Source organism: Sipha flava, unplaced genomic scaffold, assembly GCF_003268045.1.
Source record: "Sipha flava isolate LNK unplaced genomic scaffold, YSA_version1 207_pilon_pilon, whole genome shotgun sequence".
NCBI classification, from domain to species: domain Eukaryota; kingdom Metazoa; phylum Arthropoda; class Insecta; order Hemiptera; family Aphididae; genus Sipha; species Sipha flava.
In genome coordinates, this window is record NW_020272813.1 from 648,778 (window position 1) to 720,866 (window position 72,089).

At 29.3% G+C, this 72,089-nt stretch overlaps 3 protein-coding genes, 1 non-coding gene and 1 pseudogene across 4 annotated transcripts in view; 4 read left to right on the forward strand and 1 right to left on the reverse strand.

Annotated features, from left to right (window-relative positions):
* The first annotated feature begins 8,649 nt into the window (after positions 1-8,649).
* Positions 8,650-12,940, forward strand: LOC112682574. Its single transcript, XM_025553207.1, has 4 exons — positions 8,650-8,701; positions 8,821-11,237; positions 12,386-12,737; positions 12,816-12,940. Exons 1-4 carry the CDS (start codon positions 8,650-8,652, stop codon positions 12,938-12,940), a joined length of 2,946 nt encoding a protein of 981 aa, XP_025408992.1.
* A 3,641-nt stretch (positions 12,941-16,581) lies between these two features.
* Positions 16,582-48,057, reverse strand: LOC112682575. Its single transcript, XM_025553208.1, has 4 exons — positions 47,911-48,057; positions 42,778-43,272; positions 33,182-33,678; positions 16,582-16,880 (listed from the first exon to the last, which is right to left on the reverse strand). Exons 1-4 carry the CDS (start codon positions 48,055-48,057, stop codon positions 16,649-16,651), a joined length of 1,371 nt encoding a protein of 456 aa, XP_025408993.1. The 3' UTR covers positions 16,582-16,648.
* LOC112682652 lies at positions 38,583-38,703 on the forward strand. The gene has a single exon (XR_003148540.1). It is a non-coding gene; the product is annotated as a U4 spliceosomal RNA (small nuclear RNA).
* Positions 48,058-55,326: 7,269 nt separating the features above from the next.
* Positions 55,327-56,476, forward strand: LOC112682576 (annotated as a pseudogene).
* A 10,732-nt stretch (positions 56,477-67,208) lies between these two features.
* The window catches only part of LOC112682651 (RNA-binding protein Nova-1), a 79,320-nt gene continuing 74,439 nt past the window's right edge, over positions 67,209-72,089 (forward strand). Inside the window, exon 1 of the mRNA XM_025553324.1 lies at positions 67,209-68,516. Coding sequence (XP_025409109.1) covers positions 67,952-68,516 — 565 coding nt within the window. The 5' untranslated portion in view covers positions 67,209-67,951. The remainder of the gene's footprint in view (positions 68,517-72,089) is intronic.

A 72,089-nucleotide genomic window follows, 5' to 3' on the forward strand; every position in this document is an offset into this window, starting at 1 on the left:
TTTATATGAGATTGATGGACAGTGAGTAAAGATTGAGGAGGGATATATATACAACTAAGTAATAAGTTAATTTTATCGATGGAAAAACGAACAAACATTTGTTTAAAATTTTATTCAGAAACTGTAATAAGAAAAGATTGGATATACTTTCGAACATCAATGAGGACAACTCCCCCGAGAGTAAAAGTGCTAGTAAAAGAAGATCAATCGCATCTAAAAACATTATAGATATATAAGTCAAGTTCATTATCAAAAATACCATTAGTTAGCCAAGTTTTCAATAAAATAATAAAAATGTGTTCAAATGCAGCAACATTACACTTAAAATTAACTAATTTGGATCTGAGATTTCGACAATTTTGATAAAATCCCAGAAATAGGTGACCATTAACTGATTTGGTTAGTGATGACCTGTATGATGATGTAATCCTAAGTTTTTTTATTTGGCAATCCCGGATTGCTTCGTACTTGAGGTGTATCATTAACGTATGAACTCTCGAGATTAGTTTTCTTATTCCGCTTCCGATTTTCAAGCTCAGTATGACAGGAGCACAGTAAATTACAATGATGAAACGTTTCATCATTTTCTATACGGAAACCCGTTTGAACACCATTTTTTAGCGAAACTTCAAAATCGGATATTGATTTACTAGCAGAATTCTTGCTACCATACAACAGCTTGAGTGGACGAGTTTTACTAGTATCAACCTTACTAAGACGAACAATCCTTGAGTTTTCCGGAATACAGATACTATAAGATTCGAGTAAAGTACGAATGGCAGAAATATCACAGGAAATCCAATAATTTGATGAAAACAAAGAGGACTCAGGTACACCATAAATAATTTAATTTAAAGAATTAGAACTTAATATTGTTAAATTTTAAAACTATAATTTTTATTTATTAAAAGAATTTGATTTTTTTCATTTCAATTTTTTATAAATAAAATATTATTTTGGTATAGGTGACAGTTAAATTTTTTTTATATATTTATAGGTAAGGTATCTGTCAAAATATGTTATAAAACAGTCCTCTAAAGCGACTTTTGTAATTTAATTTTGCTCAGAAGGCAATGTTAATGAATCTTATGAAAAAATAACCTAAAAATATTCAATAGTTTCGTTAAAATCATATAATATAATGCATATAATTATAGAAAAGATCTGTTCCTTTATATAATCATAGGTGTGACTCCTAGAAATGTTGTAAATAGAGTCCTACAATTTATGTTAATAAGTAAGAGGCCTCTAATCTTACTGATGTTTCTCAAATTAAATGTAATTTATTCTAAAATATTTGGTAAAAAATAAATATTTCGTAATAGAATAAACAAAACGTTATAAATTTCGTACGAAAATTTATTATGATAATTAAATAGCTACAATTGACTACATAAGTAAAATACATATTGATTGGGACTAATATACCACAATATTAAATAAAAATTAAAGTTATGTTTTTTCAATAATTTATACATTATAATTTATTAAATATACTAACACGTTTTGTTAAAATAGGGCCTAAAGGTATTATTGGAATAATTTGTGATCATGATATTATTTGAATAATTTTTAAACATAGTTATCCTATCCTAGTATATATAGTAGTATCTAGTTAGTACTAATTACTAAATATGTATTATGAAATAATGATTATAATTCTTCTAGTTTGTCTACATGTATTTAGTATGTACCTTAATAGTAATTAATTATCAATAATGAAGATGTTATTATTATAAATAGTTTAGTCCAGTTTCTATACTATATTATATAGTCTTAGATATTTTGGTACTATGTACTAACTACGTATGTTTAATGTTGTATTTCATATTTATAAGTTCAAATATATAGAGCTCTACACAAAAATATATAGATACCAGATAGATATGGGCATGTAGCTATAAAAATTATCTGTTTGAATTTATGATATCTAATAATAATTATGTTTGAAAATTAGTCGAATAATAATTTATTCAAATAATTGTGAAAAAAAATAATTCGAATAATAATTTATTCGAATAAAATGTTATCTAAATAATTATCTAAATAAAATTTTATTCGAATAAGGCCCAACTTTGCTATTATACTATTATAGTATTATTTAAAATAATGAAATTAATTTTTATATCAGTTAAAACTATTTAAAAATAATGTAACAAATTTTGAATTTACTTACAGACTACAGAGTAGTGTACAGTTACGTATACAATTGTCAAATATTATTCACTCAATTACTTCGTAAAAAGTAAAACTATAAAAATATAAAATCAATATACCTACCTAAGTAATTAAATAAATAAAGACATAACGATAATTTATCATTATTCTTTACCTTAAATACATTAAATTATTAAATCCATAACAAAATAACTATTCATAGTTATAATAATATAATATATATAGTTTATTTTGTCATACTTTTATGACCATTGACCATGTTCAAATGTTGAGTTACTACGTTAGTATAATAATTTTAGTATACTATACTTGGTATTAGAGTCTATAGACTATAGTATATATTTTATAGAATCAGTAGAATCATAATCTACTAACTACCTATTATATAAATAGGCTATAGTGTTTATTAGAAGTTAGGTACTAGTATTGCTATCTACTAATAATTTCAATTCTTTATAAGTAAAATTCTGGCCCACAACCGGGCCCTAGTAACTTTTGGTGGGCCCCCAGCTATAAAATCTACTATGACATATGTTATAGATAAATTAGGTGACCGGCGCCACTGCACCCGCTACCCAGAACCACCGATTGAGCATTGCTACAGGTTGCTTTCTTGAATAGCCTGGCCCACAGATTTCTAACTCTAGATTTACCTCTGCTGCTATTTCTCCCTTAACATGGCTTTGGAGAGATGATAAGTGAAAAGTTCTTGTCACTGTTAACTTTTCTTTTTGAGAAGCTTATTACAATATTATCTGCTTAACCATGCATTCATGTATGAATATATTATATCGATTAAAAATCCTTGAAAGTCAATACTCTTTTACAAAAATAAATCTTTTCTAATACGGCAGAACTTAATAAAACTTTATAATAATAAACTTCAAGAGAATTAAATAATTAAAGAACTTTTTAATAATTTGTCATGTATAATGGATCTGATATAAATATTTACAAATATTATCAAACTAAAAATTGAATATTAGATATTGAGTTACTTCTTTTCCTTCTAATACAACGGTCGTCAACCTTTTAGACTTCATGGACCACTAAATACATACTCTAAATTCTATAGACCACTTTTAGCTTAAAATAGCTTTTTACATAAATATCGTTAAATAAATCGATGAGGTATTTTTTTTCGGTCATATTTCACTTGTTATTTTCATTGTTTGCTGCAATAGATCTATTATCCATATAATACCATGTCTAAGATCTTATTTTTTTTGGAAATAACGACAAAAAGATTCTGTAGGTACTTAACGTTCAACTTTTTCTGCGGACCACTTAAATTTTCTCGCGGACCACCGGTTGGCGACCGCTGTTCTAATATGATTGCATTTATTATCACAGGAACTTTATATAAATTCCAAAATATTCTAAAATAGTTCCAGGATAATTATATCATTCAGAAAACACCATTTTTTATATTAATAAATGTAATTAATAGGATACAGGAACCGTCACATTAGAATTATTCCTTTAGCATGGCGCCTGTCATACGCATTATACGACAAATACAACTTCGAGGCAGTGGCGTAGGCTAAGGGGGGCTAAGGGGGCTATAGCCCCCCAATGGGTCGTGTTTATATATATAATGTATCTACTCGTATGTACTAAACTAGTATACTAATATTTTTATTTAAGTATTTTAAACCTTTGGTATTAACTAAATTTTGACGATTAACGAATATCAGGTGTTTGTCTTTAACGTAGATATTACAAATTACTAATACTTCTAGTTTCTACTATGATTATAACTATCATATCCTTCTCATATCCTCTCTTACCTTACTTCCAAAAAAGTGATTAGCCTTTCCCATTTAAACATCCTGGCTACGCCACTGCTTCGAGGTAAGTATAATATTTAATATACTGTTATTCTAAATACTGTAATTTCATGGCCTTCAATTTGAATGTATAAACCAATAATTATATAATATTTTTTTAAAAAAAAAATTTTTAAATATTTTAATCATAAATTATGATTTTGATGTTTATTTTAAACAGATTAATCGGAAAAAAAAATGATTTGCAATTGATTGATAATATTTAAAATACCAAGTTAATCTTAAATCATTGATTTTATAATAGTCTGTTATAAAATCAATGACTTAAATGAAATATTGCAGGGCAGCAGGTGCACTATTTTTCATTATTCGACTCAGTCCTCTAATTGGGTGGTCCGCAGGGGACGGAGCTCCTCTACTTTTTTTTTTTTTTATGTACCCCAACTATATTTTTTCACCGGAACGCCACATTCATCCTAATTGATGTCCAAAATAATTTTTATGTGAATTCCAATTTACGTCAATTTGAAAACGAATTTTACGCTTTAAAGTACGGTTTCCCTTGCGCGATCACGAATTCGAACCGTAATCAAAGATTGCGCGTCTCGATCGCGCGACTGCTGATACAATATAAAATAAATAGCGTTGGTTTCCCCTGTTCGATCGCGGTCAGCGATCTAAATTCGATCGCGGCGCGAACGCGAACTGACTGCTTCAAGAGCAGTCAAATCACGTTCGCGCCGTAATTAATTTGTTATTTTGAAAACAGTTATGAAATGACTGACACTCATTTATGATTGACTGCTGGTTTTCTAAATTCGACCGTTGATTAGTATTTCATAATAACCTTCCGTACTTCTCTTTGTCAATAATTTATCTTGGTATTTTCTTTTTTCTTCTGACAAATACAAGAGCAAAACGTCATCATCATCTTCTTCAAAAAGAATTTTCAATATATTTGTGCGGCGTCGTATGTAGACAACCTAATGGACAGCCTAATGGACTCCGCGGTAATGGCGGGCGGCTGTGTTGCTACAGCGACTGTGACGGCTGCAACGACGTCGAAGGAATGGATCACGTTATTTTCTAGACAAGGGAAATAGGAATAAGAGGCTAGTTATAGGGGGGATGCTCTACTGGTCGATTCGGTATGGTGCAATGACCAGTAGAGTTCACACAATTTGGACAAATACCTTAAACCTAAACACTCAATTCACAATGTAAATATATGGTCGACGATGATAAAGATGGTAACTACAATTTACGGTGATTGATAACTGAACGACCTGGACGGCCTCTCACACGCCATACTGGACGCTGGCGGTCTTACGTTTTGACGGTGGACGATATGGTGACCCGAACGTCTAGTGATCAGTGGTACAGCAGTTACACTAAAGTTTATTTTAAAAAAATTCACGATAATTTGTAGAGGGTGGACACGCAGACAATAATAAATCACAACAACGAAGATGAAGATGAGATCTTTTTTTTTTATTGATAATTTTTTAGTGGTGAAAATAATATATTATTATTACTCACAATTAAACATAAATTTTAAGCCACATCGGCGATAATAATAATAATAATAATAAAAAAAATGTTGACTTAATGGCGAAGAGTTACAAAGTATATGTTCTACCGCAATGGCGAAGATTAACAAAATTAACAAAAAAACTGTATAAAATATAACTAAATCGCTGTTGTAATAACAGATAATGTTAAAAGGTAAGTTGCTTTAATAGCGAACGGAGAACGACAGACAAAAATCAAAATAAAATTAATGTACGTAAAAATTAATAAGGGCGTTGGCCGCTAAAAGTAAACAAAAAGTAAAATAGAAAAAGATAATAATCACAATAATTTAAACAATAAGAACAACGTGTGGATAAGTTGACGAGAATATTACGACAACATAATAATAATAAACAGGGCTCGGAAGTTCTAGCAAATGCATATTTTTATTGGTTCGTCCTAGAACATCCAAAGTAAGATACAAGTATGTTTCACACTTCTCTGATGTCATACACGAAATTTTATTTTCCTATTTTTTGCATATTTACGGTTTTTAGTGCTATTTTTGGGTATATTTTCACATAAATACATATAATAGGAGGTATTTTGCTAATTTGGAGTTATAAATGCTGTTAATGCAGTACGTATTTGACCTCCGTCCAAGACGCATGTGTGTTACGTATTTATTAGCTTCCGATAGCAGTATACAATTTATATCATCATAACAGCAACCATCGGGCAGGTATGTAACTTCTTATCTTGACCCGTAATTACCTAATTAAGCCACCAGCGCACACCGGTGCAAACATCGGATATTATTGCTACGGCAATTTTATCAATCATGAATTCTCAAGAACAAAATACACAATCTACATCTCAATTAAAAACCTTCGCTGAAACCACTGCCAACACTCAATTTCCAAAAAAAGAACAAGCCATTGTTTTAAACACTATCAATGACATACCTCAATTAGAATACATTAAAGCCCTCGGCAGAATTACATCAACAAAAAAAATGTCGTTTGCATCTCGTATTTCTAATAATCGTTTCTGCGTGTATTTTACGGACAAATGTACCGTCGACGAACTAATACAAAATTTTTCCTGTATAACAATAAACGAACATTTAATCCCTTTCGTCGTTTGGTTAACCCAGCAAAAAGATTCATTATTTCTAATGCTCATCCGATAATACCGCACGACGTAATCAACGAATACTTAATCTTATGCGGCATTCGAACACTATCGCAAATTACCTTTCTGAAAGCCGGTTTTCAAGACGAACTGGCACATATAAGCAGCTTTCGTCGCCAGGTATACATTCACCCCGATGATATCGCAAATGTTCCCGGATCAATTGTTATTAGATTCGATAATACCGATTTCAGAATCTTTATAAATGACGACACTCTTACTTATTATACATGTAAACAAACCGGGCATACCTCTAACTCCTGCAAAAATAATCCTAAAAATACCTACGTCAACAATAATAGTAGACAAACAACAGAATTTGCGGAACATTTAACATCCAATGGCCCACATGATACAAGTATAACGGAAATAGATATATACGATACCCCAAACAACGGAGATGTTTTAAACCTTATAAAACCAATACAACCGAATAAACATATAGTCAGTCATACCAAACGAACCAATCAAAAGACCTCTTCCATCGCCTAGTAACTCGTCATCTTCAGCAGCCACCACCCACCATATCGATCAACAGGTTAATGATAATTTCGCACAGCCCAAAACATTAAGGAAAAAATTTTAGAATCAAACAAAAAACCCGGCAATCCACTCGAAACAATCAAAAAACAAAAAAAAAGCAGTTCACTTGAAAACACCCACTCTAAACTCAATGAAGAACTCAAACCAGTCGAAGGTCTTTTCTCAAATAATATTGAAATTCCTATATCATTTTCACAATACATATACATAATGGAGAACTTCACAAATAAATCCATAAATATCCATACTCTGTATGATGAAGTCAGCGTAGACGTCCTAACACTTCAAAAAATAACTGATCAAGTCAGACCACTGATAAGCGATAAAGCTACAAAAACCAAAATCACCAAACTATTAAATCTTCTATTTCAATCTCTTCCACTACAGTAACCATTCACAAACCACCCCCTTCAAATTCCTGCCATAACAAACCAAAATAACTTAAATATGAGCACATTTATTCAATGGAACATCAATGGCTTCTACAAACGTTCAGTTGATATTAACCGTATTGTCTACAACTTTCAACCCCCAATTCTTTGCTTCCAAGAAACCAACCTCAAAGACACACATACTGCTCACATCAAAAATTACTCTGCTTTTTTTAAAAACAGATCTGTTGCCAACAGGGCAAACGGAGGTGTCGCTACCTTCGTTAGTAACTCTCTTGAAAGCGAAAACATCCCCACTATCTCCGATCTTGAAGTAGTTGCTACACTTGTTAAATTCCAAAAACACTTATGTATATGCAATATTTACATTCCTAACAGTAAAAAATTCACAAAACAAAATCTCATAGATATCATACGGCAACTTCCCAAACCCTTCTTACTTTTAGGCGATTTTAACAGCCGAAACGTTTCCTGGGGATGCTCCCACACCGACGACCGTGGAAAAATGGTCGAAGAGTTGCTCGACGACGAGAACCTCTTTCTCCTTAACAATAATGAGCCTACCAGACACAACATTGCCAATGGAACCTTCTCTGCAATTGACCTTTCTATCACAAACTTAAATTCTGCATCACTATAAGAGTGGCAAGTACTAACATCGTATAACAGCAGCGACCACTGGCCAATCGGAATCCAATTCTTTGAACATTCTCCCCCCTCCCAATTAAGTACCCATTGGAACCTCCAGAATCCCAACTGGGAACTCTACTCTGAATTAATTGAGCATGACCTAAGCAACAAACCAATAGATTTCAATTGTTGTGATAATCAGGTTGAAATTGACTCAATTGTTAAACTCTTCACGGACATCATCATAGAAGCAGCCAATAAATCAATCGGATTAAAAACCAACCTTTCTACTAGAAAGAAAAATGTTCCTTGGTGGAATAAAGATTGTCATGAGGCCATACTAAATTACAAAAAGAAACTTAACCGCTATAAAAAAATCAAATCGTGCAAAGACCATATACTCTTGAAAAATGCAAGAGCCAGATCTCGCTTCATTACCAAGAATAGCCAAACTCTTTCATGGCAAGAGTTCACTTCCTCCATAAATCAAAAAACATCACCAAAAATAATATGGAACAAAATCAACTCCTTAAAAGGAAACAAGTTCAAAACAATTCCTGACATATTATAATACAACCAAGATAAAATTGTCTCCACTCCCAATGCCTCTGAATCTTTTGCACATTTCTTTCAAAAGAACAACAGCGACGAAAACTACGACCTCGACTTCATTTCATACAGAAACGCCAACAATAAGGTTCCAACACTTAGTCAAACAAATGTACACTACAACCTTTGCTTTGATATATCAGAACTTATCTCAACATTACAATCTTGCACCAGCAAGAGCCCTGGGCCGGACAATATACCGTACATTTTCCTCAAAAACCTACCTGTAATAGGAACTCAAACACTTCTTCATATATACAACACCTTATGGACAAAAGGCCTCTTTCCTAGTCAATGGCGAAACGCTAATGTAATACCCATCCCTAAACCGGGTAAAACCAAATTCGATATTGAAAATTACAGACCAATATCGCTGATTAGCATTTTAAGCAAACTTCTTGAAAAAATGATAAATAAACGTTTAATTTGGGTCCTAGAATCAGAAAACCACCTCGTTAAAGAACAATGTGGCTTTAGACGTAACCACTCGACATTTGATGCGCTATCCTTAATACACACAGATATCTGCTCCTCCTTTAGGAGCAACCAGCACCTTATCACAATAGCCCTTGACATAAAAAAAGCATATGACACTGTATGGAAAAACAGAGTATTATCAATACTTCACAGTTGGGACCTCAATGGAAACATTCTAGAATTTATAAAAAATTTTCTAGCCAATCGTAAGTTTTGTGTAAAAATCAATAACCACCTATCTACCTCTCATGACATTGTTAATGGACTGCCTCAAGGATCTGCGCTTAGCGTGACTCTTTTCTTAGTCGCCATAAATGATATTTGTAAAAGCCTCCCTAAGCCTGTGAAATACATTCTTTTCGCCGACGATTGCAATATTTACTGCAGTGGGTCTCAAATCGAAACAACCTCTCATTTCCTTCAACTGTCACTGAACGCCCTCACCAAATGGTCAACAGAATCAGGTTTTTCGTTCTCTCCCTCTAAAACGCAATGTATCATCTTCAATAAAAGTAGAAAAGACCCTCTACCTCTTATCACTTTCATGAATACCGCTCTGACATTAACCAGCAATATTCGAATTCTGGGTCTCACGTTTGATGACAAACTAAGCTGGCGCCCTCACTTGACAAAACTCAAAACAGACTGTTTATCAAAAATGAAAATTATAAAAATACTCGGAAACAATACATGGGGATCTGAGACAAAAAGTCTTCTCAGAATCTACAAGTTTCTTATCCTCTCGGTAATCGACTATGGTGCTATAATATACAGTTCTGCAAAAAGTAATGCTCTCAACACCATTAACCCTATACACAACCAAGGTATACGTCTGGCAACTGGTGCTTTTAGGACTAGCCCGGTAGATAGTATCTTGTGTAATGCTGGTGAACTGCCTCTTGTACTTAGACGTCATACTCAGATACTTAAATTCATATCAAGAATCAAAAGTATGCCCAATCACATAGCCACTAAGATACTCCATAATCCTCTCCCTTACAACTCATCCAACAACAGGAACACAATTTTTGAATATTTCAAAATCATCAGTGAAAATCTCGGCCTTCAAACTCAAACATTGAGCAAAGTACAACTTCCGTCGCCCCCTTGGCTGTGGTCTCCGAATATCAATACTCAACTCACCTACTTCTGCAAACACTCCACTGACAGCAATATCATCCGCAATCTCTTCTCGGAAATAATGTCCCAACAATACTCCAGCAGTACACACATATACACTGATGTATCCAAAAATTCTAATGGAGTGGGCTTTGCAGCAATCATAGGTCATGTAAATCATAAATTCTCACTTCCTCCTAGCACCAATATTTTCACAGCTGAAACATATGCCATCTTTGAAGCACTGAAAATCGCCTCCTCCTTAAATTCAGATTCTTTCACCATCATAGGTGACTCTTTGAGTGCTTTAATATCTATCTCAAATCCATACTCCAAGAATGAACTAGTACAACACATCCAAAAATTGTTATCTATCTTTAACAAAACTTTCTCTTTCATGTGGGTTCCCTCTCACGTCGGAATTTCTGGCAATGAAAGAGCAGATAAATCCGCAAATGAAGCAACACTTCCTCATAATGCCTTAAAAATAAACCTAACTACATCCTCTGAATTGCTCGACATCATTAACACAAAAATCTCCGACACATGGCAAACAAAATGGACCAGCGTCCCTCCTTCAAATAAACTGAGAAATATCAAGCCTTCCATACAAAAATGGAATTTCCCCTGTAACCTCAAAAGAAGGGATGAGGTCATTATAACCCGTGCCAGAATAGGCCACACTCATCTCACCCACTCATTCCACATCACCAAGGAACCCGCTCCACTTTGTGACGCATGCAACGTGGACCTGTCGATCGACCACATTGTCACTAGATGCCCAAAATACGCCGTAGCTCGGAAAATATTCAAAGATTCATCTTCTCTCCGATTTGCCCTCAGCGAAGAAAACACAGAATCTATATACAAATTTTTTTATTTTATACATTTAAATAATAAGTTGTATATATTTATAATTTTATATTGTTATAACTTTCTGTAGGCTAATAACCTTAGCTGTTGAAGCCTTATCATTAATAAAAAAAAAAAAAAAAAAATGCTGTTAATGGACATATTTAAGGAAATAAACACATATTGTTGAAAAATTAAATTACCTACCAAACAGCCGCCTACGAATATGTGAACGAAAACAAATTGTTTTATTTTAAGATTGTACGCATCCGGAATAAACGGCCTTAAGATCGTTGTTATCGTCGATTAAATCGGACAATTCCGTTAATTTCTAATAATTTAGTTATTTTTAAAATTGTATTAAAATATGAACTGCAGTTATCAAATTCGTCGTATTTACGTAAGATACGGCGTTATCACCGTACGTAAAGACCTATGATTTTATTTTAGTTGTCTGCGTTCTGCCGTCATTTGCGTGTTGCGTGTGCGTTTGATCGTGAACTATCGTATTTATCGTGTTTAAAAATACCTAAAGTTAAACAAAATTTGTCAAACGGCTCCAAACCTTTGTTAATTTATATGGTCCTAATATTTTTTCAATTGATAAAAGTGAATTATTTTGTAAAATTTGTGAAGTCAAAGTTAATTCTGACAAAAAGTTTAACGTATCACAATGTATAAAAAGTGACAAACATATCAAAGGCCTTGCCCGATATGAAAATCAAATAAATCGGAAACAGCAGCAGTTATTGATAGCGACAAGTTATATTAGTAAAAAATCGTCATTTAACAAAGATTTGTGTGAGACTTTTATTTCTGCTAACATTCCTTTGAACAAATTAGAAAAATCAAAATTCAAAACATTTTTGGAAGTATATACAAAAAATGATATTCCGAGTGAATCCACGTTGCGAAAAGGATATGTGGATGATATTTACAATGAGACCATGGATAAAATTAGGAAAATAATTTCTGACAAAAAATTTGGGTCAGTATCGACGAGACCACTGATGTACAGGGTCGTTACATTGCAAATGTAATAGTAGACACTCTTGAGGAAAATAATGCAGGCAATATGTTTTTACGGAGGAACTAGAAAAAGCTAACCACTCCACAATCAGCAAACTTTTTGATAGATCAATGAGCATATTATGGCCGGCTGGTATCCAACATAACAATATACTTTTATTTTTATCCGATGCCGCACCCTACATGGTTAAATCAGGAGAAGTACTAAAAAGCCTTTACTCAAAAATGATTCATGTAACATGTGTTGTGCATGGACTGCACAGAGTCGCAGATGAAGTTAGAAATCAATTTCACATAGTAGATAAAGTTATTTCAAGTGTAAAAAAAATCTTTAGAAAAGCCCCAAGTCGTTTACTTGTATTTAAATCGGAAGCGCCAAACTTACCCTTACCTCCGGAGCCAATTATCACACGTTAGGGAAGTTGGATTAATGCAGCAATTTATTATTGTGAGAATTTCGGGATAATTCACCGTTTTATTTTTATGCTAGACAGAAATGATGCAGTTAGTATTAAAGATGCTCAAGATAACATCATAAAACCTGGATTGGAAAACAACTTAACGTATATTAAGTCGAACTTTGCCAAATTAACTTTGGCTATTGAACAATTATAACGGCAACATATGCTTTTATCGGATTTACTAAAAATAGTTCAAGATATTCAAAAATCATTTGAAACATTAAGTGGTCCAAATGGAAAATCTGTTCAAAATAAATTTAATCAGGTACAGGAAAAAAAATCGTGGTCTCTTGGCGTTGGTAAAAATATCACAAGTTCTAACGGGTGAAGAGCCATTCCGAAATTTAGATGGTCTTCCCGAAGACTTAAATTGTAACGACTTAACATTTTTTAAGTACGCACCCGTAACGTCTGTCGATGTAGAGCGGTCATTCTCGGCATACAAAACTCTACTATCAAATAATCGTAGATCATTCAAATTTGAAAATATAAGAAAACAACTTATTATTTAGTACAATTATTAAGGTAAATAAAATTAATACACTATATTATTCATTTATTAATAAATTTTTTTATGTTTATGTTAACAGAAAATGTTCCAGAGCCGGAAAAGTGCCTACTTCTCAAATATTTACTGTTCATATTTTATAAAAAAAACTTGTATAATTTAAAAAAATTTTAAATAAAACATTTTTGTTAATGAAATTTAATTTTGCATATTTTCCAATTTTTAGTGCTATTTATAGCACTTATATTAATGTTTTTATGTGTATATTTAAGCGCTAAAAATTAATTTTTTTAGTGCTATAACTTCCTAGTCCTTTTTATTAATATTGGCGATCGACGATATCGTCTTTTCTTGTACTTAGAGAGACATTTGTCTATTACCCATACTATTGAACTCATCTATTACTGCATTTAAATCTACCTATGATACCATTTCTTGTTCCGTAAAAAGTAGTAATAATGACTCCAAACGTACTTGACCCATTGTACTGCGTAATTTGTTTTTTACAACAGTTAATTTTGAAAAAACGCGTTCACATGTACAGCTGGTTACAGGTATGATTGTAAACATTTTTAAAGTTTTAAAAACACAAGTATATACAGTGGAATTTCCAGAAGTTTTCAACCAATCAATCCATTCATAAACAGATTCAATAGTAGCACCATTTAGTTGCATAGCATTTTGATAATTTTTCATAAGTTTCAGTTCAGTAATTAAATCTTGCGTCAATCCACAGTACGTGTACCCGAGTAAATAAAAATAACATATTAATATGATATACACCACTAAACGGGTAGATTACTCGCTGATTGAGATGCAGAATTGTATGTCATTATAAATGGAAAACCCTACGTAAGCTCTTATATTTATTTTTTAAATTTATTGAAATGTTAACATGTATACCATATTGGCTCATATTTAATAATTCCAATTACAAGATATCTTTATATATCTTATATATCTTTTTATAAATCTTTACTATATTATATTAGTTTATTATATATACATTTATGGTCAAACTATAACCATATGCTTAACAACCGCAACATCTATAAATAACATATAAACCGCGTTATCGCGACCAGACTAAACCGATTCTCCGAACCGTAGGAAATCGGTTTGAAACGATCACAAAGGGTTGCGGTTTCGCCGTTAAAACGCTAGTCTTATCCGGGCCAAAATGTTTAGCCAAAATATGTCTATATACAATAATATATACAAACTTTCATCTACAGAGTGCACATAGTGTATTTTAAAATTTTTTTCAAATTCTCTTTAAAATTGAATTTTGTAATTTAGGTAGATCAGAGGCATAGGGCGCTTCGGCCCATGAAAAATCACAGGGCGTGCCTGGGCACGCCCGGCACGCCCTGTGCGCACGCCTATGTGTATGACAGACAACAATTATTACTGCAATGTAACTATTTTAATTTTAGTAGTTGAATTGTTAAATGCATAAATGTTTTTACTATCTATCTAGTTTCTATATTGGACTTGGGTATGCCTTAGATTTTATTTTTATTTATATTATATTATCATCTTTAATATTTCATTTTAATTTCATTAAATAATTTTCAAGCAATGCAATACATTATTAAACTCGTATAAATATGAGTGTTTTTCATTAGGAAAGGTTATGTTTATAGAAATTTCACACGCGTGACTTGTTTAGTTGTTAAAATAAAAATATCTTTCATACTATTTTGTAAGGCAGGGCAAATGAATGATATTTTTTAACTCGGTTAAATTAATTGAGTTTATGTTCAGTTAAGTTAACAATTAAGTTAATTCATGTGAGAATTATATAAGTTAAGTTAAAAATTTAGTTAAAAAATATCGTTATCTTAATTTCAAATAATACCAAGTTAAGTTAATTAAAAAAAAAAAAAATTATATTAAGCGTTGATATAAGTGATATATATATAATATATATATATTAACAATTTATAACAGATTTTAATTAACATTTATGATAATGAAAAAGCAGAAAAATCTTATTTAAGAATATTTTTTATTGAACTCTAATTAGAGTAGAAAAATATATTTCATTATTGGGATTAATTTGAAGCACTCAAATATCAAATGTATGGTAATTAATGTATAGTTTGTTTTTTTATTAATTCTTCATACAAATCACATATAATAAATATAATTAAAAAAAATATTCTTTTTAATGTTCAATATCAGTATGAAAACTAAAAATAATTAGTGTAGCTAAAAGTGTAACTATAAAATTATACAGACAATAAATGTATACAGTAGATACAAAACATTAAAATAAATATACAATATTATTTAAGTTTATTAAAATGAAAACAAATAAAACAATACAATAGACAGGTTAATCAAAATACCTAATGAATCTCAATAAAAGAGTTATTTCAACATTATGATGAGCTTTTGAATTTCTTTTCATATCCAATAATATTTAATAATATCAATCTTATTTAATAATATTATTTTTTAAGGAATAATTTTAATAGGTAATAATAATTGTATTAATAATAATAATAATAATAATAATTGTAATAATCAATGATAGTATGTACCTATTTATGTAATATGTATATATATAGCCAATTTTCATGACAATGGTAATGTAATTCATGTGTGGCATGGCTATTTTTTCTCATTAATTTTAAGACTGTTGACTACTTTTTCCGAAACCGGCGGAACCCCTATTATTAATTAACACCCTAATAAATATTATGCTCTTATCTAAAAATTCTTCGAAATATTTATTTTTATATTTTTATAAATTCTATAAACTTGTTATCGAATATGGTTGTTTACAAAAATATTTTTATAGTCTTGAATATCAAATAAATAAATAAATAATACGTTAATTTCAAGATATTCTGTAAGGAAATAAGTTAATAAGTTAAATTAATTTAACTTCTAACTTATTAACTCGTTAATGTCCAGGCTTGCTATTTTCTATACAGGACCTACAGGATCTTATAAAACACAATAAATCTTTTAAATTAATTAACGAACAAAATATTAACGAATCTCATGTGGAATGCATTTTATTATTTCGTTCCTCGAGAACTATTAAATGTAAAACAAGTTATCCAACTGAAAATCAAAATTTTGGGGAACTTTGAAGGTGTAAATATTCAATAGACAAGTTAAAATAAAAATTCGACGACAGAAGTGTATTTTATTATACAATCAATAATAAGATATGCAACTTATCTTTGATAAACAATTATAAATGTATTTAATATAATACTTTTACAGTGTTACAAATTATTATGGATTAGATAGACAAATGTATTTAGTATGTTATGCTGCATTGATCATTGTTATTATAAATAGTTATGGCACCTGAAACCTGAAGTTTTGTGACAACTAGCTTGGTCCGCATAGCGTACTGCAATTCGCATTTGAGATTGGATCCATCATTGAGCATGAAACATCTTCAACTATAGTTAATAGTGGTTGGATCCTCGTGCTGACGCCTAGGCACCCGATGTCACCGACGAAGAAGTCCACGAAATTGCTCTCCATAAACCACTGATAACCGCGAAATCCCATGGTCACCATCAACGGTGTCCTCAATTTTCGGCAACGCTGAACTTGTCTGCGTACGAGTAATAAAACGTGCATAACATAATTATTATATAATACATATATTATACATAAGCAGATAGCGGAATCGTATAAATCAATATTTTACTACTTAGAGATATAGACGCAGATATTTTTATTATAATTTTATAATTAAACATTTTATTTCGAGTTATTAGAACAAATTTTGTCCATGGGCTGGAGGGGTTATATTAGGTTTTTCCGTGTCTATTACAAGTTTATATTTATACATAAAATATTATAATTATTAATTTATATTAAATACATAATAATTATTTATTTAATTAGGTAATATTATCTCCATGGGCAAAACTTTACCACGAGAGAATGCATTTTGAGAATCATAGATACTAATTATGAACCTATCGATAACGATGGCTAAAAGGTCAAGAGGCACCGATCACACGTGTCCCCCTTGGATTTTTGATAATTAGGACTGGGATTTCGATGCAAATACATATTTTTTTCTAATGTGCCAACACGTTGGTCCTTAAGCAGAAATTGTATTACAAGCAGGGCTTAAAAACTTTATATATAACGTTATAACGGAAAAAAATGAAAACAAATATACGAAAACGAAAAATGTTGAATAACATTAAAAATAATATATCATTTAATTATATCATATAATTAAATATATATCATATAATTTTAATCATAATTAATGATTAAAAAAACAATAAACGTATTTGTAACGTAAAAAAATTGCAAATAACGTTATTCGGAAAAACGTTTGTGCTTTTTTTATTTTGAACTTAACATTAGTTATGAACAATTCAAAGTTGGCTAACCTGTGTTGACAATAATTTATATTTTCTGAATTATTTTATAAATATTGAATTTATTACTTAATAAGAAAATAGATACCTATTAAAATTGTCCATTTATGTTCGATTTAATTAGTGCAAAATGCGAGTGTGTTATTTGGAGTATTATTCAATGTAAGTAATTTGAAGTTGCTAGTCAGTTGCTAGTCACAATTGACTGGACCGTGCAAACATCTTATTGCAGCAATAACCATTGGCCCAGAATTCTAAGTTTACTCAAATCTTAAGTAATGGATAAAATATTCCACAGATGGCTCATTGAAAATGGCCAATTGGCAAGCTTTCAGCGATAATGACTAACAAAATACTGGCCAAAAATCAATTCAATACTCTCCTTCAAACAAACCCCTCTGCAAATATTGATTCAATAGTAAAATCATTTATCAATACAATAATTGAAGCAGCAGAAATCACAATCGGAAAAAGCCAATGCACTGTTTTCAGGAAAAAGGTCCCATGGTGGAACAACGAATGCAAAACAGTCATACAGAATTACAAAAAAAAAACAAATAATAAATTCAGGAAAATAAGACTTGAATCTGACCATATTAAACTTAAAAATTCAGAGCTATATCACGCTTAACAATTAACAGCAGCAAAACAAACTCTTGGAAATAATTCACTTCTAGTATCATTCATAAAACCTCATCTAATATAATGTAGTCCATAATTATGAATATCAAAGGAATGAATAGAACTCGACCTAAAACAATAAACTATCATAACAATAAACTCTTTGACAAAAAAGAAGTAGCAGACACTTTTGGCTTCTTTTTCCAATCAAACAACAGCAATGAAAACTATGATATCCATTTCTTATCTTATAAAACAATGGTTGAAAATACCTCACCAATCAACTATGAGATAAAGAATCCCGATAATCTTATAAATGATCCTTTAACCATCACTGAATTCAACAACTGTCTTTTTAAAAAAAAGAGTAAAAGCCTCGGCCCTGATGGTATACCCTTCTCGTTCCTACAACACCTCTCCTCTTTATCTCTTAATTATTTACTCAATATCTTCAACAACATATGGACTAAAAATCACTTTCCAAAACAATTGAAAGCCGCCACCATTATTCCTATCCCCAAACCTAATAAAACAATTTTTGATATCAATAATTATAGACCAATATCTCTTTTTAATACTATGAGCAAGATTCTCGAAAACATGGATAATACTCGACCATTATGGTTCCTTGAAACACAGAATTTTCCTTCCCCCCCATCAATTCGGTTTTCGCGCCAACCGCTCCACCATCAAATCATTGACAACAATCCACACCAACATATGTGATTCATTTGACATCAAAAACCACCTCTTAATGGTTTCATTAGACATTGCTAAAGCCTACGATTCAGTATGGAAACATAGAATTCTACTCACTCTACAATAATGGAACCTCCGTAGCAATATATTAAAATGTATTAATAACTTTCTTGAAAACGGAGCCTTCGAGGTTAAATTTAGAAACACTATCATCACCTTTTACAACAGAAAATGGCCTTCCACAAGGTTCCTCCTTAATTGTAACACTTCCTCGTAGCAATCAATAATATTAGCAATCAAATCAAGCCGCCCGTCAAAGTCCTACTATACGTAGATGACTGTAAAATTTTTTGCTCAGGCGCAAACATTCACGACACAAAAGCCCTTGTGCAAACCGTTATCGATAACATTTCTCAATGGTCGAAGAAAACTGGCTTCAAATTTTCTCCATCAAAATGCAAAACAATTCTTTTCCACCGAAAAAACAAAATTCTTTCTCCTGCAATCAAAATGCAAGATTCAATTATTGCACAAACCAACAACATCCGACTCTTAGGTCTAACTTTTGACCACAAACTAAAGTGGACTGCACATCTAAAACAGCTGAGAAAAAATTTACAAAAAAAAAATTAAATATAATTAAAATTATAACTTATAATTTTAAATAAATTATTATTACAAATTTTATATAAGTCACTATAAATAGGGAGCAGAACGCAAAACCCTTCTAGTCCTCTTTAATTCTCTTATACAATCAATACTTGACTACGACTCCACAATTTATGGCTCAGGTAATCCTAACACCCTTAAATTACTTAACCCTATAAACAACGATGGAATCAGACTGACTACTGGAGCTATCAGAACAAGCCCAATTGACAGCCTGCATTGTGAGTCCGGCATCCTTCCACTGGAATTTAGGCACAATTACTTTTCCGTTAAATATGTAGCTAAAAAAATTTCAATACCCCAAATCAAAATGAAAAAAATAGTTATCAAACCTCCTTGAGCTTATTACTAAACCACTATATGTTAAAATAAACGAGATTCTAGAAGAAATTTCCGTTAACATGAACAACATAAGACCCATTGAAAGTCTCTCTTTATTTCCCCCATGGCATACTAACCTCATTGAAGTCAAAAATGAACTTAAAACATTTGACAAAAACTGTACACCACATTGACAAATCATCAACTCGTTCCACAAAATAATAAACAATAACTTCAACAATTTTTACCATAAATATACAGCTGCCTCAAAAACCCCAAAAACAAACAGGTTTTGCTATCAAACATACGCCACAAAATATCTTGTTCAAACTTCCTCAATTTACGAGCATTTACACAGCAGAAATCCTAGCAATATTCGATGCACTATCAACATCTTCTCTATCCATAATTCACAATAATATCCTCATACTAAGCGACTCTATGAGGGCTATATCAGCTATATCGAAAACAAATACAAAATTCAACATTGCCCAAAATATTCAAAACAAAATACACGCTTCCAACAAAACTATAAAAATAATGTAGATTCCATCACACATCGGAATCCCGGGCAATGAACTTGCTGAAGACCTTGCCACAGCAGCTACACTCCTCAACATCCAAATATACCAACATACACTATATGAAGATATCACCCAAGTCCTTAAAAATAAGCTCCACTCCCTGTGGCAATCCCAATGGGAAAAACAAACATCAAACAAACTTTTCCAAATGAAACCTTCCATGAACACATGGCCGGAGCCGCAAACCAATAACTTCAACAGACAAGATGAAGTAATGATTATCAGAGTGCGCATAGGCCACATTAGGCTAACTCAGTCTTACCTATTCAGTAAAGATCCTGCACCACTATATGACACATGCCAATGTACTCTCTCAGTAAATCACATATTCCTCGAGTGTCTAAATTTCAATTCCGCCAAATCATTGTCAAAACTCATCATAACATCACCTAAAGAAGCCTTCGGCCACAGGAAATCAACAACATACATTTCATTAAAACAGTAGAACTACCCACACTAATTTAAGCCTGTAACTGTGATATATTAGTTTTACTCCTTCAAAGAACAACCTTAAATACCATTAATATTTTTACATCATATAATCATTAACACCGCATTTGTAATCCCTATATTATAATTAATCGGTTCTTTTCTACTTTCTATCTTTTTTTTTTTTTTTTAATTTACCATAGGCTGATGAACTTTTTGAATTATTTGAAGCCTTATCAAATAATAAAAAAAAAAAAATATAGGTAATTAATATGTTGAAATATAATACGTAATTTAAAAATATTTTTATAAATTTATCATCAACTATCTTATCCTGTATTATTTGTATAATTTACGACCACCCGAATCACATTTTGTTTCAAACGTCATCAGTGATTATTTAGATCGAAGCTAAAAGAATTATGAATAACCATGTTCACCAATTTGTTTATAGGAAATCCCGAACCTCACATGACTGCAACATGCAACGTAATAAACACATACGCATAATAATATAATATACAGTATATTCCATAAGTCCCGTATCACCTTTAATATCTCCACGGGAAATCAATATATTTAAACGCAGTTTTTTTTTTCAATACTTAGTATGGAAATTCTGATTGAATGGCATAAAATTCAAAAATAAAAATAAAAATATATGCATTTAAGAATTTTAAATTTTTAAGATAGCCATTTTCTTGAGCATATTTTTTAAAAGAGTTAAAAAAAAAAAAATAAAAAAAATATTAAAATTGAATAAAAATTAACCAAGTTAGAGCAAGTTATGTTTTTGAATAATTATAATAATAGTTGTTACCTAACATAACACGAATTGCTCGACTTAATCAATCTCGATTGCAACACAATTTTTTTATGGTAATCTGTAAATATCTAATTATTAGTGGAGCTTTTAGGAAACATTAAAATTAAAATTTATATAATATTTTTAAATTTGATTTTTATTAGAAAAAAAGAAGATTTTATTAAATAAAAACGAAAATAATGCATTACATTTTTTTTTATAAATATTCGAAGTGACCTCCATTAATTGTAACACAGAGCTGAAGTTTTTGGATCCAAGCGTTTTTAACATTTTCTAATGTCTCAGGTAAAATATTTTAAGTATTTTGTTTAATTTTGTCACGGAGATCAGGCAATGAACACGACGGATACACAAGATTTTTCAAATAACCCCATAAAAAAAAAAATCCATTGGTGTTAAAACGACCGACTTAGGTGGCAAAAGCACTGGATTATTGAAATGTGAAACAATTAATTTTTTTGTTATCATTATTCAAAAACATAATTTGCTCTAACTTGGTCAATTTTTATTCAATTTTAATATATTTTTTTTTTTGGTTGTTTTATAAAATATGCTCAAGAAAATGGTAATCTTAAAAATTGAAAATTCTTAAATGCATAAAAATTTTTTTTTGAATTTTTGAATTTTTTTAAAAAAAAAATTGAATTTTATGCCATTCAATTAAAATTTCCATACTAAGCATTGTAAAAAAAAAAAAACGTGTTTAAATAGTTATATTGATTTTCCGTGGAGATATTAAGGGTGATATAGGACTAACGGGACAACTGTATATCAGCGGTTCTTAACTATAGGGTTATACCCAATTTTGGGTCGCCAATCATTTTAAACGGATCGGCTAATATTTAAAACGTTGGTATAATATTTTTATTTTTAAGTCTTATAAATAATAAATGAAACCTCATATACGTTGGTTATCACAGGGAAAAATTTTAACAAGATTTTTTGAACTGAAATAGAAGTATTCCTAAGAGAAAAAAATTCACTGTTATCCAACCATTTTCAAGATATAATTTGGTTGGCAAAATTTGCGTATCTTTCAGATATTTTTTCGTTATTAAATGAGTTAAATTTGAGTATGCCAGGGTCATTAACTAATATTTTTACAAGTAATCATAAAGTTGAAGACTTTCTGAATAAACATGGAACTTTGAAGAAAACGATTTCAGGAAAATACGTACGAGTATGATATATTTCCATCATATTATAAAATGACTGAAGAAAAATTAAAAAAAAAAATAAATAAATAAATTAATGTAATACAATGTGTAATTAAAACACAATTGTTGAAATTAAAAAATAAATTATTAAAGTATTTCCCACCATCTCATGATATTCGATTAAATAATATGTGTACCCGTTTTCACCCTGTGAAAAACATGAATTATCTTTATTAAATGAGAGTTAACTATTAGAATTATCGTCAAATAAATTATTATAATAATCTTTTAATACTTAAAATTTAAACCAATTTTGTATATCTTTAAGCAATGAGTATCCTAATCTTTACAAAAAGCATTAAAGAAATTAGTTCATTTTGCAACAACATATTTATGTGAATCCAGATTTTCGACATTAACTACAATCAAAACCAAATCAAGAAATAAGCTTGATGTCGAACCCACAATGCGTATTTCACTTACTAACTCCATAGAAGCTCAAATTGATTCATTGGTGAAGCAACATCAAGACCAAAGAAATTATTAAATTCTTCATTATTAAAAAAAATATTTAAATTAAAAATTATTTAAAAAATATTTATAGTACAATTATTAAAAGAAATGTTTATTTTTAAATATAATGTAATTAATATTATGACCTATTATGAGTACAAGTAATGAGTAAAAAAAATGATTAAATTAAGAGTACCCAATAGTTATTTTTTATTCTACCATTGAACAATATTTATAAAAAGGTTGCATGAAAAATTTGGTAAATATCTTGGGTCGCCACTACACAAAGGTTGAGAACCGCTGATATATATTATTACATATTATTACTGAATTAGTTTCTCGATTATTTATTTTTTAATTTTTTTTTTTATGTATCGATGATACTCTTATTTCTTATTTACAATGGTTTTAATGGTATGTATGTGTTATATTATATGTTAAATATTTCTTTTTTATTGTAAAATATGAACACATTTTTTTTCTTAGATCACTTATCATTATTTTTTCTAGAAATATTCAATTTATAATTTTGGTTACCTTCACCCATGGTATTGGATGTTGAACACGAAGACTTTTGGTATGATGTGACTAATATGATTAATATCAGTCATCAATTTTCAATTTCAAACTTCAATCAGATTATTTCAAATTATAATCAGTACTAGAGGCTAAAATATATTATTTTTCGTACTGCACACTTAAGGATTCTGTCATACTCCCCTTTAAAACGTTAACAGTAATGAATAACACAGTTCAAATAGTTGTTATTTTAGATTTTACTGATGATACATCTTGGAATTTTAAAAATATGTAAGATAATTTGATAAAAAAGTAAAATTAAAAACAAATAATACCAGTTCTGTGTCGTCTGCCGTCGAGCACGCACGTTCACTACGTCACGCGCTCAATTATTATCAGTTTATTATTTAATTTTGTTCACGTGTTTTGAACGATAATACCCGTCTGTCATGTCCCGCACTACCACACTGAAGTCGACCAAACGGGATTTGTCGTCTTCCTCTTCATCAAATCTCGATTCAAGTCTAAAGAAAAGTAAGTCTTATGTGTCGTAAAATCAGTTCGCTTCCCTCACCATGGCTGATAACCTCCCCGAGGTTTTTAGCCCCCCTCCCGTCACAGTCTCACCTTCGGCTCAACATGAACCTAGTACTCTACCATCGAAACACCTTAGTGATGAAAAAGTCGAGGTTACGAACATGTCTGCACCGCCAATTGTCATAAGTAATGTTACTAACTACTCCTCGTTAAAAGCAGATCTAATATTTCTGGTGGGTACCGATGGCTTTACGGCTACTGCCAAGGGTTCCTCCCTTATTATCAAACCTCATAATTTTGGTGGTTACAATAAACTAGTTGATTACTGCGACGAATCGGATTTAGAATGCCATACGTGGGCACCCCGTTATATCCGCCCTTTCAAAGTGTTTATCCGTAATCTACATTATACTATTCCTGTTGAAGATATAGAGAAGGCCCTTCGGGATTTGGGCTTCTCAACCATAAGTGTGCTAAACGTCCGCCACAGAATTAGTAAACAAGCTCTATTTCTATTCACCATTGTTCTAGAAGCAAGGGATTTTAACCGGAGTATCTTCCAAATATTCTCTCTCCTTAACTCCAAAACAGTTGTCGAAAATCCGCATCAATTCCGTACCCTCCTCAATGCAAACAATGTCAGCGATACGGTCACACTCGCTCCTACTGTAGCGAATCACCATGTTGTATCAAATGTGGCAACAACCATTTCACCAAGGACTGTGTCAAATCTTCGGAACTACCTGCAAAGTGTGCGTTATGTTCTGGCGCACATACCGCGAACTTTAAAAAGTCCTTCATTAAAGAAATTTATGAACACTTATCGTAAGAATCATAAGAATGGTCACCTCAAGACCACACCACCTGTACCACCATTAGTGCCCTCAAAGATGATCTTGCCAGTCACAGTGGAGTCCCTGTCCACGCACATCCGACACAAAGAAAAATCCAGGGCCAAGACATATGCAGAAGCAACTTCAAGCAACTCAAATAATTCTAATAACGAATCTATATCAAATATTTTGTCTCAATTTGTTACACAATTACATTCCTTCATTACTCCATTAATTTCACTTTTATCCACACTCTTAAACTCATTACTATCTAAGAATACCGTCTCTCCTTAATTATATCTTCCCGAATCCAAATTAATAATCATTATTTCTTATCAACACCTTTTGAATACTTAACGTTTAGTTATCACCAATTGCTATTGCCTCAATGTTATTTTAATTTCTTAATTGGTTTATGTAATCACTATCTGTAATTGTTGAACTGTAATAGTTAATAACTAAAGGTTCTAAAAAAAAAAAAAAAACAAATACCATAATATAGAGAATAGAACCACAACACATTTTTTAATTTCGTACTACACACTTGACATTTCGTACTACACAAAGTGTGTCGTACTGCACACAATTTTAGTCCTTGATCAGTACTGCATTGAAAAATAATAAAATTAAATCAAAAATGCAATGAAATAAAAAATACAATTTTTTAGATGCTTTCCAAATCTGTAATTAAAATATGTATTTTATACATTCATTTTTATAAAGAAAATGTTTAGATATTTTTAGGGTATCAACATTAGGGCTCTAATAATAGTATGTTTTTGATGGGGGGTAAAAATGTTAATTATCTTCTCTCTCAGACACATCTATACAACTATACTTTCTTTCATACACGGTTTTCTAACCTTATCATGGCAATGTATTCGATAAGAATGAATATTATGTGTTCAAAAGAATATATTATACATAACGTATGTATATTATGAACATTACAGTATAGGCATCGGCTACGTATATAACGTGGAATAAATAAATAAATATACAAGCACATTGTACGCATAACTGATCCATTTGGAAGTAAGAGAGGAAATAGAAATGCGGCTGGCCAAACAATATAAGATGACATCTTTTCATTACGCTTGCGGTATTGATTGAAATATATAATTATATATTATGCCGCACACGGACACAAAACACGTTAAGAAACACTGATAAAAGCACACTATGTGACGTATGAAAACATGATTGAGAAATGCAGCAGCATAAACCAACAAATTTATTTATTTTTAAACATTATTAAATCAAGCAACATAAAAATTGAGGTCGACGAATAAAAATGCAATTTGTTATATTATTTGTATTTAAAATAATTTTTTATCCTTTGGATTACATTTACTATATTAGGAATTTAATTTCAAATTATTATAAAAAAAAAAAAAATCAATAAATTACTATTAATGAAACGATAATAATTTGTTCAAGAAAAAAATAATAAATATACAAATGTTGGAAGAATATATTTTTATTTTAAATTTAATATCCTAAATAAAAGTTAACAATTTGCACTTATTAAGTTACAACAGGAAATGTGTATCACATCTATCATTTAATTATTTCAATGAAATTAGGATATATGTAATTTTAGACCAAAAAGAATATTATATTACTATTAATCGAACATGGATAAAGAATTTGTGACTATGTTTACGTGAAAAAAGAGCAGTTGAATTTTTAAAATGTAATTGTTTATTTTGTTGTCATTTATTGAGATGATAAGCTACTCTCTTGTTTGATAGATCAAGTAAAATTTAATTGTACTCTAGAACGTTGTTAATAATAATTTTTATTATTGAGCTACTGTGAGGCTCGGAGTTGTAATCATGCCACGTTGAATTTTCTATAGTCAGCGTAAAAAGCATAACCAGGCCTTTTCGGATACTGTGCGGCAATAGCGTTTAAACAGAAAGATACTCACGTGGTCAGGGATATCATGATGCAACAATGTAAAACCATCATGATGCGTTATCAGGAGTTATAATGACTTACGACAGTAAAAATAAACCATTATAATTGAATACATACAGATAACAACGTATTTTTTTCACTAAATTCATTGTTTTTTTTTTAAATTTCATTTCATTGAAGCGAAACGACATTTGTATGTATACGATTAACTACTAAATTAATGTACTTATAAATTGCAATTAGCAATAATACTAATAGACAAAATAGGGGTTTATAGGTTAAAATTAACATTACATTAAGACCAATCGAATTTTTAATGTATGTCATACAAAGAACAATGAACAGTCACATATAATGTCAAATACACGACTTCATATTATCGATTCCATACTTAATTGTCATTCGTCATCATCACACTATTATGGTTTGATACCCACTTAGAGTCTAATCAATATACTTAAAGTAAAATTTCCTCCAAATTATAAAATCAAATTTGAAATATTTTATGAGAATGACAAATGCTTTCAAATTTTCTATAGTAATTTCAGGTAACAAATTTATATGTAATATGAATGCGATAAGCACAGATTATTAAATACATATTTTAGATAGCTAATACTATTATTATTATTGCAAAAACATGGCCACTGTATCACGAGTTAAAAATACAATATTTTGAACTTACTCAATTAGAAAATTGATAAATTCTTATTTTAGTAAAGGTTGGATTTCGATTAAGCTCGCCCTACTTTTTTGGCAATGTCATATGTTGCTCGACTGTTGGTGAAAAACAGTTAAATAATTTGTTTAAACTTTATATTTGAAATAAAAATGTGAGTATTAAATAAAAAATTAGTGAACCATGTAGGTAATAATTTTATAAATGAATGTACCAATTATCAGCCTATAGTAAAAACAAATTCAGATGTTTTTAGATTGTGAAAATTAAAGTCAATATATTTTATTACAATTATATTCAAACGTATAATACAGTTTCATACTTTCATATACTCGTACTCTTACGTTATATTTATTTGTTTTGGGTCTCTCTCTTAATGGTTTCAATCCGTAGATTGGTTTGTAACCATCTTTCATTCTTCTTTCTTATCCGCCTTCCTTTTAATTTTTACAAATGAGTCATATCCTTGATCAAGGCCGTATTTAGGAATTTGACACCAGAGGGCAACAATAAAAAACGCTTCATTATATCAAATACAAATTTCTGCGGGTTGAAAAAGATCTTTCTGACAAACAATTCGTTGTTGGTGTACACAAAAACATTCTAAGTGCAATGTCAACATAAGAATATATTGTTTGTAAATCTTTGAATATATCGACAGTACTCGACCGTTACCGAGTATGTGTATGTGTGTCGTCACGCTGTGATTGGTGATATATATATATTTTTTTTTGAGATACACATTTTATTTTGTAAAAAAGTTTTACTTGAAAAATATTAGATCATTAAATATTGAAAATATAAAAAAATTAGCAGCTCTCTCATATTCAGCCACCTGGGTCAACAGCACCCTGTAGCTCCCCCTTAAATACGGCCCTGTCCTTGATTCTTTATTATCTGTTGAATGAATTCTAATTTTGGACTTCCCATATGGTTCTTTTCTTCTATAATCAGTTTTAATGATCCTTCATGTTTCATGATATCCTATCCATTCATTTCGTGTTCTAACTATATTTTTTCTTCTGTAACTTGCCTTCTGATACTCTTTCCAGTACTTTTACGTTGGTTACCTGTTCGTCCAAATTATATTTTACATTCTTCTATGACATCACATTCGTGTTGGGTAGGTAAATAATATTTATATATTGTTCTTAAGTGTTTGTAGCATATAATACATAGAAGGATTGTGAAATACGGAATGATAATTTTGGAGTGAAAATAAAATATATATATAAATATAAATTGAAACTGGCCTGACGTTATATTTTGTAAAACCCAGAATTCCAGTCGGCACATTTATTAAAAAAAATAATAATTAGTATGATCTGTTTACTTATATATAAAAAAAGTTAAACTGTTACTTGATTTAATATTTAAATAATTATTCTATGGTTTGTTTTTTAAACATAAAAAGACCTAGGACAAAATAAAATTTAAGATGAAGATTATAAAAAAATGTGTCCTATATTGTAGGTTAGTTTTTTATACCTACTTAAATGTAAATAATAAATCCATTGCATTCTAAATTATTAATAATGTGTAAAAAATGACCTCAAAATTAAAATAAAACTACAAGAAATATGAAATAAAAGATAGAATTTGCGATTTCCGTAGTCGACTCAACAAAAATCGCTTATTGTTTATCGTAACCCATGGACAATATGCGTGTTCCTTTATAATTTGATAATTTGACGAAGCTGATTTGATGTTTTTTTAATACATATCACAGGTTGAGACAACCGATGAAGTTAATTTATTATTTGTGTTAGGAAAAGCGAAGGAAAAAAGCGATAGTTGCCATGTTCGACTAAAGTCAATCCTAATATTTACAGCTGTGAGGTCATTTAATAAATTTCATGAGAGGTAAGGGAAAATGAACCGATCACCAGATGGACGAAAAATGTGTTGTTAAAAAAAAAGATAAAACAATACAATTGATGAACAATCATAATTGACATTGCTAACTATATTTTTATTCTGGTTATAGGGGGAGGGGGTGGAATGTTTAGTTTTTGCGGGTGTAGGCGGTAAAAATGATAATAATAATACTAAATAATAACTGCAGCAGTATCAGCAACGGCTGCGTGCGGTGATGTTGTACCGTGTTTTGCATGAACTAAAACTTTAAACTTTTGAACGCAATACGCACGGTATACACCATGTAACACGACGCTACACATTCGTCCACACTAACCAATAATAATCTGTGTATGCATAAATACGTAATACGCGCTCGGTGGATTTATCCGGGCTTACACAGGATGTGAGCCACATGCCGGGCTTATGCGTTACTGTACAAACAAGCGGGTTCACGAATTAATGTTCGCCGCCGCAGTTGTATTTTCAAAACGTTGTTTGATATTTCAACGGTGAAACAATCCACCGTCGTACTATTATCTCGGAATAAGACATTATGCCTTACAATGTTTGGGTGACCTACGCAGTTAGTGTACGCAATCACATCTGTATACACGTTAACGACCAGCAAATACCGTGTACACCATACGCACTCCGTTCGCACACGCACCACATTATTTATTTATAATTGCGTGAGCAATACGAGTATAACTTTGTTCCTACCCATGAAAAGTGTGGCGTATTATTACGTTTCCATGTTTTTACCCTTAGCCGGTGTACGTAAGAGCTGCAACAATGCCGCAGGTATGATATTTCCCCACATTCAATTCTTTTCGATCGTTTTAACTGTGTATTGTTTTCTTATTTTTTTATATTTACCCGTATTGTGGTTTAAATTACTAATATTTGAACTATTGGAAATAACAGTTTCGAATTTTTGTTACCACCGAGTAACATTGTTTTTAAAATATAAAATACAATTTATCAGTGACGAATGCTAACTCTGATGTATGGGCATGCTCATTTGTCATAATGTTTTATAGTTGTATTTCATTTATAATTAATAAATAATACACAAATTTGTATTGATTTATTAATAAGACTTTAATTTAATATATATACAATAACACTTACTTAAATAATATTTAACTAACTAAACAATATTAAAAAATAGCACAATAAAACAAAACGCAGAAAAATTGTCATACGAGTACACGTAAATTTGATAAATTACGACATTGACGAAGCGCAACGGAATGAGCATGCCCTGGGTAATAAATACCGCGGCTACTAGTAGAGGTGGTCTCGGAATAACTGGTATTTTACAGCGGTAACAAGCATCGTATAGCTTGCGCACACGTCTATCGCATGCTCTGTCATTAAATGTTACAAAGTATAACAGAATTAAACTACATTATTATAATATATTATTGATTACAATATAATTTTTGTATTTTGATTAATAACGGTTTTATTCTTAAGCATGCGGCGCATGCTGAGCATGCCTGGAGAATTCGCCACTGAAATTTATAACAAACGGTAGAGTTGCCATTAATAGTTTGTCTTAAAATCTGTTTCAAAAGCGAACAATTTTAATCAAAATATATGCCAAATCGTTATCATTATTATAACTGCTATGAAATTTTAGGTAACAGAAAATATTTTACATGATATGAAAAACGATTAAATACAGTTTCATTATAAACATGGTGTACCTACCGAAAGTCCAAGGGGCGGAGTTGTGTGGAGGTGCAAGTAATAAAACACAATATAAAATTATAATGATCTGATATTATTAAATTAATTAGACTTAGATATAAATGTACCATAATATAATTAAATATTTATAGATTACCTATAAGTTTTAAAACAATAACAAATTAACAATAAGTTACTATTACATTTCTCCATTTCACGAAATGGATGTTCTCGTTATATTTTCATCAACATTCTAGGTGATTTTTGATATGAGGAAATCCAATTCATGAAGATTTCGATTTTATTTCGTGGATGTTACATATTTAATTACGAGTAGTAACCAGCCTCTATTTTTTAGTGAACCCCGACACAAAGTGTGTAATCCGAAATTGGAAGTATGTACTAAGGATTTGAGAAGTGTGTACCTACTAAATACTATTAATTAAGAATACTATGAAGTTGTTTTTTAAGAAGCTATTTTAAGCAAGACAGCTGATAAAAACTTAAATATATCTATTACATTTTAAGCTTAACATCCCAAATTAAAATAAATAATTTGTTATTAGTTTTCAAATGTATACAAGACATAAGTATATTTTCAGTTTAAAAAATAATAACAGATTGGTAGTTTCCTAATTAAAATACCCAATTTGATTAATAAAAAAGAATTATTACAAAACATGTTTACTAACACTGTACTAAAAAATTATAATTATATTAAAGTGGTTTAGGGATGCTCTGTATCATATCATTATTATATATTAAAAAATATGTAGTACGAATTTTTAGGAAAAAATACGGGATGGTAGTACAATATTTAAACTACAGACCTATGTAAAACTTGTTTGAAAGCTATGAATACTATGATATTATAATCGACACAGGATATTGGTTGAATTGAAGATGCTTTTCGTGAAAAATTGTGAAAAGGGGCCATCGGTGCATCCAGAATTAAAAATAAGAAATTCGTTTTAATTTTCTGCTCATTTTTAACGACATAAATACATATTAATAATCATTATGTTTCAGGTATATTAGTTATGTGGTAAAATATTACGATTATATTTTACCAATAGTCGATGGACTAATGGTAACCGGTTGGCAAAAATGTTGAAAAATATGATGTTATATGTAATGTACATCGATAAATGATTTATTATGTTTGACATGCGACGCTTCGTAGTCGTTTATAATGCGTGCGTACTAGGTACGTGTAGACAGCAAATAGAATAACATCGTTAGAATAGAGTACTGAAAGTACCTATATAGGTAGCGATTAAAAATACCTGTCTATATTTTTTCTACTGATGTATTATATCGGGTCTGACATCGGTTTTCAAAGGGTAAAAAAATATCTAATATACTGAACGTTAGCTTACATTTAATATAATCTAAAAAAAAATGAGTTTTCATCCTTCAAAAAAATAAAAAGCAGGAAATCTATTAATAATGCGTTCTTGAAACACTGAACTGAGTTAACTGAATATATGGCGTGTCCCGTGCGCACGCGTGTATGTGTGTGTACATGTTTACGTGTATGTACACCCGTGGGAAACCAACAAGATGCGGTATATATTTTAGATGGCCGATGCATAATGTATGTAGAAGATATGTACTCGCCTGCTCGTGGCAACGGTGACGGATTTTACCTAAAGTTTTTCTCGTGTAAGGGTTTGTTCACGTTCCAACTCCGAATGTCACTGGTGTCGCCGGTTCGGAAGTAGACAACGGATCCATGGTCAGTGCCTAACACGATCATCTTGCATGGTTTCCGACCGATATTCACGGTGGCCAGGCTCACGGTGGACTCGTCCACCGCGTCCACCGGCACGTACATCATCTCGCATGACGACAAGTACGTGACGTACAGCCGCTGGTGATGCGCCACGCCACCACCCGCGGCCACGTCCATCACGTGCGCCTTGGCCAGGGCCATGTACATGACGTCCCGTCGACCACACGGGCCCACTGGCACGTGTACCTTAAACGAACGGTCGCAGCCCACGTCGTACACGATCACGTTGCCCAGGCCGGCGTCCGCCACGTACACGAACTGACGGCCGGTGGCCGTGTTACGATCCACCACGATCGATTGCAAACAGCTGGTCACCATCGTCACACGTGACAAGTCGATTGCCCGCACTACCTGCGTACATAATTATTATTATATAATTGAGCGTTATGATTTACACTCCCATTGCAATGTTGTATCAAATAATTCAAACACGCAGACTAAGTGAGTATTCAAGTATTACGTCCTCACTTTTTTTTTTTAACATTTTTGAACCTCCCCCTACAATCTTACGTCAACATTTTTCGTAGATCCTGCTACATTATTTTATTCTCATTAAAAAATGAAATTATTAAATTAACAAAATAAAGAAAATAATAAAAATACGTTTCCGATGCTGTCTGTAGTACATCAACACTCGCTTTTTTTCACGCGTTAATTCGAATTTTAAAAGAAATTTAGCTAACATCAGATTTGAGATTTAGGACCCTTTCTCCCATGTAAGCAAGCCGAAATACAAGGGGGTTATGGGAGCGATTACCCCTCCCTAAATATTATGAAAAAAAACTTAAACATTTATATTATTATGTCAAAAAATTATAAAAATTATATTTTAATTATAGATTGGGCTGTTATTTTTAGATTTTATGCAAATTAAATAATAAACACATTGCTTTGCAGATAGTTACATTTATTAATTTATGTGTCTAAATGTTCACAAGTAAATTTGGTTTTAAAATGTATTTATAACGATTAAGTCAAAAAGATTTCATACATTTTATCGATGTTTTTGATGAAGTTTTGACTTTACTAGAGGAATCTAAAGATTACAAAGAAAGTAGAAAAAAAATCAATTTCAATAGTTGGAGTTGTACTAGGTGAAATTACTAACAAATAAATAGTATTAGTCTTGGTTTGGTAAATGTAAGGGCGTAGGAACTAATGGATGTAGCATAATGGTGTCAGAAGGTGTCAGAACTTGTTTGTGAAATCATTAAAATAGCACTTGATGTCCGCAGATGCTCTTGTAATAATCATTTCCTAAATAATTCTATATCATATTCTTCATGCGTCAAAAGTATCAGGAATCTTATTGGAGTGATAATAATGTTACAGTTTTCTGAAAGAGACTGTAACATCTTTTTCTGTATCATCTAAAAAAACAGTTGTTTGAAGTATATTTGTTGGACATAAATTAATTGACTTTTGTGAAACGAGATGAAAACATCGAAAGACTGAAGGAGTAATGAGTTTTATGTAAGATATGCATAACATTATTAATGTATTGTAAGTAATAATATCATTAAAAGATGAATCCTCCTGGAAAAGCTAAATCACTATCAACAGTATTATGTGACAGTGAAATTATTGTTTCATTATGTATAATAGTTTTTCAGATATGCTTACACAAGTTTATTTTAAGTTTTTTACAAGTTTATTGCTTTTAAGTCAAGAAAACTTCCAAGGAATTGTTTAAGATAAAAAAATTGTTCAAATTATCCAGATAACACAGATAACAATAACACAGAAGATTATTATAAACTAGATATATTTATTCTATTATCAGATAATATCATTAATGATTTAAAAGTAGGTTTTTCATAAAAAGGGAACGTCATAGACGGCTAAAGTTCTATCAACTTTTGGCAATTTTATCTGTAGTTTTTCTTTTTTACCTCATGATAAACAATGAACTCCCATCCTCATAGGTCGGAGTCACAAAAAACAGTTCATTTCAGTTCGACCGAACTCAGAATGTGGCCCTCAATTTTGAATTCTCAAACTGAATATTGGAGGTATAATCTGAGCAAAATTAGGCTACCTCACTAAACTGCTATCTCTACATAAAATCGATATGATTTTACCTGAGGATACTTATGTCTCAAACAAAGAAAAATTATGAGCTAGAGAATACATAACAGATTTTTTGACAGCCGCTGCGACTTACGATCGCAGGTACGGATTTTAAACATATTTAAGAGAAACTATTAACGACTGGTAATCTGTAGAGATTCTTGAAATACAGGAAATCTCAATAATTACAATTAAAGTAGCCGGAATCATCATACAGAATATTTACAAACCACCAAATATAAGCTGGTCAACAAACACCCTGCAATTTTAGAACACCTGACTGTTTTCATGTGATTTTAATAGTTATCACCAATTATGGGGTTACTATGAAAATTGTGAGAAAATCTATAAGTGGTCTTCTAATAACAACCTTTACCTGGTGTTTGATGCTAAAAAAATAGGGACCTTTCATTCTGGTTGCTGGGAAAAAGGTTATAATCCTGATCTATGTTTTGTTACAAGAGATCTCGAACACAAACCACTAGGTATTAACAGAATAGTCATATCAGCGTTTCACTGTAGCCAACATAGACCAGTTATTCTCAATATAGGCTTATAAGTACCAAATATTCCCTCATTTCAAAACCAAGACGGAATTTTCAAAAAGGTGATTGGATTAACTTCAAGCCACAATTTGATAATGACATAAGAAGGGTCCTTCTAATTTTTAAAATTACTTTCGCTTCACTAATCTAGTTATTGCAACAGCAAAGATACATTTTCCGAGAGGATAGCGCAAGAAATACATCTCGGAATTTACTAGGTTATTTAACCTCTTTAATAAAACAATAAATAGTGATATAGCATGAAAATTAAAATTTCCTCTCCCAAAGAAGGTGGCTGACAAAGATGGAAAGCTTAGATTATAAATTCTTTATTAGAAAAGCTTGGTTGCTACTAAGAAAATTGGATCCTTATTCTCATTAAAACAATCAAATCCCCGAATATAAACCTTAATGATAATAGCAAATCGCATTGTAAAAACCTCCAGGGTGTCTATAAAAAAATAATTTAGTAAGACTATAACCACCGAACTGTGAAGCTTAAAATAGTTTAAAAAAGCTGGATCCAAATCATAACTGCCTCCTGATTTTTCTCTCAAAGAAATAGAAGTGCCTGTAAACGATCTGAAAAATGGGAAAGCCTCTGGGATAGGTGGAATTTTTCTGGAATTCATAAAGAATTGTGGCTCACGCGTAATCTCATGGTTCACAAAATATTTCAATGAAATATTAGCCTTAGGCTACCTCCCATCAATCTTTAAGAAATCGAAGACAATCGCAGTCCTAACAAGCAAGCCTACCAACGATGCAATAGTTATAATATATGTTATAACTTGCTTATGCTATTATGTCGCTAAATACATTTTATTTTACCGCTTGACATAATTGTACTAATACTATGTTTGTTTTGCCACCTGCTTATTATTATTCATAAATTATATAAATATATATAGTCACATTATCTATGCCATACCAATAAATATATAAACTAATCTGTAGGTGTACTAATTTGTTTAGTTAAATTAAATTTTTTATTATTTTAAAATACTAATATTTAAAATAAAATCTTTATATTTAATCATAATGTTATAATACCTTGATAATTTAGTTTTACAGTCTAAACATTATGGATGGTTTGATTCAATAAGTAAGATCTTGGAAGATAACTAAATTATTTTATTTAAACATAAATAATCCTATTCACCTATAAATAATAATATAATATGTATTTTTTTTTCATTATTGTTATGCAAAAAAATTAATTAATTAATTTTATTATTTAGTTTTATTATTATGTTTAACTAGATAAAAATAAAAAATGTATCTTTCACTGTATCTAGATAAAATATTTTTTATCTGGAGTTTACACTGCCTGGAAGCATTTCAGAGTTAGTTGTTTTTTTTAAAAAAAAAAAAAAAACATTCTAGAAACTATGCACGATTATCCTCCTATATAGGTAGGTATTATAATATGACATCAATATGAATATTATATGAAATTTATGTTTGCAGTGAGTTTATATTACACCGAATTCAACTTGTGCACGTGTGTATATGAGACAAAGGGAGATTAAATTAAATGATCGCAGCTAATAACTTTTTAGGTCGCATCACTCTCTATATATGACAGATCATTGCTATACTGTATCCTATACAACGCGATAGAAACGTGATTAAAATCTTAAAATCCTACGATCGAGAAAACAATATAAATTCTTCTCCTTCTCCTACAACTATTATAGAATTACTTCTAAATATCTCGATGTTTCCCATCTCATTTTTTAATTCGATAACTATTTGATTATATTTATAATGTATTATTCTTGAATTTTATGCAAAAATCCATTATTCTGAAACATATATTAATAATACAACATCAGTAGTATGTTAGTTAAGTTTAGCGTAGTTAGTGTTATTATGGTCAATAAACTCATGGTGAAATATCATGAAATCAATGACCCCGGTCAAAATGTAAGCAATAAAGTTTAAGATTTATTTTATATGGATATGATTGTTTTTCAACTAACCTCGCAATAATCCTATCTTGCAAATATTGAGTAACTATTGTTATTTACTCTTTAGTAAAATGAAAAAAAAATTTAATATTTTACGTGAAACAGTTTTGAATAACATTAAAACAGGAGCATGACCATTGTAGTTTTTAATGTTTATATTTATAATGTTTTATTTACCAGTTAATGACTAGTAGTACATTATAAGGAGTCGAGGAATTGGAACCAATGTGTGGGTGTGTACCTACCATTGTTTTTTGGAGAGTGTTGAACGCAATTTTTTAATTTTAATTCTAATAAATCATGTATATTTGAAAATTAATATTAATATATAATTATGTATATCAAAGCTAAAACATTTAAAGAATTTCTATCCGTTGTCAAAAAATATCACCTAATATAATAGTAAGTCATTATCTACATCGTCAACTGAATACTCAAAATTACTCAAATATTCTTTCTATAAACAATGAACGAGGGAAATTGTTTTATAAATGTTGAGTTTTATCCTTAAATTATTTCAAAAATAAATCCTGATTTTGATATTGTTTTGTGTATGATTTTTCGTTGTATCCGTTGAGAATAACAAAAATATTTGTAAGTTTTCCAACTATCTGTAATATAATTTTTTAAACACTTTATATTTACATTCAAAATATAATATGGCCTTATCTTTGCACAGGGGCGATATCGGAACCAATGAAGTCTATCCAAGGTACTATTTTTGCTCATTGAAACATTTTAAAATTACATTTTCACACAAAAAATATGTTTGTTTAGGATCATAATATTAATGGAGTTACTATATTTTTTAAATTACTTGAATAACAATTATTTTCTTTATTTTTAATTTATTTGTACAGATTCAAAGTTGGTCAATAAATTAAATGCTATCAAGTAGCAATAATATTTAGGATTTATATTGATTTGACATGAACATTTCGGATATAATTGGTTTAAAAGGAGTGGTTATCATTAAATATTTAATTGTCAAAATGATCCTATTCAATGGGCGATGATATATTTATTCTATATAACTATTAAAATGTCTGTAACTAACACATAATATGTTTGTGACATTTGCATTAAAAACAAGCTGCGATGGTTGATTAATTTAATTATTATTTTTTTACCATCACTATTTCTCGATAAATAAATTAATTAATGCAGCTCTACCGTTTTATAGAAATGAAATGTTTTTGTTGGGTCATTGGTAATTAAAATGGAAAACTGACTTAAATGTCAGATGTTTCAAAATTTAATTGAATACATCGCCCGAATAAACTCGAGCATATTACCTGGTATACCAATTTAATATATGTTTGAACTTTATGTTCTACGAATTTGTGATAAGATCAATGTCTTAAGACAAAACTACATATGGAATTAAAGTACACAAATATTTTATAAATTCATATTTTTTTCAGTAGAGATCATGAATAAATATCATAGTTTTTCTTGGTTATATATCTTATGACGTCTGGACTTTTATTTTTTTAATTTCTAATAATAATGTTTTATTCACATTTTTTATTAAGGAATTTTAGTGTTTAAGTAAACTTTAACTTTTTACCCATTCTCAAATATTTTCTCAATTATTAAGATGTGTTTACGTACCATTTCCATATCGTTTAGCATAACGTAATTTAAAGTTTTATTGAAAAATTGAAAAGTTAAAGAATTTTAAATTATTTTCGTGTGATGTTTTTTTTTTATACGTGTGATGTTCATTATTTGTAGAAACATAAAGAATAATTTTCTTAAATGTGTTTTAATATTAAAGTATTACATAAAATATTGTCTGTTTGATCTCACTTCGGTATTTATTTTACTTGATTTTATAATAAAATGTTAAAGATATTTAATAATGAACAGCATAGTCAAATACAAAAAATTAGTTGGAAATTAATTTTAAAATATTATAAAGTTAAAATTTTTATTTATTCATTGCATTACGTTTTTTTTCTTTGTCTTTCTCCAAACTATTTGGGGTCGGCTACCCTTGTCTTGATTTTCTATATCCCCTATGCACACACAAACAGCCTTTTTATCATTCTCAATTTTATCAACCATCTAGTTTTTGGTTTTCCTCTTCCTCTTTTTCTTTCAATGTTCATTTTCATATCTAATCTTACTGCTTTTGTTTCCTTTCGCTTCATCACATGCCCAAACCATCTCAGTCTATTTTCTCTCATCTTGTTCACTATCGATGCTACACCAATACTTCCTCTCACATATTTGTTCCTTATTCTATTTCCTCTTATCACTCGACTCATCCAATCTAAGCATTCTTATTTCCGCATTACATTAAGTATTTAGAATGTATTATAATTAAATGCCTTCTCCCGTGTAATAAGTTTTATCTAGTCTCGATGCTGTGTATGTCAACTTATATAATACACAAAACACTAATTTTTCTCAGTAGAAATAAATAAGAGAAAAGATTTTTATTTTGTGTCAATCTAGATGAGATAAATTTAAAATACGAAACTGGAGAATGGTAATAATTAATTGGTAAGTATTTTTGTTGACATGTTACGATTAATTTTTAATAATATTTAATAAGTGTTTAATTTATAAATCATATATTTTTATTCTTATGAATAAAAATGAATGCAAAATATAACGTAATAATTTTAGTAAACAACAATGAATTTATATATTATTTGTAATATCAGAAAATAAGTATAAAAACAAAAATAATTAACATTGTTTATACAATTTTAGTAAGATAAATTATATTCATTTATAATTAATATTCGACACTATGAAAAAAAATGAAATATGTTTAATTAATTTCATCCATTTTATGTTAATTTTTACAATATATTTTGAATATATTATTCTTATCTAAGATTTAATAAAAGAAATAAAAGAAATTGAATATAATGAAATATAAAGAAATAGATAATTTTTATAGGTACATTAATTAAAACTTTTTCAAATAACGGCAAATAAACAAAAAGCAAGGTTAACTTTACATTCAATTTTCAAGCCATACAACACAGAACTACTCAATTTATTAAAATAAGTATCGTAATTGTAGAACGTTAAATTAATTAATTTTATTACATTTATATAAATATTAATATATTTAATTAACATTAATTGTACGTTCTTTCAGATGTATACGCTCAAAAAGATATTGATAAAATTAAAAAAATTAATTTTTAATTGCGATTATTGTTTGATATAAAAATTAATGCACAGAAATTCAAGATCAGATTTACTATCTGAAAGTCCGATCACAAGGAATATAAGACACGTATATAATATGTAAATCATTAAAACTAATAAATTTTTCTACTCAAAATCTATATTAGTAGTATTACGTATTGCTTTATTAAAATTTCTGTAATACTTAGTACAATGTGAAAAAAATATTACCTAACCTTGAGCTATTTTATCAAAATTTAAATATTAAAATACGTTTTAACTTACAATATAATTAGTAATTCAATTGAATATTGACGAATGTAAAGATATATAATATATTTTCATCTTATTTATCATCAAATTATTTATTAATTACAATGCCATTGTTCTCGGACAAAATAAAAAAAATAAAAAATAAAACCGCAGTTAAGAAATATTTAATTCTGGATCGTACCTATATAGTATTATATAGGTAAAATTATTTTCATAATCTTAAACGGTGCCGAACTCGTTACTTTTACGACTTACAGGTTAACTATCCATTAACAAATCCACTTCTATATGGATTATGTTACGAGATACGTTAAAAATACATGGTATAAGAATGATCTAGGACTAGTGGCGTAATTTAGGGGTCGCAAGGGGTTGCACTTGCAACCTCAAATATAATGTGTTGGATGCAAAAGTATTATTTTAAAATAATGAAAATTCCATATTTATGGTTTATCACTAGATAGTAAAAAAGTTAAAATAAGTATTTATTTAGTTAAATAATTATGAAATAAAAAAAGTCGGAGAATGAGAAAGTAGAGATGAAAATAACATCGATGATAATACGACGATATAGAAGTTTTAATCTAAAAATAAATTATATAATATCGGTTTTAATTACATTATAATTGTAAAAGTTTATGTGATTTGAATTTAAATAAAAGTAATGTTTGTGGCTATATATTAACTATAAAAAAATTAAATTTATAGTTTTTAATAACATTTATTTATATATAAAAATAATTACAGTGTACTCTCGATTATCCGTAGAATAGGATGGCAGGACATCCACGGATAAACTACAAAGTTAAATTTTATAGTAAAAAATAAATTGGAATTTGAAATTTAAAATTATTATTACATATTATTAAAAAAGATACACAGGTATGTATAATGAAAAATTAATAAAAATTATAAATTATTTACGAACAAAAAAATCAGTCACAAGTTGTTGCTTCTTTGTTTAAAAACTCTTCTTTTTAACTTGTGATTGAAGTTTTTTTAATAACATTTTGTCACGAGTTGTATCGTCTTGTTCTTCTAGATATAAAATATATATGATATAGGTATGTAGACGATTCCGTGGAAGACAGCGGATAATCGAGAGTACATTGTATATAGATTTATCATGTACATTATATTAATAGAATATAATATGATTATACTATAACATTTTTTTATAATTTTGGGGGTATGGAGTCAAAGCCCTCACGGGTTTGTGCATCCTGATTAACTTTTGCAACCCCTGATATTCTTCCGAATTACATCACTGTCTAGGACAAAATTAATTTTGTGTAGTTCCGCAAACGCAAGCCTTACGATTATTTTAAGTGTTCTCGTTCTGAATTGTAAACATAACAATTACAACGATGACACAATATCAATGTATTACATTGTATATAAAATTGTATATAAATCATATTGTAATTTATCCATACCTCATCGGTGTCCGTATCGAACGCAAACACCATCGGCGGTCGAATAATGACCGCATCGTCCAACAGGTTTACCTTGCCGACATCCAGGGCCCACAGCAAACCGATGTCGTCCATGTGCACATCCACAACATTGACCACGGTCCAGTTGCTATTCGACCTCGGCTGCGATCGGTGAGCAGCCGCGCACGGATACGGCGATATGGGTGGCTCGATGGTGCTCATGCATGGGTCGTACTCGACGGTGCCCAATGTGAACGGCACCCCACTCTTGAACCGGGGCATGGCCAGGTACATGGTACCATCGCGTCCCATCGCCATTCTGGTGGGCACCACGTTCCGGGCCACGTACTCGCCGGACTCGGTGGCCCGCAACCGATCGCCCGGTTCGTTCCACTTGAGATGCGCGCCGCTTACGACGTAGACCAATCGGTCCATCGGCAATCCGATCCCGGTGGCCGGTCGTTTGAACAGCACCGTGCCGGCGAGGAATAATATCTGCGAACGTGATTAGATACTAGATTTTATCCGTTCATTTTTGGAATAAGAACAGTTTCGTGTCAGATTAATAACGCACGCGGACGGGGTTGGGTGCCGAAGTGGTCGCCAGCAGGAGGGTGAGGGTTTCCGCCTGGGCCCCATTGGGGTGACTACTAGTTGCGTCCCGAGGTAAAAATTTCTCCCGAATCACTGTCCGAGTATTCTTGGGGTAAATACGAATCGTGGCTCGAGTGCATCAAAACTTAACATATTTTAATGTAAAACTGTACGTTATAAATTTTATTTTCTTTTCCATATTTATACAAACTTTTGTAGTTTTTTTTTCTGTACTTCTTCCTGATTGTTTGTAGCATCAGAATTATAAGTTGGTTACTTAATTTAATATATGCTTTACAAATATTTTTAGTACATCAAAATTAGAAAAATGACGAAACGTTTTTGGCGACTAAGGTGTCTTTACCATACGTCATTACCATCATTATATTTTATCAGCCAAAAGCGAAAATTATCTTGAAATAATAAAAACAAATTTATTTTAATGTTATAAGCTTATATTATATGATTGCTGGCTGTCAGGGAACGATAATAATTTGAAAAAAAATGATCAGGCCACAACTCATCTGAACAAAAAACAATAAATTAGGTCTGCAACTTGGATTAGACTTTTTTTTGTTTATATCTTTGGGACACAGTTAATATGCAGCCTTCTGTTACCATAAATATTGGCCACTGGACCTTTAACCCTAGCGCTTGGTTGTTAACGAAATTATTATATGAAATATGATTCACAAGTTTCAATAGTTATCTTGGAACAGTATTAAAAACTTATAATATTTTAATAGGAATTGAAAATCTATTTCGTACATATACATTATGTACTCTTATAACGTATTTTGAACTCAACTTTTCTGTACGCCCAAGTTGTTTTTATTATAAAGCATGTTGTACGGTCATTCGGAACTAAAATAAAATACAAAATAATGGTTTTATTTTGATGTAGAAGTATGTATGTATGGCACAATATAAAACATATAATATTGAATATTTTTTTTTTTTAGGTTATACGAGCTTTTTTACTGAATACTATTACTTTTATAACGTCTTCGCTCGCAAATAAAAAGTTATCAATTAATTAATTAATTATTTGTGTATTTAGCCCCATATAACTCATGTTTGGACCCCTTAGTACCTTAGACCAGGCAGGATTTTCCTGTACGTATATTTAGTAAAAAATCAGATAAAAACTGATGTGTTAGATAAATCTATATTTTTTTCCGCTGCAACTTTGACCATTGGATTATTTGATGTATTAAGGGAAGTATAGATACTTCGTAAGTTGGTTAATAGGATAGAACACGTAGTGTACCGAATATTTTGTAGAAGGAATCTCGATAGTTCGGAAATTTAAATCAATAATAAGGAAAATTATTTGTTATACCATTATAGAATTTAGAAATAATCCAAATCTTACTATGTACGAAAATTAAAAGCTTGACATTTCGAATGTTGTACGTGAAATTGAAAAACTTTATAATCTGCCGTGTTAAAATATTATCTCATTAAAGGTATTTATGGACAGCATATTATTTAGTACAGTTTTTGAGTTGACGATTGACTTTAAATTTTAAATATATATATAATTTATACTCACACTCGTTTCGATTCGCATGATACGAAAATAAGAGAAAAACAATTTCAAATTACTATAGCAAAATTAAATTTCTCTCGAGCATTTCGACATGTACTACTGTCGAAATTGTGATATTTATAAATACTAGAGGAATAATTGATTGTTTACATCTTTTGTTTGTTGCTACTCTATATTATAATATAAGGTTAAATTCAATCGATACCATTAGGCATTGTTAGGTTTAAATTCACCTACATTTTTTTTTAGATTACGACGAGTACAATAAAGGTGCATTCATGTACAATTTCGATTTCAACTCAACAATATTGTTTTTATTTTCTTCAAAATTGTTACGTTCATTCTTTAGTTTTCAACTCAGAAAGTTATCTAACAACATGAAAACTACTAAAGCCATTTTTGTGTGGCTAAATTTCTGTTTTCCATTTGTTTTTTTTTTTTATTACTATGGTTATTTCGATTCAATAATCCAATTTGTTGATACATTTTTAAAATACTGTTAGTATTTTTGTTTTTTATTACCTAAAAATACATGAACACCATTTTTAAAATTACATTTAATCGAATAAAAATATATATACATTTTTCATAATTATGCACTCACATGAAATAGTTTACGTCATATATATATATATATATTGAAATTTAGATTAGTTCTATAGATTTTAACTAAAATAAATCAAATTATTATTTGCAAATTAACGAAAGTACCTATCTAAAAAAAATATAAAGTGTTATTCATTGTTTTTTAATTTTATTATAATAAGCTAAACATTAGCTTAGTGTTATGATATTAATTTTTTGCTTTCAATATTTGCAAATAATCTTTATACTTTATACTTAAATGTGTATAAAAAGTTCTAGTGCATGACAGTGCGGGATATAATCTTCAAAACTATAGAATCAATTTACACGTGTTTTTTAAATAATATTTAAGAAATTGTAGACGTAGACTTATTTATTAAGAATACATAAATAGAATAGACGAATTATACATTAAGTTTGAATCCAGACATTATTTTTTAGACAAAGCTATTCAATATGATTTCATTTTTTCGTTGTACGGAATAAAATATAATACTCTTCTTGAATTCTCCAATTTTTTATTAATTTTTTGGATAAGGATATAAGTACATGAATGTGTCGATTTTTTATGTTATTCATTTAAGGTAAGTTATCCCCTTCTTGATTACCATAACTTTTTTACTCCAAGTTCAAAATGTATTGTAAAGTTTAATGTTTGAGTTTGTTCTATTTTAATAAATTAAACTAAGGTTAATTCAGTAGTTTGATATGTGCAAAATCTGTACCAAAATTTAGTGTGAACATTTAACAGCAAACGTATATTTATAAAAAAAAAAAAATGTTAGTTCCCTGATAATTAAGCTATTTAAAGTATTTACTGTAAAATAATTTGAAGAATTGCAGTAATACTATGAAAATAATTTATTTTTATTAAATAGATTAAAGACCAACTATATGTTGAACTCCGAGATGATTATACTGTTAAACAATCATAAATATTTTAATGCATGTTACGCTATTATAGTTTTAATCTTTGCAAAATGATTAATGATGTATTAAATATTATATGATAATTGAAAAAAATGGCACAATTTCATATTATCGATAAACCTTTAGAACGATAATATTGTGTTTGACTAGGTATTATCTATATATTTAATGCACGAGAATTATAACGATGAAAATTGAACTGAAATAATGCACTTAATTTTGTATAACGTGTTCATTATCAATAGCAAAATAAAAACTGATTGTATCACAAAACACATTGCGTATGATATTATATTTTTTATGCGATTTTACTCTATTACTTTTTTAATTTTATGTTTTTAATGTTTTATTATGAATTCAATAACGATATAGTGGAATTTCCACCACAGATTAAATACTGTATTTTAGTGATTACACTGTTTAGTAATAGTCTTAAATCATTTAAATTTTGTATCGGAATTACAGAATCAGTGTATTGGAAATATGTATATTAACAAATGTGATAATAATTATATCCATTTTATATTCTTTTAATTATTGAGACAAATGTATTTAAAAAAAAAAATAAAGTTATCTATACATGAATACAATAAGATTAATAATATTTATTAATTATTATTATTGTTATTATATAATTTTAAGACTCATATTTAGAAATTACATCTAGAAATAAAACAGAGAAAGAGAAAAGAGAAAAATAGAGAAAGAGGGAAAGAGACAGGTTTTACACAATGCTAAAATATACTTGATTTGTCTCGTGCAATGCGAAATTTTTCATTAATTCAATCAATTTTTTCATAATTTTTACCATTTGGTATATCATTGAATAAGGTTTGTTGAATTTAAGCTGCATTTCATGGTTCTGGATACTAAAGTCTAAAAAGGTTAAGCTTGTGTATGTTATTAAAAAAAAAAAAAAAAACAATCGGTATCAAATGATACTAGTATACCACAAAGTAACAGATAATTTAAAAGAAATAGGTACAAAAGAACTATTATTTATTTAATTTGTTTGGAAAATGTTTCTTAAGGGCTCCATTAATTTTAACATAGAATATTTAAAAACGTAAATAATTGTTTATCGTTATTTAAACAAAGAGCGTATATTGTTATATATAACGAGCGTTATTACAAATATCCTTTACTCAAATATAATTTTTAATTCTAGATAATATGCATTCCAATTCCAGTTATTTCCCGGCCAGGTAAATAAATATAATATTAAATATTCACTATTTCGTTTTAAGTTTCCTCCTTTATAAATGTATATCATGTGTAATATGTTTCGTAGAACACAAGCAAATAAAACTTAACTAAATATTTCTTGAGGCTCCGCGAGAAAATACTGCTTAAAAAAGATTTTGTGGCTGAAAGAGTATGGAAATCGCTATAATAGAATAATTTAATGTTGAGCAATTTAAGTGGAGTTAAGATATGTTGTTTTAAATAAATTTATTTTTCGAGGATTATACCGGCTTCCCACGATGCGTGGCTAGGATTGCGGCTCGTGATTCGAAACCGTACCAAGCAAACAAGCAGTTGAACGAGCAATGGAACAATTGACTCGAGCGCAAAAGCTCGTCTTTGAAGTTATCCTGCACGAACCTAGTGGCATACATATCGCTATTCCGAGTTCTGAAAATATTTTTTTGCGTAATAATAGTATATGTTAGTCGGTTTTGATTTTGTAAGAAATCAATGAATTGAGATATATAATAATTATTGGATATACATTTTACTTATCGGCTTTAAAATAATATTTGTTGAATTTACTATTTTGGTTTTCACATTATTGATAAGAATAAATGCATTATTAGTTAAATAAAAATGATTGATTATTATTAATCAATTATTGTATATATATATATATATATTAACGGTCAAAACTTACCGTTCATAGAATCGAGTGTATAATGTATAAATCATTTATTTTTATTTTATATTCTACTATTTTTAATTTTCTAATAAAATATAAATATTTCAACTGATTACATATTGCTGCAAATAGGTTAATTTTTTAAAAAGAAATATAAATATATACAATGAATACATATTATAGTTATAAACAGGGCTCGGAGATTATTTTTATGGTTTGACATAAAATATAGCAGAGTGTTATGGAAATGAATGTCATGTCATGTTCAATTATGAAATTTGAAAGTGGTTTTTTTTGCTTTTTTCGACAACTTTTTAAAGAAGTGCTTATTTCCAATTTTTCTAATTATATTAGATTTTTTGAATATCTGCTTCATTATAAACGATGATGTAGGCTACTGACCTAACCCAAATTTTTTCAATTATTTGTAAATATCGTTTAAATTTTATTTTTCAGAAAATTTCTCGGAAAATCCATAAATAATAAGGCAAAATGTTTTAAAAGTCAAAGTTTGACTTTTTTATAATATAAAGATTTATTAAATTTTTTATTTTTTAGTTAAAAAATTATAATATTAACTAAATTTTTTTGTAATCTTTAATTTTATATTCAGCACAGTTAACAAGTATATCTATTACTTTAGCATGTTCATGTAAAAAGAAAAATTAGACATTTTTGCTAATTTTTCCTATTTTAGATTTTTTTTTTTGATTAAATATTTTTGTTTAAATTTAGGTTTTTTAAATGCTTATTTGAGTGCTTATAATGATGTTTTTAAGTCCTTTATTAAGCATTTATTTTAAAGATTTTAAGTGCTTTAAGTCCCGAGTCCTGGTTATGATGAATTACATTATAGAATTATTTGCTAAGTAGAAAATATGAATTTTTCATGTTTTCAATTGAATTATTTTTGGCTTTGTTGTATACAAATATAAGAGGAAGATGATTTGCTATAGTTTCAAGCAACTATTTTTTTTAACTGTATATACTGCGAAATTTAAATGTGACAAACATTCATTAATCATTACTAACAACGCGATTTCGTGTTCTTTTATTCCATTCATCAAGCGTAACTTTTTTAATATACATTTTCATGTTTTTGCAATTTAAACAATAATATTCATTATTTATAACATACTAGAATCAAAATTGTGAAGATAAAGTTTACAAGAGCTTAAGTCTTTTTATTATTTCTTAATGAAACACCCTACATCCTTGATACTATAATTTCAAAATTATTTTCAAGCTCTGGTATGTATCATGATATCACGGATAGTGTTGCATCCATATTGTTCTAGATGTTCTAGACAAGCGGTTGCCAATCGGTGGTCCATGGATAAATGATAGTTCGCATGAAATTTGAATGTTACTTGTAATATTATTTATTAATAGTTTTCTTAACTCAGCGAGCCCGTGACATATAACAACTATGTGACAAATTATTGTATTATGTTATAGATTCAGTTTGGTAAACGGCAAATAAAAATAAATACGTAATGATAATAATAATATAATATATAACATGCAATCATTATCCCATGATATAAAAGTATAAAAAGATCTAATATTTAGCGACTATACATTTATACCTACATGACATATAGGTATATTAATGCCGAGTGGTTGAATGTATAAGATTATCTTTAAATGCGTCGTTATCGTGTTTTGTATAATGAGTATTCCTGGAAAATGCTTTTAAATATCTAATCTTCATTTTAACTTTTATTTTTATTGAAATATTTAGTCGAATTTTGATTGTAATGTAGAGACAGTGCTGTAAACGTGGTTGGACATCTTTCAGGCATAGTTGCAAAATTTGTTGTCCTTTTTTTTCTAAATTAGTATAAAATGGTCAAAATTATATTTTTATCTGTTTTATTATCTTTTTATTGAAAATATAAAATTATATATATATATATAAATGTATTATTAATTTAGTTTTTGGTTGATTATGAAAATAAAAGGTAAAAGAAACATTTAATAAAATATATATACGAGTACATATAAAATGATAACAAGAATAACATGAGATACTCGAATAAAATTTGGCCATCGAGAATATCTAATCATTATTATTAGATTTTCAAGAATTTTCAAGAAAAACGATCCATGGAATAATTGTAGGTACAGTAATAATGATAAATTTTCATTCAACCATCTTTACAATTAGTAGACAACAATTTTTTGTTAACTACAAGCTACAATAATAGGAATTAGGCTGTGAAGTGTATATGTTTCGGTTTGCACCGTTGAAAATACTAATATTATCGTACCCGAGTTTTATTAGTTTTTATAATATATAGTTTTATAAAATTAAAAAAATATTATAAATTTCAATATTTTTCCTTTATTCGAATATACAAAACTAAAAAATTTAAAATTATTGAAATTTAAGAATTTGAGGTCTGGAAATTCTTTGGGGGGATGGAAACTCCTAACCATGGGCGGATAGGCCTACCGGAAACCGGGCATTTCCCGGTGGGCCCCCCTTCGTATTTTGGTAATGGGGCCCTTTATTATGCAATTACCTACGATAGAAATTTGAATTTTAAAATAAAATATTATAATCTTATATCTATTACTATTTACAAAAGATTTCTTATCGACTCGCAGCCGCCGCGCTACCACCAACTACAACATCGATTACTAGATGGCTGCGGGTAGTGGTCACGGCTGAAACTTATAACTGGTGAGGTGGGTTACAACTTACAAATATGTTGTTATATGTACTATATATATATTATAGGTACTGGTATCTTATCACAAATTGTAGATCTCTAATTATTATATACTTATTGCACTATTGCAGACATAACGTTACTCGCAGTTACTCGTTAGTCATTTTTGTTAATAGTTTAAGTTGTATAGTTGATCAGTGTGACATACTATATTCCATAGTTCTTATATATTGCATAATACATACAGTTAAAACAGACGTTTACGTGCTGCTGTTTTATTTTATTCAATGGGCAATTCCAAAAAAAATACATAAAAGTGGAAGTGCTAAAAGAAAAAAAAGGAGAAAGATTTGCTTATAAAGGAAGGTCAAAACCCTAAGCAAAAAAAAATTAAATTTTGTAAAATCAAGTTCTCACATTGGTATAACTATGGGTGCCATACTGTATAATAATAATTTTTTTTTATTATTTAATATATAATTATCTATAGAAATATAGGTGCTTATTAATTATTATAATTATATAATGTTATGTAGGAATATTAACTAAAATTACACAATATTTTAAATATGTATCTTAGTATCATTTTTACATTTGATAGCAATTAGCAGTATAAAATAAGTAAGGTTTGTCAAATAAATATACTTAAAATATTTAAGATACAAATTATGTTTTGAATGTGTCTATTATATTTATAATTTTTAATTTTATTTGAAGTATAAAACCCTAACTTAAACACTTGTATAATTAGATATACATACTTAATTGATAATGGATGTTATAGTATATTTATATTATAGATATATTTTGCATTTTTGAGATGCTAATATAACAGACAATTTGTCAACTTATACTAAGCTAGAAGGTAAATAGATGCATTAATTGTATTGTATTCAATTTTGAAATAATATTAATAGTTAGTTAAATTAAAAAACAAAATTATAATAATATAAAACTTATTTAAGAAATACAATAGATCAGAATGTATTAGAGAGTATGTTGTTAATGAATGTAGAGAAAGATATTCTCAAAAAAATTGATTCTGAACACATTATTAATAAATTAGGAGCTAGAAGCCCTGTATTTGGTGGAATATTATTATTTTAAAGTTAAAAACTAAATAAATGATTTTTAAAATATGTCTTGTTATACATTGTTGGATTGTGTGTTATGCTTTGTTTTGATGTGGTACTTAATAAAATTCATATAGTAATGTATTTGAAAACGACTTTTTTTTTTAAGTTTTTTAAATTTTTAAAATTTCCCGGTAGGCCAAAAATAGTCTATCTGCCCATGCCCCTAACTCCCCACCAATAAATACGCCACTGAAATCCACACTCAAAACTAAATTCCTGGAATTATCAAATTCTCTCAAGATTGCACGAACTTCTTCAAAACAAACAGGAACAAATGTCACATTAAGATTAATATTTATAATATCTATACACCTTTTATATAGACTGCTACTAAGCTTAAATTAATTCGTAATAATTACAGTACCTTATAACTTTCGTATTAAATAAAAAAAAATAAATATTTTTTGTTATTTTAAAAATGTATTTTTTTATTATTTTGGTATAATACTTATCAGGGGAACGGTAATTATGTATATAAAAGCTATTACCTCTGGATCTGGATACGAGACTTATAATATAAATTGTAAATACTATAAAAATTGGACTTAGTGGTCCGCGATGTCTAAAAGGTTGAAGATCGCTGTTCTAGACAACTTTTTTAGAAGAACATACCTAACTCATTTGATGGGTACATGATATTCTATAAAGATGAGCAAAGGTGGAACCGGGAATTTTTATGCCCGGACAAAAATGTTAAAATTATGCTTTATCATAGACCAATAATCAAATACTCTTCTCGAGAATTTTTTCTAATAATTAATATACAATCATACTTATTGAGGTTTAACCTAATAACAGTGCAGTAAGTCCTCGTTTAACGTCGAGGTTAGGTTTCTAAATAACACAACGTTTACCGAAAAAACGTTAAGTGAAATACTTTTTACATACACTTTATTATAATGGGTTCTTGCCACAAAATAACAATGTATGTATGTATGTATTATTATAGTTATTATAATTGCACGATTTAATTATTTTATTCTTTATTATTAATTTATTGATTAACAAATCTTAAATACTTAAAAATAGCAACACTTAAATAATTCGTATTTGTACAGACAGCATAAAAGACTGTAAAAAGTGTCGTTGAATAACTGACCATCAATAAAATGAAAAACGATTACTAAAGACATAGTATTACTTAAAATAAATACAATAAAATTATAAAATAAATACAAATTGTACTCTCGTATGATAAGTATATCAATAAAAACGATACCATTATGTATTATCTGAAAAAGGTGGACCATATTAAATTACATACTTTTATATGAAATTTATATAAATATAACAATAATTTGATGAAACACGTATTACAAACGATGTTATACTGAAACCGTAGCAGTGTTAAACGAAACATAAGGACTTAAACTTCTACGACGCAATAGCGAAACAACGCTAAATGAGGCGACGTTTAACGAGGACTTACTGTATTTAACAAAGTTAAAAATATCAAATTAGTTGTTATAATTACAAAAATTACACCCTCTAAAATTGTACGTCCGAGGATGAATCCCCATGTTTCACCCCTGTTGATGGAACATGTCTTACTGACCGATTAGTTGGAGCCAAATACATTTACGAATACTGATAAACTAAAAGAATATTGATATGATTTCATTTCGTGATAGAAATTTCGTAACAATAAATTTTAAAAGAAAAACTTTTATCAAAATAAACGATTTGCCAGACTAAATGTAACCACTTCTTTTATCATATTTATCCACAGAAAGGGTTTTTCTGTGAAAATATGTCGTAATGTAAAACCTAATCTAAATAGATTTAAATGTATGCATTATAAAACACGATTGGAAAGTATATGGTTCTTAAAACATAGTAAAATTTGAAATTTTTATGGAGTGATGCTTGAAAATATAATTTTAAATATAAAGTGTTACATTTTTTACATTATAATTTTTATTAGAGAAATTAATGTTATTTTTAATCGAAAAATAAAACATTTTGTATCAACGTATTTCAATGAATGATGAATAGTATGCTTTTAAATCATATGTGATGTGAATGTGTTGTTATGTTTTGTAAAATAAATTTGTTTTATGTTAAATATAAAATATTAGATAGTGTATAATGAAAATCAATATAATATACATATATACATATAGTGACAATGCAATGTGTATATATATATTGTCACTATAGTTAATGTACCGAGATTATAGTTGTGTTAATATACATTATGGAAGGACTGGAATGCAAATAATGAGATTTGAATATGTCATCGGGGCTTTGATAGAAGGATAAAAATATTTGAACTAAAAAAACTTGTAAATAGACATAGAGTGATTGATGTTTGAACGTATGATGGTTATAACCACAGACATTTATTATATTGCATATCTTTGGGTGTATCATGTATAACGAATAGATGCACGTACTTTTGCATTAAAGGTTGTGTATCGTGAAATGAGTCAAATAATACATAAACACAAATATGAGTATTGAATAATTAAATATCGTCAAATATGAATAACTATTACTTATTGTGAAAATATTATGAGGTTAAAATGAGTGTAATGAAATATAATATAATAAATAGTATACTACGAGTTACATGTGAAATTTTTTGAGTAGAGGCTTGGGCCAGGAGAGAAACTCAACGATTTTATTGTAGTAGCAATTAATGTAGTTTTCCATTATAACATTTTTCAACATATAAGTAAGGGTAAACGCATTCCAAAAGTTTCATAACACGAACAATATATATGATGTTTGAAGATAGATTTTTAACGCAGTAAACGTTGTTGAAGTCAAAACATATAATCTTATGTATTATTAATGTTTAATTATAGTTTTAAGAATTATGTTAAAATGTAAAATTTTCTAGACATTTTGCTGAGTGTAATATATGACTATTATGTATTAATATTACCTTATTTTCTAAAACTTTTTTTTGAGATTTTAGGATCTATTACAACTCGGCTGTTTTTTAAGGCTTAATTACAGTGTAGGAGACTGACTCGCTGAATACTTAAAATACTGAAATAATTATTTTAATGATGTTGCTTACTCATTAATTATTGTTTTATCGATTGTAAGATTTTTGCAGCTTCGTGGTCCTTTGTCACAGACTGCTTCCTTTTGATGAATTAAGATGCGTTAACGTCAAAGGTTAACTATAAAATAACATACGTTTGCCATCGGAGATCAGTCTTTTTTTAATTTTAAGACCGGCTTAGAATGAAATATGCTCTGAATGATGAGAGAATACTAGACATATATGTGGACTATGGACTGGAACTTCAATCAGACGCCAAAAATGGTGTAAAAAATCTCATTAACTATCAATAATCGACCAATAACGATGATTACTGTTTTAGTTACATAAATATTGGTTTTATAACTAATGGGTAACAATCACTTTTTAAGACAAGCAAAAGAAAAGAGGGAAAGTTATATCAGATACTTTTGCAACGAGGGTACTGTTCCATGACAGTCAAGAATTGTTCATTGAATATAAATTAAAAGATAAAAATAATAATTTTAACATAATTAAATTTTACTAAGTATACCTATATTAAATCTATTTAATTTAATTTAAATCTAAAATGTATAAACTATTTTATATAAATGTAAAAAAATGTTATTACTACGATCAACGAAGATATTTGTACAGTTGATAATATTATAAATAAGAGGAATTGTTTGGTATACTTAGAAGAAAACTTTGAAAAAATGGTTCAATGTTCAATATGTCATAGCAAAATCTATGTGAGTGGCAGAGAAAAACATGTAGAGAAAGACTTTTTATGTAAGCTTTGTAACAGAATTAAAAGAACCGAAAACCAGCGAAAAGAAACACACTATAATTTAGAATTACAGGCTATAAAAATGAAAATTAAATCAATTAAAAAGTTCCCTCTAGCACTTGTTGGAAACACAGTAAGAGTGCCAATTTCAGATGTTGATCGAGGACGAAAAGCTCATAATGTTTTGGCATGTGTTTTGGAAGTTACAGAAGATGGATTTTATCGTTTAGGAAATAAAGCAAGTATCTATTGTTTGATTGATCATCTCGTACATTTTTTAATTAGTAAGTAATAATTAATTTGTATTTTTTTATTGGTTTTCATTAGGTGATCTAAAACAAATTTATGCCAGAATGCAATTTACAGTCTGCCAACAAAATGTTGTGTCCTTAAAGGAAGTAAACCACGAAAAAGAATTGGGTTTACGAACTATTGCCACTCAAGAAGCAACTGGATCTGGACAAGGCTTTATCAAATATTCGTGTTCAACAAGATGTCATAATAACCGATGTAAGTGTTTATAAAATAAAATTCATTGCAATTCAAAATGTCATCCTAATTTACAGTACTGTAATAAATAGATAAATTTAGGTACTGGATTTGAACAAGGCTTTATCCAATGTTGCCATACAATTTATAAATTCTTCTTTTTTTTTTTTTGTTCATTTATATGCATTAGATTCTGTTATATTAAATTGATACTTTGTAATAAATATTTTTTTATGTGATAATAAAATTAATTGTCTTCATTATAATAAAAGGAAATTGATTTTTTTTAGATATTTCCCTGTTCTACAGATTGCCAATTTATTGTTTGTCGTTTTATGAAATGCCTAGTTATTACATAAAATATTTAGGAAATGTATGTAAAAAAAATTATATTATACACATCTTTAAAAATTGTATAGAATTTCTAGACATTTTATATATTTAATATATTATACACATTGCCGCTAACATATACATTTAACTGTAAATATTAATATCTAGTTCTTACCTAATATTCTTAAACTGTAAATAGTGCAATAATTTCTTTGAATTTGATGATTTATTTTTTACGGCAACAAAAAAATTTGAATGAGCGTTTGAATGTATAAAAAAAGTATAAAAAGTCTCCGATGCGTGAATTGGTTGAAATATAATTTTATCGATAAATAATTTTTTCTAATTTTGTTATCGATGCATAAAAAATGAAACCACGCAATATTTATTTTGTCATAATACATTTCAGTATTTAATATAAATTGAAAGAAATTAATCAAATAATGTTTAATATTACATTATACAAATGTTCCAATAATACTTGCAAATTAATACATATACCTATTGGTTATATAAATAAAATAATACTAGCTGACCCGACAAACGTTGTTTTGTCACATAAATTAATTCTAGAGAATATCTTGTAAGAAAAAAATAACTAATTAAATATAGGTGTGTAAGGATGTGGTATATAATTGGAAGAAGTATGGAGTGCTGTGAACGGTGACAAAATATAAAAATGAAAAAACATCAAATATTTATTTTTTTAATAATTTATTAAAAATGATCCTTTTAAATCATATATATTGCTAATTATGACAATATTAGTAAAAAAAAATATCTATCCCTTAATGTAACAGAGTGTATAATATTTTTTGTAATCCCATGTTTCTCAAATAAACAAACTGGATGGTTCGAGAGCACGTCACGTATAATTGTCCGTGTGAAAAACATGAAGTACTCAAATCTAAGCCACAGAGAGAGAGATATCGTTTGGTCTCGAGACTTATTGATAGTCATTGCAAATGCCAATCTAATTGAAAATTGAAGGCGTTTAAATTGTATTCCCACATCTGTGGGTATAATAGGGATTTACGGTAATAATAATAATATATTTTCACCTCGGAATTTGCAATTTAAAATTATGGCTTCGATAACATTTTTCATTAATTTTTTAATGACTAATCGCGTACCGTTGCACAACCGTGGGGGGTTCAAATTACGAAGCAAAATAACCGTATGCCTAGTAAATCCAATGAGTTTAAAATCTCTGTTGGATAATTTATAGCTTCAGTAGCATCGCAAACTGTATCAAAAGATTTGTATGACACCAAGTCTCCTGGTAACAAATGTTGTATCTTGAAATTCAATTCGTTGACGTCCACATTTTTTGCTGCTAAAATTGCTCTTTCTGCCAGCCACTCATGATTTGTGTATTGTCTGTGTACATCGAGAAATATCTAGTCAATGAGAGCATCTTGCGAATCAATGATTGTGCAGAATTTGGTCGATAATTGTATGCACCCCGTTTCATCTGTAGTAACTTTCCTATCACCGATATCTAACAATTGTTTTGAGAATCTTCCGTACGCAGCTTTTTTTGATTGAATCGCAAGTATCGTAATCGTTCGCTCTCTATATTTACATACATGTCGACCATGAATTGTTGACAAAGCTCACGACATCGTAGAATAACGTTGTCCTGATCGCATCTAATCATCAGCCGATGTGCATAATAATCCTTCGAACTAACATTCTTGATTGTTTCGGCACCTGTTGCGGGATGTTCTTGTTTAATATTTATGCAATACCCGTCATTTAATACCAAAAATAAAATTAATAGCTTTTAAATAGTTTTTAATAATTTTTTAATAGTTTTTTAATAGTTTGTCAATAGTATCGTTTAATAATTAATTTTCAATTGCGCAGTTATCGACCTGGTCAAAAATTATTAAATTAAACTACGACTTATTAAACAATAGCACTTAAGAGTATAAAAATAGATAAAAACCTATTCGCAGACCTACCAAATGTATATAAAAAAATTCATTAAAATCGGTTAAGCCATTTTGGAGAAGTATGGTCACAAACACTATGACACAAGATATTTATATATAGAGACCACCATTGCACCATTTGCGGCGTCTGATTGAAATTCCAGTCCATAGTCTACATATATCATGTGGCTAGTATTCTCTCATCATTCAGAGCATATTTCATTCTAAGCCGGTCTTAAAATTAAAAAAAGACTGATCTCCGATGGCAAACGTATGTTATTTTATAGTTAACTTTTGACGTTAACTAATCTAACTAATCTTAATTCATCAAAAGGAAGCAGTCTGTGACAAAGGACCACGAAGCTGCAAAAATCTTACAATCGATAAAACAATAATTAATGAGTAAGTCAACATCATTAAAATAATTATTTCAGTATTTTAAGTATTCAGCGAGTCAGTCTCCTACACTGTAATTAAGCCTTAAAAAACAGCCGAGTTGTAATAGATCCTAAAATCTCAAAAAAAAGTTTTAGAAAATAAGGTAATATTAATACATAATAGTCATCTATTACACTCAGCAAAATGTCTAGAAAATTTTACATTTTAACATAATTCTTAAAACTATAATTAAACATTAATAATACATAAGATTATATGTTTTGACTTCAACAACGTTTATTTTGTTAGAAATTTATCTAAAATTATATGGAGAGCGTTCTCCATAATTCTAAATCTTACTAACTTTTTTTAGGAAACCCATGAGGTCTAAGCCTCTTCTGTTACACATATATGTTCTTAAAAAATTTATTTTCATAGTCTGTAAAAACAAATTTCCCCCAAAGAAAAATAATTCTATACATATGTATAGGCCTGCTCAGTAAAAACAAATTGAAATACATTATTACTGTAATATATAAATACAAATAAATATAAATAATTTATATATTATGATTACATATTATTTATTTTTTCCACTTGTTCAAATTAATCAAAAAAATAAATTTCATGTAATATTATAATATTATAATAAGTATTGTGTATTCAATATCGTATTTTAGTGACCAATGTCATTAAGCGTCCACCCAGACTTTTGGCGACTTAAATTAAAGAGGACGCATAATCTTACCTTAAATAGGAAGGAGGACTCCATCCCCCTCCATCCCTCCCACTTTAACCACTGTCCTTAAATGAATGCAACCTCTGCTGGAGCGAATTCGCCCACGCCAAAAATTTGTGAATTTTCAGGCGATAATTTAAATATAGATATAGATGTACTTATAAGTGAAGTCTAATCAAGAGCTCTTCTTTGGGATAAAAGTATGGATCATTATTCAGATAGAAATTCAAAAAGAGCGTCTTGGGAAGAAATATATGTCTTATTTTATCCAGATTTCAATAAGATTTCTAGTCAGCAACAAAAACTAATTGGTAAGTAGTTGACATTTTATTTCTTACTAAAACATTGTATAATAATACATTCAATTTAAATAATAATTTCTCAATATTTTATATTTATATCATCAGCATTATTTATACCAAGCACAATTTTCGTATAAAATGTACTCAAATAACAATCAATATGTGTCTTCACATAGTCCAAGTATTCAACATCAAACTGTTTTACAACATATGAATTTTCAACATAACACATCCGCACAGGGGTCACCTAACTATCCAAGCCATTCAATTCACCAAAATTATGCATATAGTCATAAACCAATTGTGTCCAATCAGAACGATACATCGCAATATTTTAGTTCCATACAACGTATATCTACACAACATTCGAGTATTGTTTCCCCTTCGTCTCCAAATTACACAAACAATCTCCTGAAGATTCGCAGCCTCGTTCACGTTCCAAGTCACAGTCTCCCTTCATTAACGTGTTTCTTATATAGCTATTTATTCTCAGCATCCACGTACCGACTTAATTTAAGAAAAAGTTCATGAAATATTGAATTAAAAAAAGTTTAAATGTTTTTTTTTGTATTCTTAAAAGTTATGTTATTCAGTTTATTTATATATATTTTTACAAAGATTAAAATATTTTGTTTAACTTTAGTTTTACTTTTTTTCATTTGTTAATAAAATGGTAAAATTTGTTGCTAAAAAGAGATTAAAAATATTATATTTACCTCAAAGTAACTGCCAATTTTTCAGCGGAAGTCATAGATTTTCGCATATTTGTGTCCATTTTTATCAGTTTTTGTCCAACGAATGTTGTAATTAGTTCATCATATGCTGAAACTGTCATAGAGAAATAATTAAAACATTTTCTTAGATCATTTCTGAGACCGTGAAAATTTATTGTAAATGCGCCTTCTGACAGGCAATTATTTAATAAGGGATGAACCCAAAATTTTCGATTTTTCTGTTTATTTTCTTTTTTTTTGCTAGTAAATAATATCCCATATATAAACAGGCCCTATTTTTGTGTGCATCCCGACACACAATGTTCATCACGAATGTACAAGTGTGCACTACGGTTTACAAAACAAAAATTAAATAATAAGCCAACTACTAGGAAATATGTATATTATTGAATTTTTTAAAATTTAATGCATATATATATATTATATACGTAATATATTCATTTTTATGAGATAGTAGCGAAACTAAATTTTCATTTAAAGCAGTAAAATCAAGTATGCAGTCCAAAATTGTGCAAATAATAGGGCCTGTATATAAAGTAACTATGTTATCCATTGCAGTATATATTAAGAGATTAAAGAAATAAAAAAAGACTGTATCACTATCACTGTATTTACAAACGTGTGTCTTGTGCAACTGTAGAATCACAAATGACAAAATTACATAGTATCGTCCGATAAATATCGGTCATATTTTCTGCCAACTATAGTATCGTACGGTAATATTTTCGTACGATAAACAAATCGTACGATGAAATATTGCTCGTGTGTAACGGCCCTAAATATTCCAGAAAAAACCATGGACTAAAAATTATAAAAGTAACAAGTTGAATTACCCGGCTTTGCCCGTGAAAATAAATGCTTATCTTTATGTTAAATTAAGTTACTGTAGGCAAATAAAAAAAATCTAATCGTGATAAATCCAATTGTAAATCATAAAATATATATTTATTGACTTTAGGAGCAACAGACAAACGAATTTTTATTTCATTCTCTGAGTTACCCATGAAATATATTTGTAAAAACTTTTGTTCATCTAGATTACTGGGTAAATAAATTGTTTGCACATTGATCAATATATTATAATTTTGATAATGGTTTAGAAATTAAAATTGCGCCACATCGGGAAATAATTTGCAACTCCATAGTCTGATAAATAATTCCATATGCAGTCATAATAGAAAGAGGAACGAAGTATTTTCCGATTGGAAATCGAGTAGTTCAAGTAATTTACAAGCATTTCATCTACGTCCAGAAATGAATGGATTTTCTTCAAAATAAAATTAAGAACAATCTTTAATTAAAGTTGAGAGTTAAAGTTAAAACTCGCAATTATTGTCCATTACGCAATTGATTATGATTTATGACTATAAATAACAATGATATAGTTAATGTATCATGTTTATCACGTATAAATTAAAATAAACTATATAATATAAAATATGGATACTTACCTAAATTGTAAGTGCGATCTAGTTAGTTTGATACAATTAATAAAAGAAATGTTTCATTTTGTAATGCAATTTTATAACTATTAATTTATCCTTTCATGTGATAATAAAAATGCATTTGAATAAGAATATATAACTATAGTGTTATAATTATATATTAATATAATTTTTAATATTTGTAAATTTATTTTTGTTTATTATGTTATGATTCCAGCACTCGAATTTAATATATATCGTCCGTTATGTTATGCTATATTGATTATAATTGCTTTCTAACCTAATAGGTCTTGGAATACAGTGCGTTAAATTGTTAAATATTCGAATTAACACCCATTCGAGTATTAGTGACATAGATGACATTAGATGAAATAACTTAACCAAAGCCGATTGGCCTGCAAATATTCATCCACCTTGACATGCCTGGCTCTAGGTAAAATATTGAAACTATTGTTTAAAAAGTTAATAAAATAAAAAATTATCTTCGTTTAAAATAATATTATGTAATATGTGCTTTGTATTCTAAATAGTAAATGTGGCGTAGGTAATATAATGTTAAGTATTTAGTTTTAGTTTAAGTTGTATGTTCTATATAATTTATACTACTATTTCTCAGCCTTATTGTGTGTACGTGACTCCATAAATTAACCATATTTTGAATGCGACTTATAACAACATATATGGTTCATAATGGATGTACAAGAATTCTTCTCACACCTTTGTATATCTTACTGTACTATATTATTCTGTTCAGTAACTTAAAATCTTATGTAATTTATAGTTTTACTACCTACTTGTTTTTTTTTTACGAAAATAAAGTTACTTATCTAGTATATACTATGTGACATAAAAATTGTAATGTACCTACCTACTTGTGTAATTTTACTACTAACCAATTTTGGTGATAGACATATCCGGATTTTATGAATTATTCAATTCAATTTTTCTGTTCGATGACTCAAATTTTTATTTGATAATTATATGAAAACTTGTCCTGTAAATAATTATATCGATTACAATTATTATTGTATCATTCCTTTATTCTATTGTTATATAAATTTAACTCATCTTTAGAAAAGCTTATTCAATAATCATTTAAAGGTTTTACAGTTAAAATAAGTTAATTGGATATTCAGTCATGCTATTGCTGTAAGTCATAAAGGTATAAAATAAATTCAACAATTCAATAAATTGTTATTTGGTAACTAATAATAAATTATAAAACTATTGGAGTTATGATAAATATGTTGAAATTCATAAAATATTATATTAATTTGTTGTTACAATAAAGAAAAAAAATTGTTTTACTAGCAATTAAAAATAATTATAAGTTACATAAAAAGCAAATTCATAAATCCTGATAATTCGGATACTTCTGTAAATCCTGATTTGAATAACCAGATACTCGGATAATTTAGATCTTTTTTCTCATACCCATCTCTAGAAGATATATTTTTAACTTTTATGTGATTTTAAATCAATAAGCTTAATAATAATACATATTTCTTTAATTGTTCGGTAACGAGTAGTTGAAACGAAAATTTTTAATTTTAATGTATGTAATATTTTTTAAATCTTTTCATAACGCTTAGACGTTATTCATTAAGTATATGTAAATTAAAATATGAACATTTTTATTGTTTAAGCAACTTGTAATTGAAAATCTGAAATTAATTGTTAGAAAAATATTTAGAAAGTTAAAATAAATATATGTATACCTAACCGTTATAAAAATTATTTTAATATTTCCATGAAAACTGATTAATTAAAATATATTTACCGATAATTTTGATAATGCCATAGAGAAAAATGTTTATTCATTAGTATGAAGTGAAGGTAGCTTATATTAAAAGCATTTTTTAGAATCCTCAAGTGCTTTCAAATATAACTATACTAATTTTTTTGTACTCACGAATTAATATTTATCATCAAAATCAAATATTTTTAAAATTGTAAATAAATAAACATTAAACGTATCCTATAATATATCATTTTCATTCAGGGCCGTTCAGAGGGGGTGGGGCAACGAGATCATTTTGTCCCAGGCCCCATTGTTGGAATATTTTTTAGGGGGCTCCTATAGTCTTTATATATAATAATTAATAATAAAGCCTCTATAACATAGAGCAATTTTACACACTGCGGGTCGGTGATTAAAGTCGCGTGCGTGTGAGAGTTTAGCGACTTCTCCGATTACATTGAGCGATTAAATTATAAATAATATTCAATTATATTATGTATGGTGGTGGATCCACGGGAAGGGGGGTTAACCGCTCCCAAAATCAGGAAAAATATATATTAAAAATCAATAATTTTATGAAAAAAAAAAAAATATTTTTTTTTTTTTAAAGTATATAATTTGTATTATTATTCGTACAAGAAAATAGTTGTCTAAGATTTAAATTAATGTATTATATTACTATTATCTTAATTCATTATCAATTACTAACTGCAATGTTATAAAAAATATCCCAAGGGAAAACATTTTTCAAAACCCTCCAAAAAAAAAATCCTGGATCCACCACTGATTATGTAAGTATGTAATTCAGTGCATAAATTTAAATGAGCTTGATTGGCTAAAGTTTGGAAAAATACATTTGCAAGAATTTTGTGGTTCTCAGTGAGTATTTTGTTTAACATATCCTATTATTATAGTCGAAGGGCCCCCATATCAATTCGCTCCTGGTCCCGAAAAACTTTCGGACAACTCTACCTATATACATAAATATATACACATCTATACACATATATATACATATGCACACACACACGCGCACATATATATGCAGTGGCATATTTTTGGGAGAGAAAGAGTTCTAAGGTCTCGACCTCCCCACAGAAGAAAATAAGGTTCAAAAGTCATAAATGACTTGCTACGAAGTTTCAGAGAAAGAGAACATTAATTTATAATATGCGATTATAAATAATTCTTCTATAAATACGATTAATAGTAGAATATTACAATTGTTAATTTATAACTTGTATCTATTTTTAAATTATATTATAAACATTTTTAGAAAAATATAAAATCCCCCATAAAAAAAATTTGAAAATACGCCACTGTGTATAAATTATGTATCAAAGTATCAATACATTTTGATTTACAGGTCTAATATTACATAAATGTCTATGTTTTTATTAGTTTTTGTTCGATTAGGTGTGACAGGAAGTACATTACAATATTTTCAATGAGGTCGCGGAGGTGGCCAGGTGTGCCAGTGTAAAAAAAATATCACGTTAAACAAACTCGAAAATTCACCTAATGGTCTTAATATGACCCATAGTTATAAAATTCATCGATAAAACGAAATATATTAGGTATTTAGACACATTTGATACAATGATACATATTTCACATAGACAGCGGTACTGTGCGACCGACCGATGGCAGAGATTAATGGCTCAAAGCAATAAAAATCTGCCATGTGGAACGAGACCGTTGAGGCCGAAAACAAGGCTAAAAGCCAGGCGTTTGAAAATGCTCTCGAGTAATCACTCCACTGTACTCGGAAAAAAAAAGTAAGATTAGTAGGGGTGTACTAGGAATCATTGGGGAAGCTTTTTCAAATCGATAATTTCACTTCGTTCAAAATATGTGATGAAAATAAATAAATTTTTTGTATATTCACTGTTGACATTTTTTCCAAAGGAATCGTTAGTTTAGAGTGATGTTTTTTTACACTCCCATACGTGAATAGATTTTGTAAAACTTTTTCCTATAAAATTGGAATACATAATTTCGAAGGTCTGAGTGACTTTATGACATTTAAAAAGGTTCAGGATAAAAAATAACATTGAGTCTCTGCACTGTTGTCTTCGTTTAATTGCGATTGTAATTAAAACTTAATATTATACATTTTGCGCCTTTGCGGTTATTTCTTATAATATTTAGATGTCCATACGATAATCGATTCAGTCTTAAATGTTTTTGAAAAATCAGTGAAAAAATTAATCGAGAACAAGTTATTTGAACGAGAATGTATTGTAAGAGCATACACAAATAAAGTTTTGTCGTTTTTAATTTATTAAAAAAAGAAAAAAAAATGATTTGAAATATTTTCTTATTACTATGATTACACCACGTACCGTGAGGGTGGCCGCATATGGTCTGTCTATAATGAGGGCTTATAGTAATAAAAAAGGTAATTTTTGGGGTCGTTTAGTTGATCTTACTGCAGGTTTTTCTTATTAGAAAGGACTTTGAATAGAAAATCATCATATTCAACATACAATTGTAATAATAATAGACCGCTGGGTCACGATGAAACACGAACCTCAAACTCTCGAAATCATCGATACAGCTGAAATTACATTAAAGGTTCTTTCATTTGTTTTCTAATTAGTGACTATTGATATAATTTTTCTTCCTGGTAATACCTAAATTATTATGATTAACTTATTGAAACAACGTATTATTTTATTATATCATGTGCTTAAGATTTTTACGGGGTTTGAAGTTATTCTTAAGAGTAATTTTTCAAATGTTCCGTTCCAAAGCTCCGGTGTTTCAGTGAAAGTCGTTGGGATTCACTTCTGGTCGTATGCATTACGTTTTTATTTATCTATTCAATTACGTTTTTACATCTAATCACGGCGTATCCTATAAAACGTGGTGTTTGGTGTGTCTCATTAGCGCTCACGTTTTATTTATATTTTCTTAACGGCCGTAAACGTGCGGGTAACACACCGTGTACGTATTGTACCGTCATTCAAAAATATTGTAATAATATGTACATTCAAATTGTTACGTCGGTTCGCTCGCGCGTAGTCGGCCGACCGACACGACCGACGACGTGCAGCGGTTGCTTTGTATAGTAGTCGTAGACGGGCTAAACGGGCAGCGGTTTCGGCGGCGCGCGCGATCGCGCGACTTGGAAGGGAAAGCGGTTGGTGGACTGTGGAGAGGGGGCCAGCTGGCGGCGCGCGGGTCGGACAAGGTCTTTTGGCGGCAAGGGCACGGGCGGTCGACCGGCAGCCACCGAGCGCGGACCCGTGGCACACCGGTCGCGTTTGCTAATCGTTAAACAACGCCTGCTCGCATGCACCCGCGTTATCGTCTGTCGCTATCATCGTCGTCGTCTGTCGTCGTCGTCGTCGTCGTCGTCGTCGTCGTCACCGGGTCGTAACCGGCCCCAACGCGTGCCACCACCACCACCACCGCCGACGTTTAACTCGCTTACAGTCACCGTAACCGTACGATTCGGCCAACGCTTCGACCCCCGGGGGCACATGGACACTCGCGTTGCGCACACGTGTTAACCCTGACCGCGCTCAACAGCTAACGACCGTCGTCGCAGCAGCAACCGCGACGGCACCAGCAACAGCAGCAGCAGAAGCAGCAGCAGCAGCAGTATCAGTTGATAAGACGAGTACGACACGTTCGCGCGCGATCCGTTATCCGCGGCCGAGTCGAAAACAATAATCGTATTGAAAATAATTAAGAAAAATAAAAAAAAAAAGTCGTAAAAACAGCAAACGTTTGTTAATAAACAATTTTTGTTTATCGCTTCTCGTAGTCGTCCGTCGAAGGGAACAAAAAATAAAAAACAATAATCGTTATTATTTCACTGTTATCGTTTCCGTTTTAACGTTCCGCCGTCGTCGATCCGTTCGGAACGATTCAAAATCGTATTAACACGTCTTCGTATCATTCGTAACGTTATTTTGAAATACACCGGAGGAGTGGAAAATTTGCCGCGATGCAATTTTTGACCGGTACATCGCAGTCGGGTGCCGGCGGTGGCGGTATGTTCGGCGGCGCCGATGGCGCGGAGCTGTACGCGGCCACGGCGTCGGCGCCTGACCATTACTTTTGCCAGCGAATGTTGTACGCGATGCAGTTCGATTCGGTGGCCGCGGCCGGCGCCGGTATGTGTTCGCCGCTGTTATCGTCGTCGTCGTCGTCGTCGCCGCCGCCACCGCTGCCGCCTCCGTCGTCGTCGTCGTCGTCGTCACCCTCGTCGACATCGTCGTCGTCCTCGTCGCCTTTATCTTCGTTGTCGTTATCGTCGCCGTTATCGTTGGCGGTACCGCCGTCGATCGGCGGTCGTTGCTTTCCGACAGCCGTAGTCGCCGGCGAAGTGAAAATGATGGACGCGTGCCCGACATCGTCGGCCAACGGCGATCACCATAATTTACACCATCCCCAGCAGCAGCAGCAACAGCAACAAAAACAACAACACGCGGCCGAGAACAGGAAACGTCCGTTACAAGACACGCTGGACGTTGCCAACGTCAAGAGAACGCATAGCTCACCCGTTACAGGTAAGACACATGTTAATTTTATTCAACGATTCAATTATTAAATCCTCTACTCGGAATAATTAATATTTATTCAAATGTATTTCACCGAACGACAAGTACGAAGGAGTAAAGATAATATTCTAAAAATTGTACGCCGAAGAATTTGAACTTTTTTTGAGCTTTAAATACATTTTTTATTTTCGACGAATGAAATCATTCGAATCTATTGCCGGTGCAGAAATCGTGTAAACGGTGAACATAAACGTTAGCAAATCAATTATTTTATTAATACAATATCGCATTTTGTAATTTCGAGATAATCATTTTAATATAATATATTATCATCTTGTTAATTATATCATTATACCGATCTGGCATCAGTTGTTTTTTTCGTTTTGTTTACAAATTACCTAGCAGATAAGTGTTATCTTCAAAATCTAGATGATTGGTTGATTTCTTATATAATGTACATGGGTATCCATTTAAAATTATATTGATTGAAATCCGAAAAACGTTTACATCAACGAAACCTTGTTTGAATATTTTACTTATTAAAAATCCGTTAAAAAGTCGATGCAAATACAATTTGGACATAATCAGTGTTTGAAGGATAAAATAAAATCGGGCAGTATTTAGTTATATCTATTAAAAAAAAAAAAAATACATCGTTCGTCTTTCGAAATACCTATTTATCAATACGTTTTATTTTTTTTAACTAATATTGCTTTTATTTTAATTTTGTTATTGAATAATATACGAGTAGATAAAAATAAAAAATGTTACTAATATGTAATTCAATATCGAATTATAAGTACTTACTAATAATTAGAAACTTGGTTTTTAAACATTTTATTGTAAAATCAGTTTTAATTTCTCTCATGCGGTCCATAAATTATTTAGATATTTATAAATATTGGTTATATACTATATAAGTATCAGTTTTTTTTGTTCAAATAAAAATCTAGTGGATATTGTGCATTATTTTATATTATTTTACTTGGTAAACAATATTATTTTTTTAACACCTGTTCAGATTTAAATAATTTAAAGCACATCTTAATATTCGAATTTTTATTTAGGTAAGTGCACATTATACATAATAATATGCGTGTTGTCAATTGTTCTGCTACATAAAATTTAAACTAGAAATGTATTAATGTAATATATGCATACTATTCTGTTAATAATGTTTGGATATAATTCATACCTCGGCAGTTTATTATTATTTAACCTTTTAATTCAATATTAATTTCGAGGTTTTCATAGTTGACGGGTCATTAATAATTTTAATACAGTTAATTTGTATAGACAGATTTCTACGAAGAAAATTTTTGAAATTAAATTCATGTAGGTTATTTAATTTGCCGATAGCATTATAAATAGTAGATTGTAATAAATACAAATATATCACTGTACGATTAAATAATGTAAATAATAAATATATCGTGTAGTTAGTATTGATATAATTTATTATCGATAATGAGATTAAATTAAATTAAACTAGTTATTGTTTGGTGTATTATTTTTCTAATAGCTGGAAGTCTTGTTGTATTCAAAGATATGTTCCGAATATATATGTGAATTATGTTTATTGTATTTTTATATAATTTACATATATTACATATAGTATAACATTTATTTTTAACAAAACAGCGGGAATTATTTGATTTGTAGATATCCAAGGTCTTATAGTTTGTTGATTTATGGTCAAATACTGTACAATAATATTTACTAATGGATTGTTAATATAACATATTTATTAATAATTTAATTGTGTTATAGTATTTCCAGCAATTAAATTAAATCACGAAATTCGTTAAACATACACATTTATGATTTATTCAGTTTTAAAAAACAATATTTATTACTTTTTGAAATGTATACCATATACCCAATTGATTTTGGTATTATGAAGAAATCAATTGACTGCGCAGTAATTTTCAAGGTTTTAGATTTTACTTAGAACACGTGGCCCGAGGGTTTTAGTAAACGATTTTTACTGGAAAAAATCGAATTTTTGTTTTTATTTATCCAATGCTTTGACACAAATGTCAATTACTAGTAAAATTGTTTATTTTTATTTTTAATTTAACGGTTTTATTAGTCAACTGTATTATTTTATACTGTTTTACACTTATTAATTACACATTTTTTTTTTTTTTACATCCTTTGATTTATTTTTTATTTTAAAATAGTGTATCCATCTACTTCGTAGTAATCGTAAAATCTCTAGAACTGTAACGTTTCTTAAGAAATAAAAACTATTCCATTCATAATAGTATTTACTAAAACATGACGTACATAAAATTGCGGTTCGACGTTTTAGTTTAACATATTGATTTTCAACAAATGTTTTGTAATATATTTTCCAATTGGATATTGAAATAAAATGTCATTTATAAATTATTATTGCATTTGGTTTTTTAGAAAAAATGGAAATTATAAATAAACGATTTACAATTACGAGGTTACGATTGCATGTGATTATAATATAAACATAGTTATATGAGCTACCGAATATTTTTAATTGGTACTTCATACTTCTTCTTTTCCTTCTCATTTCTCAAATGTAAAATGACAAATGTATTTTTTTTTTTATTGATGTAGTTACCTATTCGTTTTTATTCATAATTCAATCACGGACGTTAGTCCTTCCAATCAGAAAACAAACTAACAAAATTAAGTTATTCCTGAAATGTTATTAGTTTTATTTATTTACATGGGTATGAGAATTCCTTTTAAATTTTTATCGACGATAGTAATATAATGAATAGCTATAAAAAAAAATCCTAGTCTTGATTATTTATATTTGAATATCTATAGTTATATTTCCAACTAATTTATTACGTACCTATATATAATATATGAACTAAAATATTATATTATATTATATTAAGAATATTTAAATTAATAGGTACATTTATAGACTATTAGACACATACAAAGGTTAAAGTTCACGTTATATAGTGCTGTACATGGATTTCAGTTTTAGTTATGTTGCTGATATTCAAGAAAAAATTATTTCACAAATTGAATTTGCATTGTTTGATTATACAGATAAGCTATTTATAATATTGTTCATATTTTTTTAAATGAGAAAAGCAAAATTTAATCGAATCTATCCACTACTAAATTGAAATCAAGTCTATGTAACTATTATAAGAATTAATATTAAACAAAATAAGTATCTGTATCTATTAAAAGTACAGTTATCAAACAATAAATTTTAAATCCTGATAAGCGACGAACATTAACATAATAAATTTACGTATATAGACAAATATTGATAACACAAATGTTTATTCAGTAAATATTTATCGCGTTTATTTAAATTTATATTATTCAATATATTCCGTAAATTATGGAGATCAAAAATATTAAGAAAGATTAATTTTTAGGAGAATCTTTCTGAAAGTACTTTGGTAGATAGTTTTTTAACAACCATAAATAAAGAGCGCTTGTAATTGATTATTTCATTATTTAAGTTTTTTTTCGAGTTAACCTATGAAGTTTTCAAAAAAACTAAGTTATGACAGAATATAAGTTACTAATGATTAATTATATGAGGGGAATACAGGGAACATATTGCGTTCT

Excerpts from the sequence above, each read along its gene's own strand:
- LOC112682574 (XM_025553207.1), top strand. The coding sequence starts at position 8,650 with ATGCAAGAGCCAGATCTCGCTTCATTACCAAGAATAGCCAAACTCTTT. Across the intron at positions 11,238-12,385 it reads CTAGATGCCCAAAATACGCC|GAACTAGAAAAAGCTAACCA; the intron begins GTAGCTCGGAAA and ends GTTTTTACGGAG. Across the intron at positions 12,738-12,815 it reads TCCGGAGCCAATTATCACAC|ACAGAAATGATGCAGTTAGT; the intron begins GTTAGGGAAGTT and ends TTTTTATGCTAG.
- LOC112682575 (XM_025553208.1), bottom strand. The coding sequence starts at position 48,057 with ATGTATGCCACTAGGTTCGTGCAGGATAACTTCAAAGACGAGCTTTTG. Across the intron at positions 43,273-47,910 it reads CCACGCATCGTGGGAAGCCG|ATATTATTCCTCGCCGGCAC; the intron begins GTATAATCCTCG and ends TCACGTTCGCAG. Across the intron at positions 33,679-42,777 it reads TCGATACGGACACCGATGAG|GTAGTGCGGGCAATCGACTT; the intron begins GTATGGATAAAT and ends TTATGTACGCAG.